Genomic DNA, 72,089 nt, shown 5'->3' on the forward strand with positions numbered 1-72,089 from the left:
TAAATTATTTATTGTTTTCTTTACGTTTCTTTGCTTATATTTTTTGTATTCTTCAGTCTGCTTAAAAAATATTTATTTTCGAAAAATTATATTCATTATACATATTAATAATTCATATTATGAATTGCACATTGATATATTAACATTTGTGCGATAAATTGTGTGTACACATATATATAGAAAGAAAAAACAATAATTAATTAATTTTTTATTCGCTTAATATTGTCCTTGGTCCATCGGCGGGTGAAAATTATTTATTTTTTTTCAATCAACAACAAATACAATTAAATTTTAATTCTTATCAATTACTTCATCTAAGTGCAATACTATGATGGTAATTTTTAATTTTCAATTTAACTACTCGATTTTATTTTTTTTTTATCTACAACGATTTTATAGACAGCCTTTTTTTCTTCACTTTATCTACTGTTGATATTATACTGAGAGAAAAAAAATTAAATTCAAGTAATTTTACTTGATTGAAGAAAATAATTGCTTGGCACTAAAATATTCAAATCAAGCATTTTTTCTTTAGAATGTACATTTTTGTTCTCTCAGTGTACGAACCGAAAAAAAAAAGTCATAATTATTTGAACGATTTAGTTAATCAAACGTTAATTGGACAGACACCGTCGTCGTCTGAGTTTGACTGTTGCTCGACATTTTGCCACTCAGAATTAATATCATCAACATTATTCGCACAACACTGATGCTCAGGTCTTTTGCTAACTACTTTATCATGTGATAAATCATTATCTAAACTACAAACTTCATTCAATGAATTAGCCAATTCATTATTATCGTCATTAACGACACCTCGATATTCATCTGGGACTTGAGAATTACCTGGATCACGTGAATAAAACGAGTAACTCGAGGGTGCCTCTAAATAGTCATTGTCTTTAGAAATATAATAACCATAATGTGCGCCTTGCTGAATAACTTCGTACTGTGCATCCGGAGCTAGAAATCCTCCTGAAGTAGCCATTGTTTCGTCACTGTTACTGTAACTTCGTTCATTGGCATCATCAAGATTTATATCTTGATGCGGCGAGGATGTTTGATTTTGTGGTAATAACGGAAGTGGTAGTCGAGATCGTTTCGAAAGACGTTGTTTAGTCAGTCGTGGTGGAATGTAATCCGACTGTTGTTGTTGTTGTTGCTGCTGCTGTTGTTGTTGTAGTTGCTGTGTTTCATCTGTTAATTCTTTGTCAACGGTCAATTCATATAAACTACTTTCCGGTCCACAGCAGGAAGAAACATCCCCAAAGTATAATTCACTTTCTGATTGCTTACTGTTGGACATTTGGTTGTTTGATTCTTTTTGAAAAGCGTCATTTTCTACACCCTTCAAATTTCTTCGAGACCGTCTGGTTTTTATTACCGCCCCTTCGTGCGCTCCACTGCACTCTGGTTCTATGGTATTTGATATTTTCTCTGTATTTTCATAGTTATCGGAAGGCGTACAATGTTGTAGGGTTCTCAATTCATGAGAATCAACTAAAGAAAAATAAAAAATAATTAAATTTTTCTATTTGATAAATTTAAAAAAGGTAATAAAATTATTATTATTTACCTTCATTGCTATCAAAATTTTCAGGTGATCTTTTAACAGCGACAATTCTCAATGATGGAGGCAATGGTTGAGCTGGTGATGCACCAGCAGCTGGCGTAGAACATGTTGTAGATCCAGCAGAAGACGCGACTTTAGGTTCAACTATTTGCGGTCTTCTTGCTGGACTATTGGGATCACTGTAGGGAGGTGGAGGTCCCCATAGAGGAACAGGAGTCTCAAGCACACTGTAAGATCCTGTGCTGGCTGTATAGGAGGTGTTTTGAGCATTAAGGACGGAGTAAGAAGCGTGCGGTTGTCGGGAGTCAAGAAGACCATAGGGATTTTGTATTGCTGTTGTATTTTCTCGTGTTGAATCATTAACTTCAGCAGCTTGTCTCATAGATTGTGCATGGAAACCATAATTGGAATCGGGAGTCGGTGCTGGACCTCGTGACCGTGACCAGGGTAAGCGCCATCTTCTATTTAAAGAAAATGTATATAGATATTAGTAATGTAAATAAGCGTTAGATGCAATATTAGTTTAATGGTAAATGGAATATTAGATTTTAGTTAATTTTAGTCAAAGGATTACCTAGACGGTGCTAAGTCAGGATTTGGAGTATATAAATTCCCTGGAGTTTGTGCCCACCAGGGATTAACTCCACCACAATCATTGCAACAACCGCAAGAGCCTACTGGTGCCCCAGCCATATTTGCACCACCTCCATGTCCGTAAAGAGATCTGCATCTAATTTATCAATATATTTTATTAGTTTTAATAATAATTTTAAAATAAATAAAAGCATATATATATATCAAAAGTTTACCTCAATTCTAACTGTTCCCAGTACATTTTTTTCTTCTCATGACTGAGTAACTGGTAAACAAGCATACAAGAAAATATGCAAGCTAAAATACCAGCTACAGAAACACCAAAAAGTGCTCGTAAACAAGCGTATAGAGCACCATGGACAGCTTCACAGTGAGGAGTACCTTCAAAAAGTACACCTTGATCGCCACTGCGACCTTGGAGTGCCCCATAACAAGTGCATGATCTGAAATATATGTAATTATTATATATATCCATAGGAATTTATTAAAGGGCTCAACTATTTATAAATTCAAGGGTACATATTCAATAGATTTTAAATAATTTAATTCAAGGCTGCCGAGATAACCAGTATTAAAAGGAAAAATAATATCCCCTTTGACTTTTTTTTATATATGAATATTTAACGTCACACTCAAAGTTATAACGAGACCCTTATATTTATACTCTATTGACTATATCTTTTTATATCTTTATTAATTACCTTGCACGTGCTGTATAAACACACTCGCGAAGACCCTGTAGCCTTGACATGTGGACGACTGTTGTTGTGACCGTGACGAGGACACAGACTAGTGCACAAACGACTCCAACTGAACCGCATACTTTCATCTACATTTATTTTAATTATTATAATTATTGTCAATAGAAAAGTATTTAAAAATATAAATATTTGTATTTAAATTTAAAAATTACCAAAATACTATATCTATGTTTGCGTCTCGCTAAAATCATCGTAAATAATCCCATCAATATTAACTGGAAAAAAAAAAAAAAGAAATTATGATTTTATTTGTATTTTCTACTAGATTATATGTATTGTGATAAATTTTTTTACCATTGTTCCTGGAATGTATGATGGCACAGTCTCAAATAGTGCAAGACTTGCTGTGTGGGCTGATAATACGGCATGAACTGCGAGGAATAGACATCCAACAGCGGCACTAAGACCCCCACAGAGACAGCAAAGCACGACATACTTTTTGCAACAACTACCTTCCCCATTATCTGTTCCTGTAAACAAACCATCGTAAATAAACAATTAGCGTCATATAAATACTATTTCCGGTTGAGCATTGAGATTACGATGACAACGACAACAACAATAAAAATTTATTAAAAAAAAAATATTGTATATCGTTGGTCGTTTGATCTTCATCTATATTTAAGTGAAGTGAAAAATCAGGAGACCGCAACAAATTACAATCTAGTCCTCACTTGCACCTGAATGCTTTAAATTTTTCCAAGGTTTATTTTTATACGAAAATACCTGCGTTCGTTTTGAATCTTGGACCTTTCTACCTGCATCTTGCCATTGATCACAAAAGAAAAGGAAGTCGGAGCTAAAGATTTCATTGTATAGAATTTATAAAAAAACTTTTCTCACGCATGAGAATAATTTCTATGTATTTACAAATGATTGAAAGTTTTTCTTTAAAAAATCGTTTCCCTTTTTCCAGAGAATAAGTATAAGAAAATATATAAATAAAAATATATGAGTCTGTTGCAGAATTGTTTGATGAAAAGAAGTATATAATTTAGTATGGGGAATTTAAAAACGTACCACAAGGATGACGATACTGATTCCGTGGCAAGTGAGTATTATATCCAGTACGTGGTAAATGTGAATGAGAGTGTGGGGTCATTGTGAAAGGATACCCTATTGTTCCTTCCATTGGAGCTTCAGGAGCTAGACGACAGCGTACTATTTGTAGCACTGGATAACTGTCCATAACTTTATTCGATGGTGATCTTGAAGAGGACAAAAATGACCCTGATCTAGATCTCAATGGATAACCACTAGCTGCTACATTTCGCGTTTCATTTGATGTTGCTGCAGATACCGATTGCATTTTTGAAATTTATTATTTTTTTTACTGTATTGCAATTATAATTCCATGATAAATTATTTATAAACAAGTATCTCAATGCCATAATTTATAGTCACTCACAAAAAAAAAATTGAAAAATAACATCAGACTTAATTGCACGTGTCCAGTAACGTGGAAATATTATCTCCGAACTTTTATCAATAACGTTTAAATAGTTATTAAAGACAATAAACATACTGGTAATTTTATTATCACAATAAAATATAATCTTTCTGTTAATAACGAGCCATAATAGTGTCTTGTTGGCGGATAAATCGAAGCTGTCATCACCATGGCCACTCGTTTATCTTTCTTCGAGTTTGCGCGGGACTCTTGATAACAAACTGGTCGATAAAATTTTTTTGTAAACGACAAAAGCGACGCCAGTAAAGCTACAGGGGATGATGGAAAGAACAAGTGTAATCATCAGAGGGATATTCTTTCAAAGGGGATGTAATCCAAGAGAAGAGGGTGAATCATTCACCAGGATATCGCGAGTTGGTACAACAGATTGCATTGATAACAGCTGGGGTGAAAAACACAAGCACAAGGTCACAAGGATCTAGCATATGATCTATGTATGATCATCAGTGATTATTAGCACTGACTCTACTCTGAAATTGACGCGGGAATCACTTCAATACCAAATTGCCACAGCACGAAATACAACAAATCTTTATTGAATTCCGAAAAACGTCCTATGATTATTTCTTAAATAAAATGATTGCTAATTTGAATGATCAATGGAATGATTATAATGAATACGGCCTCTCCGGTTATTCGATTTATTGACAGTTTTTCACATTATAATGTTTGAATTACGGTTCATTATCTATATTGTAACATTTTCAGATTCATTTACACTAATTTGAGTTCGACTGTAAAACCTGTGTGAGATTTTCTTGAACATATAAAAAAACTGTCAATAAATTGAAAAATACTATATGTATTAGACTGGGCCAAAAAAATCGACTATTTTTTTTTTTTTTAACGATACTGTGTAAATATTATTTGGGATGACAAAAAAAAATTATTGTGAAAATTTGAGCTCTAAATTTTGATATTAAGAGGTGTATCATCGCAATTTTGTATTTTTTTTAAATGAGCGGGTTTTTGTCTCATAACTCTCAAACCATCGAGATAAATGAAATCGACTCAGATACATTTTTTGAAGGAAATTTAATGCTCTACAAAAAAAGTCTCTTAACAATTTTCGCTAAGTTCACTCCTTCAAAAGTTATTCAAGATTATTGAAGTCGTTTTACATAACTTCAACCTTGAATAACTTTTGAAGGAGTGAATTTAGCGAAAATTGTTAAGAGACTTTTTTTGTAGAGCATTCAATTTCCTTCAAGAATATTCATTGTCTTTTCCCAGAAACTTATTTTTACATGAATTACAAAATTCCAAAGTTGAACAATCAAATTTTAAAATCATACCAATGTTCAAAGCATGATTATAAGGAAACGGTTCATCTGACGAAAAATTTCAATCAGACTTTTTTTGTAGAGCATTAAATTTTCTTCAAAAAATGTATCTGAGTTGATTTCGTTTATCTCGATGGTTTGAGAGTTATGAGACAAAAACCCGCTCATTTAAAAAAAATCAAAAATTGCGATGATACTCCTCTTAATATCAAAATTAAGAGATCAAATTTTCACAATAATTTTTTTTTGTCATCCCAAATAATATTCACACAGTATCGTTAAAAAAAAAAAAATAGTCGATTTTTTTGGCCCAGTCTAATATGTATTTTGAATGGCCGCAAGAAGTTTTGACTCTATAGCTAAGTAAGTAAATAATGCATTGAAATATTATTAGTATTAGTGTATGGTTCTCTTTAATGAGTTGAAACCCTTATAGATCACATACACATAATGATATATATATATATATTATTGCTGGTAGTTAGTAGCAAGATATTAAGCAAGTTGATCTTTGCCTTGGAGTTTTAGGGGATCTATTGGATCCTGATGCTTTGATTCATCTGTTAATCGAGTTACTCATCGAGGGTGACCAATTCGCCAATCGAACAGCTAGTTGGATTAAGAGGGGTTGAAATAAAAGATAAAAAAGGAATAAGCGTGAGGGAGTGAGTGAGTGAGTAAGTGAGTGAGAATGAGACGACAAGGGTGAAAAACAAGGCGCTGAATGAGCTTGCAATACGACAGAATCGATCGAGCTATATGTAAAAGCGCTGAACACGGTGGATCGGAAATTGAATTTCTCAGCTAGACAACAAAGAAAAAATTTCACCTTTTTCTTTTTATTTCTTTGTTTAATTTTAATATTTATTCATAACTTACTGTAATGATAATCATTAGATGAATTGAAATTATGTAATTAATAAATTTTCACAAACTTAAAGTATCGCGTTTATAATAATGATATGAATTACTTACGTAGATCATACGGTGTTGCATCACAGCGTCTGTTAGGCCGAGGTGGTGGTCTAGGTGGTAATGCAGGAGGTTGATGAATTCTTGATGTTACCGCAGCTATACTGTTATCATTGTTTTCGCTTTCAGGTCCTCGTTTGTCTTGATTACTATACTGCTGATGCTGGTGATAATGATGATGGTGATGGTGATGCGGTTGATGAGTCTGCTGTTGGAGTTGTTCTTGTTGATGATGATGCTGCTGTTGCTGCTGCTGCTGCTGCTGTAATTGAATTTGTTGCTGTTGCGAATGGTCAATGTGACAGCGGCATTTATTTTTTGATAAAGTTGTTGACATCTAAAAATTTAATAATAATTAAATAAAAATATCATAACTGTATTTTAACGGGAATAATAATGTTAATTATTTACTTGGATAGAATCAAAGCCCATAAGAAGTGGACTTTTCGTTTCACGTGCATGAACACTTTGAACACGTTGTGGAGGATCCAGAGCATAAGGCTGCATTGTGTGATTATGCCGGGATAAATTTCGATGTCTCTCAGTCACGCAGTTCTCAAGCGTACCATGATTCCTAATACTGGGCGAGGATGTTGATGATTCACAGGAGATACCAGAGCTGGCACGATGATGATAATTCGCTACAGTGGCGTTAGGTAATGGAGATATAAGATTGGGAGACAAGGTTGAGCTGGTTGTTGTTGTTCCAGTGACAACTATTGAACACATTGCGTTAATATCATCACAACTGGATAAACGATCACGATGATTTGATTGAATTGAAGATGACCCATCGTCTTCTCTAATACCGGAATCACAAACAGGCGAACAAGAAGTCGGTTGACCGATTTCATGATAACGATGACATATATTTGGTTGCCGATGTTTGTCAGTCAGTGGGGATGAATGCTGATGAGTTAATTGACCAGAATTTATTGTACTGTGAAACAAATGAGTGTCTTTTGTCGAACCAACTGTTCGATGACGATGAGATGAATGCTGCCGATGTTTAGAAGCTTGTCGTGGTGAAGTAACAACTTCCGCAGCGTCTGAACTTGAAGTCGTTGGACTAGTTGATCTTTCATCGATGTGTTTATTATTTCTGTGCTTTTGATCCTCTATTGTGCAATGATAATGACTAGGTTTTTCATTACCACCACCATCATTATTATCATTTATTGATGGATGTGACTGGAGCAAGTAAGGTGATTCGGGAGATAATAAATTCCTACTACAGTAGGTATTGTTTTGATGATTTTGTGGATAATGTAACCGGGATTTCTGTGAATCAAAATCAATACGGTTACTTACTGGTCCAATATCGGTTAGATCTGAAAGATCCATTCGTGTGCTGTATGTTGATTCGGTGGCATATATTGGACTGTGACTGGGACGTGATCTTGTGTGTTGAATTGAATGTATAGGTGACTCTACACGACGATTATGCAAATGATTTAATTCCGGTTGCAGTGTCTGACGATTATTACAACTCTTACGATTGTTCCAATTATTATCTTCCTCATCATAATCATGTACTCGAAGATTTCGTGGTTGATTGGTAATATCCGTAATACCACAACTCGGAGATGTACCTCGTTGAGACATTTTTGTAAACCTGTTTTATAATCGTCTATATGTATATATAATAAATACTAACGCCTAATTTAGTTAATTACAAAAGTTGAATTGACGCGGCTCGTTGACCCTCGATTCTCGAATGCTGATCATACTTGTCGGCCCAATGAACCATCGAAAAGGTCCTTGAACGTCGTCATTATCTTAACCGCCGCATCCGGCTACGTCTAGCCAAGCTGTTGCTTTTTCATCTCACAAACCAAAACTTTGATATTTTTTGGATATCCATATAATATTCATCACCACAGTATATCATATATAATAACACAAATGTTGTAACTTTGGTATTACACTTAAAAATAGCACAAACGATTTAACTTTTTTGTTTTTATGATCAGCATCACTGGGGTTTATTTATAATAGAGTATAGAGCGTCTGTCATGAATTCTCACGAATAATAATCAACATACAGAGCAAGAAGATGAAAAAGAGGAAGAAGAACGAGAGCCAACGACTGGGAACGACTCGACCGATCGCGTAACCGAGTACGTCTGATGGTTCAAGTCGGGACAGGAGAAAGAAAAACCGTACAAGTGAAGAAGCGCTGCATCAACCATCAACCATCAAGCATAAAGCATCAAGCGGGGGATATATATAAAAGCAAAGACTTTACTTATACTCCGAATACGAATACGAATACGAATGGGGCCCCATACACTAATACACTACACCAACCGATGAGAGTAAGAAAAGAGAGAAAGATAAATAACAGAGGAAAGAGCGTGAGAACGTGAGAGCCAAGAAGTGGGGATTAAAACGAGGGCCTGGTTTGCTAAAGCAGTTGTATTGCTCACGGTCCTCACGGTTAGAATCACTTGGAATCAGTTGGAATGTGCCTGTACTGGCCTGTACTGGAATGGTATGAGCTCTCGTGCTCCCTCTGGACCTCACCACCTCTCACTCACTTCGGGCCCCTTTTCTATATATATATATAACATCAAGGACCGGCTAAAGAAAAAGAGAGGGGGAGGGGCTCGTCAAGAAATCAGGTAGAGATTTTACAGCAGCATTCTCTTTGATCCAGAAACTGAGCTTACTTCAGATGGCTTCAGATGGCTTCAGTTTGCTTCAGTCTCATATTATCTCGAATGATTGTACACATGTGGGCCCTCTCTGATTTCTATATTTCTCAGAGTTTACTTCTCACTCAGTCTCATCTCTCATGTGCTCTCATCTCTCATGCCTCAGGCCACCCACATATGCGCGTAATCATCGGATCCCACAGAGCAGACCAGAGACCAGACCGAACCAATCATGTTACTTATATACTTGTGTAGTGTTATGTATATATAGTACTTGTTCAAATTTTCTCAGTATAGTCTGTTATTTCAAGATATATATGCTAGTTTTTTCAGAGAAAAAAAATATATACGTTAAGAAAATAAAATATTATTTTATACAAAGTTATTAATCTAATGATAAAAATGTAATTAGATATATCATTAATCATATCTTAATGATAACTGTATGAGTATGAAAAATATATATGTATTTTAAGATTTGTATGAGAAGGATGAAATTGCAGTTTTCTGCAGTAAGTTATTGACAATAACGAAAGTGGTAACTGCAAAAAGATACACGTGTACGCCAAAAGATGGCATTACTTGATGATTTTTCGCTCGGTAGTTTTCTTTTTAGGATTTTATTTAAACGGAATCTGTTGGGAAAATAATAATTTATCCGCAGGAATTGATTTTTGTCAAGTTATAAGATCTATTGTAAGAAAAAGAATAAAAACGGATTCATTTTTTTACGACTGAATGAAACAACAATCGAAAAGTTGTCGAGTCATAAGAGCGAAAATACGTATCCAATTGGGTATTGGGTAAATTGGGTTTGGTAAAATTTGTTGCTTCTCTTTTTGATATGTTTCATAATTTCATCTCTCTTTATCTCTCTTTATCGCTTGGACCATTAAGCTCGACGGCGGTCGGTCGGTTACAACGACGATTCGTCAAATCGGGATAAATGTAGTATCAATAACGTCGAGCAGCTGACGCCTAACAACTCCCAGTAGAGAGCTTCCATATACGAATATACAAATATATACGAATATACGATATACATCGGACAATCGAATGTCAATATGCTGATGTAATCGATACCCATATAATCAACACAATATAAACCATATAATAATAAAATATAAATATTTATATAGGACAAGTTAGTCAGCCCCAACAATGTGCCCTATTTTTTTTTTTTTCCAGTATTTTTTATCTTAATTATTAAGAACTAGAAATAGTTGACGTTGAGGTAAAATAGGCGACAATTGTTAAAAAAAAGTAATTTTTTAATTCGCTTCACTATCCAGGCTGATCAACTTGCCCATATAAAGACCTTGTTTTTTTTCAAAAATAAGGTCTGATTTTACCCTGGATTTTAAAATAAAGAAATAATATTTTAGTAGTCATTAAAAAATAATTTATTAGCAAGTATTACAGTTTTATTGTATATTATTGATAAATAGAAATGAATGATATAGCTATATAAAAATATTGCCGATGGAATTTGTGAAAACGGTTACACGTCCATGTCAGGCAGGATCTTTTGCTCGACTGACCATCAGCGATTTATCATCGGCAGGCGGTATAAGCTTTTTTTTTCGTCACACACAAATAAATTGGAGATATATAAAATATATGTGTATACAACGTAATATTCAATAATCTATATATATAATTCTTTCTAGATTCAAGATACTTGTATACAAGAATCGAAGAAGGAAGCGATCGGCCGATATTAATTTGTCCTAGCTCTTGACTTTCGCGTCGATGTTTGCGGATAAATCGTCCAAGTTTTTTTTTTCTTTTTCTTTTTCTTTTTCTTTTTTTTTTGTATGAGGGTTTAGGGTTTGGTTAAGGTGGAACATCAAGACGGCTGTTTGGGCTCTCCCATCTCGTACCAACCTAAATAATAAATACGAGAGGCTTCTTCGGGGATACCCCGAGGGTGCCATTAGCGGGGTAAGGGCGCATCTATAGGGGTGTTACGGGACTCGTGTGGACCGTATAAGCCTCTATGACTTGCTGTACTCCTCGGACCTTAGACTCATCTCTATACACTAGATCTATACACTTTTTTATTTTTTCTTTTTTTTTCTTTACCCAGTAATAGAAAGAGACGGGAAATAAATGTTGACTTCTTACCGAGTCTAATACACTTAGACAGGATACTAGTACAGACCACGCAAGAATCGAGACAAGTCGCAAAACAGTCGATCCTCCAGACACTTTCTCTCTGTTTTTATTTTTTTCTCTCTTTGCAATCTTTATATTGAATATATATATATAATATTCTCCTTATTTAAATCATTTTTTTTTTTCTTATCACTTTTTAAACTTTTCAACCGTCATATTGAGCTCGCGGTCAGCCCTGAGGGCTCGAAAAATAATAAAAAAAACCCCGAAAAGTCCCGGTGCTCATTTAAAGGATACTAACGACGAATTCGAAGAGTTTTACAGGAAGTCAGTGATAATAGAACGTCATTGTGTGCTTGTGAAAAAAATAAACTTTCTTAAACTTAAGAATAAATATCGAATGTAACAATAGAAATATATTCGACACTTTCTTATACCTTTTATTTAACAAAAGTTTTATACAATATAAATCTATATATATTGATATCTCTATACATATTTATATTTGTAAAGAAATGCATTATCTTTCAAGTTTATAAAATAAAATTTAGCATCATTATAAGTATAAGAGAACAAAATAAACTTAAAAAAAAAGAGGAAATGAACGAAACTGTCGGTGATAAGAAACAAAATGTCTATAACTATATATATGATGTAGGAATATATAATTAATGATCGATCCGTGTATGTCGCAACTGGCAAGTATTCATTAGCCTCGATAAACCGTAAACGAAAGCAACGTACACCAACGGTGTAGCGTATAATCGAGATTCAGCGGTATTATAGGAAGTACCGGTACGGGGTTATAACCGCAGGGTGTTCCTCTCGTTTCTCGATTATTTCCCTGAGAGACCAGAGCGCAGTGTAGGTATATATACAAAACATCAGCGAATGTAGTCGAGTCTAATGACGTGAAAAAACGAATGGATGTCCCAGATCTGGGAATGAGAGCAAGAAGCGAACAAGTAAAGGTATACATAGAGTAGGTTCACTAGGTACGGAAGGGTGAAAATATATATGAAAGCTGGTATATACTATTACCATTACATCTAACTGGTAAAGTTGTAGCTGGTAACTGTAGCTGTAGAGCATCAGAGTGAGTGGGATACTAAGTATCAATAATTGAGCAGCATGGGGTGGTAGTATACCTATAGGTAGTGGAGACGGGAGTGACGGGAGTGGATGGTGTGTTGGGTGGTGGTTGGCCATTTAGCGGTCGAATGTGAGAGGGGTTGACGACGCAATAGGGTTGGCTCTCAATGTGTGCAAGGGATATATCGGAGGATGTATCGGTGGGCCGCGGGACCGAGCTGGCCTGTTATCGACATGTCGAGGATGCCTGGCTGCAATTCCGAGAGGGAACATGATCTCTTGCTCTCTCACGCTCAATTCTACCTCATGTAAGCCTTTTATATACCTGTCTCGCTTCTCTCATACTCGATATGTGGATAACAATAAGGGACCATCCTGTATCATGATACAGATTGAGAAATTCTACAAGGAATTGAAAAATATCATTTTTATTGTTAATAATATAACCAGGCTAAGCTAATAATTGGATACTCTTTCCTATTTTTTAACAGGTTTTAGTCAATACTTTTTATTTATTTTCTTCGATTATTGAATTTAAATCGGTACACGTGATGATGAACAAATAAAACGACCGGTCTGTGTAAACAGCTTAGTATATATAAACATAAATACCAATATATATGTTACATTCAAAGTAGCTTATGATAATACATTTTTGATTATCCAATAATTAACAAATAAAATATTCTCCATAAGTACATACATATATAATACTCTTTAAACAAAATATGTATTTTATAATTAAATTGTTGAAGAAAAATTTTGAAAACCAGAATTTTATTAACAAGTACAAAAAAAAAAACTATAAATAAAATAAAGTATTGACGACTACTTGACTAAAAAGTCGTCACACAGTCTGACGTCACAGAAGTCTTGCAGAGTACTAAAGTATACGAGAGGGTTGAAAGCCACACCGGATGTGCAACTGTTTCGCGGTGATCGAGACGCGAGAAGCGTTTCCTCACTCACCTCCTCGCTTTCACGTTTTAACCTCCATTAGTGACCCAAGCCACCCAAGCCACCCTTGTCCCCCTCTCTTGCTCACTTGCTCTCATACTTTCCTCTTCTCTTCTCATCCCATCCCTCTTCTTCCTTTCTCACTTTCTCTCAGTTTCCTCCGGTAGTTTACCACCATCACACACATATTTCCACTTATATATGTATATATACTTAGAAACCGCTTCCTCCCGACAACTTAATGTTATGTAAAAATACCAGGCGGTATCCAAGCCATCCCTTCTTTAGCTACCCCTTGTGACCCTTGCAACAGCTACTTTTCTTGAATCCTCACCCCCGCACACCCTACCCGGTTAAATATCCAAATACTATACACATTAATGTACAGAGGAAGGAATATAGAGTTAAAACCAGTACAGGCATGAGACAAGGATGCTTCCAATACAATATATATAAAAATAAAAAATTTATACACTGATAGAAAAACTATCTTGATTCAAGAAAAATTTTTTCTTCAAAATGTGGTTCTTGTTTCAAAATTTTTAATTGTTTTAATTCAAGAAATAAGTCCTTGAACCAAAAAATTGAAATTCTCGGATAGAGAAAAAAAATTCTTTGTTTGAGAATTTGATTTTTCGATGAAGCCTTTTTTGTTTTGAAACAAAATTCTGACATATTTCGCTCAAGAATTTCTTGCTCTTGGATTAAGATAGGCAAAATGTAGATTTAAGACATTACCGACTTGTTTCGAGAATGGCGCGATTTTTAAATCAAGATATCAATTTACTCAGCTTGAAAAAAAACTTTTTTTTTTATTTTAAAAATAAAAAGTTTTAAAGTGATTTTTTAGGACTACATTCATTTACTTCAGATATGTTAAAGTAGAAATTTATTTTTAAAAAAATTTTTTTTTTCATTACTTTAAAAACATCTTCTATCAAGGAATTATTACTTGAACCAAAAATTTAAAGTTCTTAAAATAATAATACGACATTTTTAGTTGAAGACAAGTGGTCTTGCTTGAAGAATTCGATAGTATCGATTGAAGATAATATAGTTTCGGATCAAGACACGAGAGTTATCCATCGAAGATACAAAATCTATAGAGCCAAGAAAATCTAAATCAAGACAAGAATTTCTTGAAGCAAGACAATTGGTTTTTTTCAGAAATAAATTCTTGGCTCAAGAAAATATTTCTTGAGTCAATATAAATTTTCTATCAGTGTAAAATCTAAGAAAAAAGATATTATAATAATAATAATAATAATAATAATAATAATAGAGAATAAAAGATAAAACGTGGCGCGCGCAAACCGAACGCAGATGCTCGTCCGGAATTTCTAAATAAACTCCAAGTTTAAACCGCGACGAATAAGTAATAACATCTTTCGGTAGAATCGCCCTGCGTGCTCATGCCTGCATAAACGAGGCATCCGATTTTGTGAATTTAATTGGCTTATCCGTAGATTCACTCCCCAAGTCTCTTGAGAACAAACATTTTTTTTCCTTCCATAGTACTTGTTTTTTTTTTTATTTATGATTAAAGTTACTAAGATTTCCTGAGTTTAAACTTTTTTTTTTTTTTTTGTCTAATGAATTGAGTTCATTGGCTTATTAAATTTAACAAAAGTTATTGGAGTACGTACATTTCTTTTGTTAAATTATTTATTTTATATAATCAGTATACAGTTTATAATCGATATTTAAATTAATTATAGGGAACTGGAAAAATGTTTATTTTACTTTCTAAAAATTTAGCACTTTTTAGAGTTGAAAATGAATTTTTTTCAGTTGTCGGGTAATTAAATGTATTTAATAGTTGTGTCATTTTGTTATTTTTTTTTAAATTTTCGTATGTGATTGATGGAATTTTAATTTGATTATTTTTATTATTGATTGTTAATCTGTTTCGATTGATGGTTGGATTGTAACTAAAAGCTGATAAAACAGAAGCAGAGGGTATTAATGTTAAAGCAGATGATGGAAATGCCGTTGTTAAAATATATTCATTGTATTTAATGCTCGATTGATTATCCGGATGTGCTAAATTCCCACCAGGTTTATTTATAAATTTTTTATTCCATTTATCATAAACTTTTGATTTACATTCACTTGAAGTACATTCTTTTAATGCAGTATACATATATTCGTCTGACGCAGAAGTACTACCAAGTGGTAATGTTATTTTTTTTAAATTATTTAATTTTTCAATTGAATTCGAATCATTTTTCATATCTCGTTTTTGTCGGAAATTAATGTTTAAAAATTTTTCAACTTTTCTGTCCTCTTTATTGTTTATATTCCGTGGCTTATTTTTATTGGTTAACTCATTACTGAATAGTGATAAAAGAGATGTGTCATTATCATGATTAATTTCAGATAAATTCTCTTGATTTTTATTAAATAATTTATTACTACTCATTTTTTTTACAGCCGTAATTGTTGAAAATTCTTCAACGTTTTCTTTTGATCCATTATATTTTTCCAACAATTTTAATTGTTTTTTCTGAATTTAAAAAATATATTATAGAAAATTTGAATAAAAAATAAAATTTTGATTAATTACCAAATAATCGTGGACGGCTTTAACTTTTTTCTGTTCATGGTGACTCAAAAAATGGTAAGCTCTTAATAAGCGTTTTAATAATTTCATTTTTTCATGTAATTCGCCAAAAAGATTATTTATTTTGTCACTTGAATTTGAGGAATTGATTTCTCTTGTTGTGTTTGTCTCGGCAGATTTTCGCGCCAAAGAATAAATTTCAGGTGAAGTTAATTCTCTTGATTTTGGAAATAAAATTTTTTTTTGTTCCTCTTTTATCTGCTCACTGACATCTGTATCTTGAACCTTAAGTTTAAAACAAAACAAAATTTTTTGAATAAAAAAAAAATGCGATTGAAAATTTTTATAACTTGAAATGGATAGAATTTGCATTATAAAATATTGTTGAATAATTTGATTAATACCTTGTATTTTGTATAATTGTACGCATCATTTTTATTATCAACGAGCCACACTAAAAATTTTTGTAAATGTGATGGTAATTTTAAACAAGTTTTTTCTTTAAATTCTTCCATAACAATATTACTTAAAAGTTCTTTAACTTTTTTTATAATTTCCTCTGTTTTTTCTTCCTACGTAATTATAAATAACATGATATAAAATAACATGGCTACACTGTAAAAAATTTGTGGAGTGAACGTGGAGTAGATTTTTTTTATTTATTCACTTTTCTTTGGAGTAAAATTTACTTTGAAAAAGAGTTTTGGAAAATATTCATCATAAAAAAAATTGACAGAGTAAATTCCTGATACACAGTGAGGTCTTTTAAATTTTGGTATTAATATTGAGCGCGGAAAAAATTACGAGCTTTCTTTACATGAATTTGCGCGAAATAATTTTAAAAAATTATACGCAGCTGATAATTAAAACTTTTACACTTATAAAGTTAAAGAAATAGATTTTTTATTTTCCATCATTAATATATTTATTATAATAATCAAAAGATCAAATAATGTAATGTTTTTACTAAAACATTTTATAAATTAAAATCATAATATATAATGTTCAATTATTAACGCCTGAATCAATTATTTATTAAAATAATCAAATTTCTCATAATAAAAAAAATATTTTTATTGGAATCAAATTTATTCAAGTTTTAAAACCCCGGATCGAAGTGAATGCAGATTAAAATGAAATCTGCGTAATTCCAAAATCGCCTAAAAAAAAGTTCCCTATTCACTTCGTATGCGGAGTGATTTTTTTTTAAACTCCAAAACTCCGAGTGATCACGCGAATTTGGATTTAAATAAAATCCACATTCACTCCGTATTTTTTTACACTCTATAATACTGACATTTTCCAGATTTATTTTATCATCCGTTTGATTAATAATTTTATCATGAAATTTATTATTTCTCTGTAATTTTAATCCACGTTTTAATGCTTCATTTTTTTCAACCTATTAAATTAAAAAAATAAAAATTTATTAAATTTATAAGATAATAAATTTGAATATCTGGCCATACTTGCTCAAATATTTTGTCAACAATTTCATCGGCAAGTGCTGCATTAACACGAAAATGTATTTGGGAAACATCTTTAAACTTATCTTCATTCTTATTCTCAAGTTCCCTAGCAAATCGTGTTAGTTTAAATTTTTTTTTATAATATATTTTATTTTCAGAAGGAAATGAAAACCTATTAAAATGGTTTTTTAAAGATTCGTGTTCTTTTGACGGGAAATTGGATTTTTTCATATAATACCTGTGGCTTGTAGAATTTTTAAATTTTAAATTTTCATTATAATTTCGAGATTTAATTTTATTATTTTTACTTTTTACAGATATACGATCTATTTTATTTGACACTTGCATTAACCCACGACCGAATTTTATTCTCATATCATCTTTATCGTCATAATATTCCCACGGCCAATTTGATGGCTCTACAATCGATTCATGATGCATTATCGGCATACCATTTACAGACAATCGCTTTTCTCTTGAATCTACTTTTTTATTTATTTTTTTATCAAGTGATATATCTATTTTTCTAACTGGTTTTTCATTGTTATTCTTAGATAACTTTAAATAACTGAACCATTGATTTTTGTTTAAATAATCAGGGTCATAATTTTCTGGTTTTGTATTTGAAATCTAACGGAAAATTTTTTAAAATTATTTATTTTCGTCAAAATATAATATGGATACAAATAAAATAAAATATTATTTTTAAAATCTAAACCTGTGTAAGAGTATCAATTTTATCATCGATTGAATTTCCTTGTTCGATTCCTCCTTTGAACATATCATCGGTAGCTTTAAGAGCATGATAGTCACTTCCAGATGACGAGGTATTCCCTATTTCTGGAGATGATCTAAAACAATATTCCCACAAATTTATGTAATAATTTTACTCCCTTAGTGTTATATTATCATCCCGGGTAAAAATATTTAGCCGAAATTTCGTTGAAACAGTAAAATTTTATCGAAAGAGGCTGAAAGTTGACCGAAAACACGTCGAAAACTTTATGTTCTTAATAAATCGGCCGATATTAGGTTTTTTTTTAAGCCTAGTCTTCACTACCTGAGCCTTCGTTCGGGTTTGAAATTACTTTGGCTTGAAATTTTTTTACTCGGGAGTAGTTATTAATTTTGTTTAATATTTAACACAAAAGTTATGTTAGTGTGTAACATAAGTCGATTGTGTAAAATTTGAAATTTTTTAAACTGTCCACTATGCAAGTACAGCAAGGATAGTAATAGTCCACTGATAGAAAAACTATCTTGATTCAAGAAAAATTTTTTCTTCAAAATGTGGTTCTTGTTTCAAAATTTTTAACTGTTTTAATTCAAGAAATAAGTCCTTGAACCAAAAAATTGAAATTCTCGGATAGAGAAAAAAAATTCTTTGTTTGAGAATTTGATTTTTCGATGAAGACTTTTTTGTTTTGAAACAAAATTCTGGCATATTTCGTTCAAGAATTTCTTGCTCTTGGATTAAGATAGGCAAAATCTAGGTTTAAGACATTACCGACTCGTTTCGAGAATGGCGCGGTTTTTAAATCAAGATATCAATTTACTCAGCTTAAAAAAAAACTTTTTTTTTTATTTTAAAAATAAAAAGTTTTAAAGTGATTTTTTAGGACTACATTCATTTACTTCAGATATGTTAAAGTAGAAATTTATTTTAAAAAAAATTTTTTTTTTCATTACTTTAAAAACATCTTCTATCAAGGAATTATTACTTGAACCAAAAATTTAAAGTTCTTAAAATAATAATACGACATTTTTAGTTGAAGACAAGTGGTCTTGCTTGAAGAATTCGATAGTATCGATTGAAGATAATATAGTTTCGGATCAAGACACGAGAGTTATCCATCGAAGATACAAAATCTATAGAGCCAAGAAAATCTAAATCAAGACAAGAATTTCTTGAAGCAAGACAATGGGTTTTCTTCAGAAATAAATTCTTGGCTCAAGAAAATATTTCTTGAGTCAATATAAATTTTCTATCAGTGTCGTTAATTCAAAACAGTGACAGAAAAAAAAGATAAGATCCTTTTTCTAAGGATAACGACAAAGTAGACTTTTAATAAAAAAATATGTGCAACATACAGATCTAAAGGAATGTCATCCAAGTAATTGGAGATGTCATCATCTTGAATCGTTCTTTTGTACTTTTGGTTATCATCTTGAGAATCAGATTCCGCAAGAGCCAACTGAGCCTCGTGATCTTGATCTCTGTGATATCGAGCTTCATGTCTGTGAAGAGTTTTAAATTAAGAAAAAAAATTCATGATCATACCTCATTGATTATTCTTCAACTGCTAACCCTTTAACCTGATTCTCCTTATAATTCTCTCCTCCATATCCTAAATTATCCATAAGTTCGTTATCACTGTTATCATCGTCATCATCATCATCATCATCATTACTGTCATCATTCTGTAAATCTAATATGAGTTATAAAAAATTTACTAAATGATCTTTAACGTTACATTAAATATTTTCTACGTACCATTTTTAAATTGAAGGCTGTTTCTCTTAAATGAAAATTTTCTAGAATTAAAATTTTTCGGACTAAGAAAAACTGTCTTAGGTTCTACATATTGTTCAGTTTTATTATTCATTTTTTTAATTAGAATTCCTCTATCTTTTACGGGCTTACATTTCTCTAATTAAAAAATAAAAAATAAGAATAAAAATACAAAGTCAAATTAATTTTAAAACCGTAAATAAATAACACCATTACTAAAATTAAAAATAAAAAAGTTAATGAGCATTAAAGTAAAATTTTTAGGAAATTAACCTCGATGATCAATATCATAATCATTGTATTCAAGAACACCATCGTTATGAAGATTCAATCTCCGATTTCGGTTTTTAAAGTAAAAATCATTATCGTTATCAAAATAATCTTGATAATCTTCATCATCATCATAATCATCATAAGTACTGACAACTGGCTTAATATAATTTCCATCATGGTCCCAATGACGTTTTCTATTAACTGCCCGAACATCTCTGGTTGCAAGTAATTTACGTCTCGTTTCAGGATATTTATTGCTGTTCATTTGAGGGTAAATCATTTGATCTATCCACTTCAATTCATCTTTGGCTTTAAGTACGTCCTTTAGAAAATTATTTAAAGCCGGACTGTTTCTTTCTCCATTTTCTATCTAAAAATTATATCATATTATTTTCAATTATCTTTTAGTTCAACAAAAAAAAATTTTTGCACTATCAATTAAAAATAGAAATTTTTGTAGGGCATGAAAAAATTTCATTTTTTCTATAATAAAAAATAGATGAAATATATGAAGCCAAAGAATTAGTAACGTGATTGGATGATTACAGCACAGAAATATAGACAATTGACACAACAATATACATTTAAATAAATATATGAAAACCGATACGCGCGCGAAACAAGTAGACTATATATATATATATATATATATATACATATAAATGAGCAAGTAGCAGAGGGCAGATATCATGTTTGAAGAAAACAGACATCAGAGAATAAACCAGAGAGTAAAATATAAATCAACATGTATAACTTTCACTCTTTCTCTGTCTTTTACTTTTTTTATTCTCTTCCTCTGGTTGTGACAATCCAACTGTACTCACTACTTTCTCAACTTTTTCCTGCTCTGGTTGACAACTTATAAAAATAATAACAATAGTAAATGATAAAAAAAAAAAATAGAAAAGCTCAACTATTTTTTTTTTCGTCGCGTGCTTCCTTTCGTGGACACACGAGAAGACAATGGCATTTTATACATACAGTAAGAGAGAAAGAGAGAAAAAAAACAAGAGGGTGAGAAAAAGAAAGAAGATATGGCGGTGCGTTATTAAAAATTCACTCCCTCCAGCAGTTGAAGTAGCCTCTGGCAATCTGCATCTCATTCCCAGCGGGCCCTTGCCACCGCTCTTACAACCGTTCGTCGTCCTTTACTTCTTGTGTTCTACTTGTGTGTGCCAGTCCATCGGTCTTCTCTCAACCTACTACTACCACTAGATGTTCTCGTCGTTGTCGTCGTCGTCGTCGTCGTCTATACTACTTCTATCTAGTATACCAACGTCATCTATACTCTTCTATTCAATCCAGCCCATTTCCTTTCGCGTTAAATTCTTACCTGACAAACTCTCTCTCATCTCATGAATTTATTTTTATTTTTTATCCGACCGGACGCCGGAAGCGTTACCAGCGAATCAACCGATAAATTATTTTTTTTTTCTTTCTTTCTTTTATTCTTTTACTCTACTATGATGTCGTAGTCGCGGAGTCATCAGACAAACACTGATTGTTGCGATATGATGGCAAGCTGATGGCGGTGGCACTTCTGTCGCCGATGGCAACACTTTTTTTTTATTTTTTTTGAAAATTTGGCGTTTCTTTTAACGCGAGACTGATATATGAAACGAGTCATCGCGTGCCACGACACAGCCACACTGAGATCAATAAGTAAATCAAGTCTGTGTAATAGTAAATTTGAAAGAGAAAGAGAAAAAAATTTATAAATGAGAAGTGAAAATGAAGATGGAGCCAAAACTACGAGCTGTATAATCAATCAGGAGGCTGAAAGCGTAGTTCTTGCTTCAGTCTCACTTACATTTTTGTCTTTCTCATATCACGGCATCTAATGCTTCTATTATATAAAAATTAAAATTGAAAAAAAAATTTTTTTTAAACTCAATAAACTTACTTTTAATTTTTTATGAATTACTTTTATTTCATTACTTTGTATTGTTATGGTGAAAATACTCATTAGTATTGATAAAAATGGTATTATCAGTTGAGTCATCTTTTTACTGATGCTGCAAAAGTTTCACCTACAAATATAATTTATAAATTATTTTATTAATATAACAGAATAATTTTTTCAGATTGGGAAATTTCTTTGAAAAAGTTAAGCAACTAAGATATTAGGAGAGACCTAGACATGATGGGATTTTCTAAAGCGAGTATCCGATCTGGAATTTCAGTGTTAAATTAAACTTCCCTCCAAAGTGAATGTTACAAATTTTTTCAAGCTTACACGGAGAAAAAAAAACAGTTATTATTGATGCGCAGAACAGTAATGCATTCAATGTAATTTACAAAATAACCAAATATCGTATAAAACCATACAGATTATTCTGACCGCAGCGAGTATTGTCTCTTATAGTGATTAATGTTAAGCACATGACGGTAAAAACTACAATAGTTACTCTATCAATGTCAATTGTTGACCTTGAGGAACAAAACCACAATTTTTTCTACTTGTCTCTTTATTTTATTACAGAATCATGAGTAGTGCGTACTTCACTTCAGTGGTGACTGCCTGTCCCAAACACACAAACAGTCGTACTGCGCATGTCTTACTATAGAATTGTCCCTCACGAGACATGCGCAGTGGGATTGTAAATGTGGTTATTGCGATAAACAGTAGTCGTAACAGTGAAGTACACACTGACAATATTCACAACTCTGTAGTAACATAAAAAGATAAGTCGAAAGAGTTATAGTTACTTTCCAACAGGAAAACGATTAATATTTGTAGAGTAACTACTGCTGTTACCCCAGGAACGTGCTCAGAAGTAGTTACTACAGTTCGAAACAGTAATCATTGCTGTCATAACAGTAGCTATTGCCGTTATAAGGGTGATCTTTACAGTTCTATAAGATATAGTGGTCCCAACGAAAACTTGGGATTTTTTTCCCACCAGTTTCTTCCCCCACCACCACAGTATGAGAATGGACGCATGCGTCATTAAATGTGCGCATGTGCCAAACCAACATTTAAAGGATAGAAGAAGAAACTGTGGTGGGAAAAAATCCCAAACTTTCATCGGGACGACTATATTCAGTTACTTTATATATTATTCTTTAAATAAATTGATAATATTAAAAATTACTTATAAAATTACAATCCATTAAGTCTAAATATATATGAGTATATAATTAATCTTTACTTTGTCCCACAAACTAAAGTTATCAATGATTGCATTATATCTAGTTTGAAATTCATAAACTACCGCAACTAATAATTCTGAGTGATAATAAATTTATACCGCCTAATTTTAAGTATCATTAGTTCTTTAGTATAAAATAGTTTCTATATTCTTTACAAAGTAACAACTTTATTAAACTTAAATTGGACAAAATGAAACGAATAAGAAAATATATAATACAATAAAACTCAAGAAAATAAAGTTATTTATAACCTTTTAAGTAAATTAATAATTGTAACGACAGTAAAACAATTAATTAGTAAGAGCACTTAAATATTTTTCAATAATATCAACTAGGTTAATAAAATAAATTAATAATGAAATTTAAATTTAATAGATCTAAATGATTTAAGTGATAAACTGAATAGTTAGTTATGTATTGTGTTTTAAATAATTAATTTAAAAGTAAAATAAATAAAAAAGTTTGTTGAGATTATAAATCATGAACCAATAGAGTAATAAGAAGTAGAAAGACGTAAATTTTATACTGGTGTAATTTTGTCGCGTCGCAATTTGCATTCTCTTAATCCAAACTCCCTCTACTTTTCGTTTCCTCTCTCGTTACTCACACTATTTTTACTCTTTATATCCACCACCCCCACTCATACCCACACACACATACACACGCACACACTTAACATTGGGAAATTAAAAACGTCCGATCGTAAAGCTTGAAAGGTGAAATATTGTTAGTGAAGTACATTGAATTATAATCAACTCTTTTTAATATCAAATAATAATTCTTTTAAATAATATATAAAAATAAAATTATTATTCATAAACTAGATGCGTGATGTTATTTCCATAAATTTTATTCACCAAATTTATGTATTTTTTTTTTAAATTAATTAATAAATAGCTACACAGAAAAAAAAAAATCTCGACTGAAGGTAAAAATTTTTGATTCAAGAAAATTTTTTTGGAGACTTAAATTTTCTCAAATTAAGTAGAAATCTTTTCCGACCAAGACGAATTTTTTTTAATTAAGACAAATTCTCTTGGCTCAAGAAAATCATGACTTGGTTCCCGAAAACGTTTGTCTTCAAAAATATCTTCTTCACTCAAGATAAATTTTTTTCTGTGTAGGATGGGGGGGGGGGGAGAGCAAAAAGAAAGTTTTAGGAAATACCATAAGTTTTCGGAACTCAAATATGCTAAATCTTTTTTTTTTAAGATATTCGAAGTGAAGAGAAAAAATTTTCAGCTGCAGTTAGAAAAAAAATTTTTATTTTCTGCGGGCAAAATGGGGTACCTCCTAAAAAAGGTGAAAAAAAAAATTTCTTGAATTTAAATAAATTTGATTAAATTTAATTTTATTGTAAGTACACGAAAAAAATTTCACATAATTATTGGATGTAAAGAAAAGACCCCATTTTGACCTCTACCCCTTTCTCTAAACATTACAATTTTTAATAAAAAAAAAAAAGAAAGAAAAAAGATTATGGAGATTATAAAAGTATAAAGAAAAGAGATAATAGTAGTCTGGTTTACTCACTAAAGACTCAAATAAACGTTATATGCACTACTGTAGTATGTAGTATGTACTACTCAATAGTTGCACGGAAGTTGTGCGCGCCCATAGAAATCTTTGTGAAGCTTACGCTTGATTTCACCCGGCTGGTTCCTTGCGATTTTTCGATTTCTTCATGTTTAGAGAAAATACACAGAAAAATAAAAAAGTATAAGAATGATAGAAATCGATCAGTTTCTACTCGTCATTCTTTGTTTGCTCGACCTTTATGTTTATCGCAAAACTAAAATATTCTTCTACCACAAAGTGACAAGTTTCAATTTCACAATTTACATCCCACAGTTTGTGCAGTTGCAAATTATTATTATTTTTTTTTTTTTTTAAATAAACCCAAAGTAATTCAAGACTATTAAGACAATAAAAAGTTTTAATTACTTCTGCTAACTACTTATTTGCAGTAACGAATATTATAATTTTATTGGCTACAAATTACAATAAAAACTAAGTCGACGTTATTTAGTTAATTATAAATTTGTAAAATAGTTAATTATTTGTCATCATGACTTGTAAATAAATAAAAAAGTATAAAGTAAATTTATCATTTGAAATTAATTAAGAAATTTTTATACTGTAGTGTTTAACTCACTCTGTCTCAGTATTTTATTTGAAATATTTTATTTTGATATTCAAAAACGGAAGTTTAAAAAACAAGTAAGGTCGGAAAAAACTTAAATTTACCTTGAAAAGTTGAATAATGGAACGATATATTTTTGGGTTCTCTTGTAGGTAAGATTAGGGTTATGAAAAAGGGGTAAGAGGTATTTGTAGTCGTAGTAAAAAGGTAGTGAGAGAGATAAAAGATAGTAAAAAACGTTTTGGGATTTAGGGTTTGTAGTTGGTGATGATGGGACGGGACAAGGATAATGTACCGCGTAAGAGCCATTAGGTTATTAAAAACGAGATGCTGGAAAAATAGCAAAGGAAAAGGAACAGAGGGAGACTGCCCATGAAGGTGCTATCCACGCGAAAAATTACCCATCTCTGTTTACGTTTCGATGATAATTTTTTATAAAAAATATTAACTTCTGAGACACTGAGAGCTCGTTCGTTAAAAAGGAAAAGCGTATGGGGAAAAAAAAAAAATAAAATAAAAAGAACATAAATATTCGAAAATTTTCAATAAATACCAGCGATATATTACCGTGAATCGGTAGACTCTCTATATCTCCTCCATCCAGTCTAAAACTCATCGAAGAACGTTAAAAAATAGTTCGAAAAATATAAAAAATAAAATATAGTAAATAAAACGTGTATACTAAATATGGAGTCTTTTGTGGTTAACCGTTAGGAGACTTTGAGAGATTGTTTTTGTTTTGTGGCTTTATACGTTATTCAATGCTTTTTATTATTTTTAAAAGCTAAATCTATATATGTATACTAAATTCTTTTTTTTTTTTCTTTATTTTTTTTACTGGCTGGACTAATTAATTAATTTTTCACATAAATAATAGCCCGCGATTCTCGCATACCGCGCGGGTATATAAAAATACCGTTTAACGGTATTTACGAATAATGAACAAAAAACATATATTTTTTTCTCATAAACCACTAAATAATGATAACAATATAAAATATGAATTCTATGAGTACATAACATAGCAATTGAAAAACAATTATTGATTTTTTTTTAATTAAAATTTTAATTAAACATCTAGTAAAAGACCTAAGTACAATAATAATAATAACAATAAAATTTAATTTTTTTTTTTTTTTAACTTTTAGTAAACATAAAGTTGAAATTGTATTGTGCGTATACTTAAATGGAATGAAAATTAAAAATTATAATTAAATAAAATTAAAATTAAAAGTTGTATTTGTGTTTGTATTATATACATATAGTAGAGCTTTGCAATGAGAGAATAAGAGAGGGAGAGAATGAAAATGAAAACAAGTAATGTGTAAAAGGGAGAATTAACATTGTCAAAGCATTTGGCTGGTGATTAGACGTAAAGTAGACGGAAATTATTGGACTCGTACAATGAAATTATTGGACGAATTTAGTTATGATGCTTGCAGCACACGCCCGATATATGCAAACTCGCGTACTCTCTCCCCCTTATCAGACTCTCCTTCTCCATCATACTTTGCTCTTTGTCGTATTTCTCTTATATACTCTCCCATTTATGCTTTCTCCCTTTTCAGTATAAAGTGTGCAAGCTCGTACATAAATTTCTTGATACCACCGCGTGTACTGCTTTCGCCCTCTACCCCCTCATTCCCCCTCCATATACTTGCTAGCTATATCGTGGAAAAGCGTATAAACGTATACGGTCTATAACCATAATCATCATCATCCAGTAATTTCTAATATTTCTACAGCTATTCCATATCAGATTCGTTAATATTCAACGATCGCTAAACTATACGATTCTAGTGAATATTCAACTACTGATTGATTTCAATCCACATCCATTTTATGTATCTAGCTTTCGAATTCGAGTTTAATCTCTAAACATATGACGACATTGTAAAAACACTATAATGAATTCAAAAGATAATAAATATTCAATATTTTTCTTTACTTATGGAAATATCAACATCTAATTCATCCACTGAGAAAAAAATTTTTTCCTGACAACCAAATTTTAGTTATGACAACAAAATTATTTTATTGCCCATTTCCAATCATATATTTGATGGTTTTAACTAAATATTTTATAACCCACCAACAAAACGAATTATTAGAAACTATAAAAAATTTAGTAAAGATAATTACGCGTTAAGTAGCAAGCATAAAATCAAATTGATTAGCTGTAGAGTTTATAAAGTAGTCATAATGAAATATATGAGTGATCATTATAGAGAATGAGCTATTAATAATAATTGAATATTATTTTAAAATGACAGATTATTTATTTAAGAGTTAAATAAATGCATATTTAGAAACATAATTTCGTTCTTTGACACGTACTTCTTTTCGTACTATGACAAAAATTATTCAGGAAAACCATTAATATTAAAAATTAGTGTCATAGAGTAATCCAGGATACCCCTATATTACTATCAAAAATTTTCAGCGGATAACCCGTCCCATAAATGCTTCGAGCTGGGAATATAATAACTCTGAAATAAGTTTCTTACCAGGGACACTACAAAGCTGTGGGCGCGATCTAGTGGCGAGCACCGAACTACTCCCGCTGCTGCTGCCTAGCACCATAAATTTTAAATCTATACATTCAAATATCTATGTATCAACCTCGAACAAATATATATATTTATTCTAAATGAATATATTTTTTTGTATCTAAGTAATATTTATTAGAGTTAATATAATAATATTTTGCTTTAAATATTTGGATTTGTTGGCACTACAAAATAGTCTAGTTGTACATTAAATAAATATTTTCTTAACTTTACTAAACAATTTTATTATTTTAGAGAGAGAAATATTAATGTCAACTAAATAGAGTCTATTAAATCATTTGTTAAAAATAATAAAATCCATACTAATTTATATTTTTTCATATAGAGTTGTTACAAAAATATCTATTCTATTAATAACACAGATCATTAATAGACTCGATTGTACAATTAAGTAAACGTCATTATTTATAGAAACTACTGAGTGGAAATTTTTCATATAATTAGAACAATATAACTTGTTTATATAAATAAAAATATTTAATACATTTTATCAAAAAAAAATCAAGAAGACGCTTGACCTTCTGTAGGCCAACCCGAAAACTTTTCCCAATTCTCTTGTCTTTTTTTTTTTTATAAACATAAATGTAAAGAAAAAATTTGGCGTGTTCAATTTTCCAAAAGTACGTGATTTCTTAATGTCTTTATTTTTTTCGTATAATCAAGTTTAAGAAAATTTAATGTTTACTGCCAACTGAAAAATATTATATACATTTTTTCACTATAAACGCATAAATTCTCACAGTTAATTAAAAAAATTAATTTAGAAAAAAAAAAAAAAAAAAAAAAAAAGTAAATAATAAAAAATCTTTCATTTCAGAGATGTAAAAATAGATGAATTTGAAAGAGAATAAAAGGAACATAGTGTGACGAGAGTAGTGCATACAATGTAATAGGTATCCCAGTGGTTGTTAAAAAAAAATAGAGCGAGAGTGATAGGAAAAGAGAAAAATATAAGAGAGTAAAAGATATATAAGTGGGTGAGTGAGTGAGACGAAAAATGTAAAACTGCAACGTCAGCAAAACATGGTACACAAAACGCACGACGACGTTGCTTGGATTTAGCTCTTGGATTTAGCTCTTGGTGTACAACAACCCGTTGAGTTACGCAAATGCGCAAATGCGCAAGAGAGAACAAACGAACGCACCAGCGAATAGTAGAATACAAATCTAGAGCGATACGAACAATACCCAGGAGAGTTACCGGCTTCTAATTGAACCCAAGCTTCGTTTCTCCTCTACTTCTATATAACTATATAACTATATAGCACATATATACAAATAGCTTATAAGTATAGTGTATAGTGTATGACACATAACATGTATGACTTTATATATATATATATATATTATAGTTAACTCCTTTATATTTATTTTTTTTTCCCCTAGACGTCTAATCGTCCTGCACAGATGCGTGCCGCCGTGCCATAGTATTTTCATTTCTCTCGCACTTGGATTTAATTCTCTTTCCTTCTCATTACATTTCCTTTCCTTTTTCTCAATTCACTCATCACAAACAAAGTATACAGGACCATATACCACACGGAATAAAGTTCTAGTATACGTCCATACTGTGTTTTATAAACTTCTCTTGCTCTCCTTGCTCTCCTTGCTCTTATTCCTTATTTCATTCCACCTCTGCACATGAACCTCTGCACATGCATTTAATGAGAAAAGTTTGACTATGTTTAACCCACTTAAAGAACTGCGATTGCATTTAAAAAAATGGATATTTTTTTTTGTACACTCATTCGATGCGAGTTTTAAAATTATTTAATGTATATTATTATTATTATTGTTATTATTTTGGCCATCAACTTGAGTTTTATGTTTAAGTTTAAATTTAAAAGCGACATTAAAATTACTTTTAGATAGAATTTTAAAGATTAATAAAGGTGTTGAGGAAATTATAAAACCTGAACCTTTGGGAATTATACATCGTCGAATCGACGAGTAAATTATTCTTTTACTATATATGAGTCACTAGGGGGTAAAACGTTAAAATGCCAACTCGAATTGTTTACGCAGTACGTATCGTCCCAGCACGTGGTAGTTCTTCTCCTATTTTTTTCATTTATAACCAAGGGATAGAGAACACTTAACTGTAAACCAACACCTTCTGCATGTTCCTGCATTTGTAAAAAATAAAAATAAATGAAAAAGATAAGTTTTACTGTTGAACCTAATCTTACCTAAGTATCCTAGAATTATTTATAAAATTACTTGGAGGATTCATATAAAAATATGTACTATCACAGATAAAACCAAACTTTTTACATAAACTCTTTTTTATTTTACTTTTATATTTTATACACAAATTTTCATTTTTATTTTAATAAAATTTATTTAGGATTTTATTCATTAATTTAAAATAACCTGTCCTTAAAAATACTTATAGACATTTATTTATATTGAGATAAATAAAAATAAAATTATTAAAAAATGTTGTTAAACATTTATATTAGCAGGAAAACATGATATTGTAGTAGCAGAAGAAGAAGAAGAAAAAGAAAAAGTTGAAAGTGTGTTAAGGATAAGGGAGTTTGAGAAGTACGATAAGCACTTTACTCGGAGCAGTATCTATCAAATATAACCCTTATGCTTGGCACAGTGGCTCGCGGTACACCCCGGGGATTCGAACCGGGACAGGACAACCTTATGGAATTTATACCGCGGACCTCGAGGTTGCCCTTTCGATACTACTCCTACTATACCTTACATTTTTCCCTGTTCATCGAGTGTCTCCCTCTATTATGTCCCCTTTTACTCCCTCAAGATAGCCCACTGCTATCATTTATTCATGCAGCGTTACACGAGAAAAAGTTACTCCAAGTACCTCATAAACGTTTAGTCTTGCTGCCTATACCAAGAGGACTCTTCTTTTAGCTCTGAATTCACCGGGCTTGCACTTGCCGTCGATGAGTTTCATCCTTTTCTGTTCTTTTCTACTCTTGTGCATCCGCTCAAATATCCTATTTGAGTTTACCATTCAGCTCAATAAGGAGTTCTTTATTAATTTTCATTTGAATAGTTCTTCTTTTTCCACTTCGTCAAAGGGCAAACAAAAATTTTAAACAAATATATACTCAAAAAGAAGTTTACTAATGCTTTTAAAAAATCATCATTTCGAGCATAATTTTAAAATTAGTGAATTAGTATGAATTAATTATCGATTAAATTATCACACTGAGAAAAAATATCTCTTCGAATCAGTTTTGTTAAATTCTGTTAAACTAAAATTTATTGGGAACAACTAAATTTTATTACGTCAACATAATCTATTTTAGAATGAATATATATATATTTGTTCGAAGTTAATAAATATATATTTGAGCCTAATAAATATTTACCATCAGAAAAGGCAGTTGTCACTACGCTAGCCAACAGCAGCGGGAGTAGTTCGGTGTTCGCCACTAGATCGCGCCCACTACTTGTAGTGTTCCGGATAAGAAACTTATTTCAGAATTATTATATTCCGAACTTGAAGTATTTATTGACCGAGTTTGCCGCTGTTAATTGGCAGAGAGATATTACATTATGATATTAATGTTTCCCTGAACAATTTTCGTCATAGTACAAAAAAAAAAGTACCTATCAAGAAAATAAATTATTTTTCTAAATATGCATTTATTTAATTGTTAAATGAATATTCTGTCATTTCAAAATAATATTTAATTATTATTCATAATTCATTCTCTAAGGCTCAATAATATATTTCATAATGACTACTTTATAAATTCTACAGGTAATCAATTTGATTTTATGCTTGCTAATTAACGCGTAATTATCTTTACTAAAATATTTTATAGTTTCTAATAATTTTTTTTGTTGGTGGATTATAAAATATTTAGTTAAAATAACCAATTATATGATTGGCAATGGTCAATCAAATCATTTTCTTGTCATAACTAAAATTTAGTTGTCAGAAAAAAATTTCTTTCTCAGTGCAGCAATTTTTTTTTTCGTTCTTTTCCTTGTAATTAATTTAACAGTTCTGTTTTTTTCCTTATTACTATTAATATACATTGTTTATCTATTACACATAATTACAGCGATAGTGAACTTGTCAAAGCTCCCCAGCTCTTATCGTAGGAATTTGCTCATTTTTGTTACGTAAATTATATTCAATATTAAACGGAAAAAACATTTGTAAAAGAAAACTAAAACTTAAATATGAACTATACACATTATATTACGTTGTTTTACTGTTTACAAGACAACGACATGAATTATAAAATAAAAATAATTTTTTTCTTGTTCTCTTTGATCGGTTTAATAGCAGGTGTATAGAATACAAATTAATGTTATAGTTAATTAATATTTAATTAATAGTGAAAATTGAAGTAATATAAATTTCAAATAATTTTTTGTACAGCCTGGGACTATAAAGACGTGGACTCGTGGAAAAAAGAATTTCCACAGTGTGGCGGAAAACAACAATCTCCCATAAATCTTGATCAAATAGATCTATTCGATGATACAGGAGAAAAATTAAACTTCCAGAGTTATCATATTCGACCTGTGAAAATGACATTATCCAATAACGGACATACGTGTAAGAGTAAAATTTGTTTTTTTTTAATTTTAGTAATAAGTAATCAGGAAAACAGATGATCCTGCGAGCCAGCCCTAAAACTTCCCGTTGTTTTCGAGCTCCTTGAGCCTTGAAATTTTTTTGATTTTGCCAAATTTTTTGCTATCGTCGTGCTCTGCTCTTCTCACGTCAATGACCAATTTAGGATCCATTGATATTTATTTGAAATTGATCAATTTTTATAAATTTCAGTAGAATTGAAACCAGAATGGGATGACGCATACGGCCCACCCACTGTCACAGTACAAGGTATTGAATATCAACTTCAATCATTACATTTTCATTGGGGTCTGAGTGATGACAGAGGAAGTGAACACATTTTTGTTAATGATTTAAGGTTTCTATTTTAGCTTTATTATCAACTAAATAATACAAGATATTTAGCACTGCTGTTGTTTATTTTGTATATGTAATGAAAAACATAATATAGAACATCACTGGAAATGCATATTGTTCATCACAATCCGGAATTCGGTGATTTCGATAACAAAAATGGAGATGCAATCCTTGTCGTTGGAATATTATTCGTAAATTTTATTGACCATTTAATTTCAATTGAAAATCGTCGACGACTTTCTTATTTGTTCAATTGTTAAATTTAGGAAATAGGAAAATATTCGAATGCATTGTGGGAAATATTAGATTATGCTTACGCAGTTCAAGAGCCAGAATCTGCAAGTGTTGAAATAGAACCATTTCAAATTTCAGACTTTCTCGATGAAAATTCATTTGATTATTATATTTCTTATACTGGATCTTTAACAACACCGCCATGCACTGAAGGTGTTACATGGATTGTATTAATTCCATCAATAGAAGTTTCTACCTCACAGGTTAATATCATATTTAAATATATGTAAATTTTAAAAGATTTCATCATGTCTATCTAACCACCGTACGGTAATTCACCAATTTTAAACTTACAATTAATCTTCTCAATAAGACAATTTATAGATAAATTGAGAAAAATACAGATAGCCCTAACTGGGATTCGAACCCAGACCATGTCGGTACCGCTCCGAGTGCTCTAGTAGTTAAGCTATCCGGCACTATACTATATTCCGTTCAATTTTATCTATAAGTTATTGAGCCACACCGTTCATCGTATGGTAATACACCAATTTTTAAATGTAGTGAAAGTATAATCCATCGAACCGACATGGTCTAGGTTTGAATCCCAGTTCGGGCTATCTATATTATTCTCATTTTATCTATAAATTGACTTATTGAGAAGGTTAATTGTAAGTTTAGGTTTCACTATATTTTAAAATTGGTCAGAAAACACTATGTACGGAGAAAAAAACTAGTAACCATTGCTACACAGAACAGTAATGAAGTCAATATTATATACAAAATAACCAAATATGAATAATCCTGTCGCAGTTACAGGACTAGTTCTGTGGCTGCAACAGGACTGATCTTGTAGCTGTAACAGCCACAAATCATTCGTGTTGCAGCAACATCTATTTTTTTTCCGTGTTGTTATTACTACAGTTTGAAACAGTACCCGACCGGCATGAATGTCAGATAGATTTCTTTTTGATATCATAATTTACTTAGATAACTTTATGATATCAATAAGATGACTTTCTGACATTCATGCCAGTCGAGTACTTATTGCTGTCGAAACAGTAGCTATTGCCGTTATAAGCTTGATCTTTACGAGTATATAAGATATTTAGTTATATTTTGTATTATATTGACTGCATTACTGTTCTGCACAGCAATAGTTAATGTTCTTTTTTTTTCGTGTAGATATACACCTAATATTAATATACTGTTTTTTACTCAGATGGAAATCTTTCGATCCATAAAATTAAACCATGAGGATGATCACAATAATCGTCCTGTTCAACCAATTAACGATCGAACGCCGGGAAAAATAGGTTTCTTGATCTATGAACAAAGCTGGTTTGTAAACTGGAATGCGTGGTTTTTTTTCCTACCTGAATTCAAATAAATTAAAATAAATTTTAAAGTGCGTTAAAACAAAAAATGCCCAATTTGTCCGAAAAATTTATTTCCACGAATCCATGTCTACTATCACTAATTTAAGTTTATTTAATTGCTTCTAAACCAAAATTTACCAAAGAAAAAATTTTTTTCAAAGTTATGTTACATTTTCTGAGTTATTTAGTATAAAAAATAAAATGAAAATTTTGTAATAAACTTGACCCATAAATTTCAATAAATTTATATTCAACATTTCAATTAATTTTGATTTAATAATTGATTTAACAGCTATCTTATTTACACTGTTGGTGTCAATATTTAAAAACGTTTTTTATCTGATAAACATATAATTACAGCGCAAGTAAACTGGTTAACACTCCACCGCTCTTGTTTTTTATGCGAATTTGTAACACCTTCATTACACAAATTATATTCTGACATCCAAACGGAAAAAATCCTCAGTAAAAAAAGATTAACAAGTGAATATTGAGTTGGTGCTAGAAATTATATGTTATGTGTAGAACGTTATTTAAATTTCCAAGAGATAACAACATGAAGTCTATAAAAAAAAAATTTTTTTTCTTAATCTGTTTGATCAAATCAAATGCAGGTAAAAAATTCTAATGTACTTTTAAAATTTTTTACTCAGTAATAATTGAAGGAAAATTGATCCAAATTTTGATTGACGGTTATACAGCCTGGGACTATAAAGACGTTGATTCGTGGAAAGACGAATATCCAAAATGTGGTGGTCAGCAACAATCTCCAATTAATCTTGACGAAATGATATTCGATGATATAGGAGAAACATTAAAGCTTCAAGGCTATAATATTCAACCCGTAAAAATGACAATATTAAACAACGGACATTCGTGTAAGAATAAATATTATTTTTTCGATCATATATCAATATTTATCAGTTAATTTATTTAACAACAGAGTCAAAGTAGTTGACAAATTTTTTCGATAAAAATAGTATATCACACACCAAAGGAGGCAAGTAGGGCATTCCAACCCACGTGTGTAATTGTCTAACAAATCTGCACCTAAAAGCTTAAATTTTTACCTCTGTTTGTGGGAAGCATGACGCATGCGCTAATTTTTATCATTTGTTTACTTATATAAGAAAAGAATGACTTTCTTCCTCCTAAACAGAGGGCAGGAATTTAAACTTCCGGTGCAAGCATGATGAAAAACGAATTTTTGACCATTTCGTCGTGCCCCGTTTTCTCTACGTAATCGAAAACTTCAGGGTTCATAAATAATATTCGTTTTAATTAATCAATTTTCATAATTCAAGTGGACTTGACATCAGAATGGGATGTTTTATCTGGCCTACCGACCGTCACAGCCCAAGGTATTAAATATGAACTTCAAATGATACATTTTCATTGGGGTGCGAGTGATGATAGTGGAAGTGAACACGTTTATAATGATTTAAAGTTTGTATTTTAATTTTACCATCAACTAAATAATACGGCAATAGTATAGGGGAAGGAGGGGCAAAACGGGGTACTTAAGGAAATACCAAGTTTTCGAGGACTTAAATACGCAAAATCTTTGTGTTTTTAATGATAATCAAAGTGAATAAAAAAAAATTTCAGTTGCCGTTAAAACAAAAAAATTGTCACTTTTGCAGGTAAAATGGGGTACCCCCTAGAAAAAATGAAAAACAAAAAATTTCTGCATATTAAATAAATTTGATTGAATTTAATTTTTTCGTAAGTAATTTACATAAAGGAAAATTACATTTTACACAATTATGGTATGCAAAAGAAAAAAAAAATTTTTATTGGTTTTTATCATCAAACAAAAGCCATTGACATTTTTCGACTGACACTCGATTTTTGAAAAAGTTTAACAAAAAATATTTAAAATAATGCTCAACTATATTTACAAAAGTGATTTTGGAATGTTTAAAAAACATTTAAAAAATAAATTTTTTTTTTTTATAAAATTTTCGGGGTATGCCGTTTTGCCCCCCCCCCCTTTCCTAATAGATAACTATAAGATTGCCTTCGTTTTGTTTTTTTTTTTTTTGTATACGTAAATAATAAAATAATATATAATAGAACACCATTGGAAATGCATATGGTTCATTACAATCCGGAATTTGGTGATTTCGATAGCAAAAATGGAGACGCAATCCTTGTCGTTGGAATATTATTCGTAAATTTTATCTACTACTTATTTTTAATTGAAAATCGTCGACGACTTTCTTATTTGTTCAATTGTTAAATTTAGGAAATAGGAGAGTATTCAAATGCTTTGTGGAAAATATTAGAGAACGCTTCCAAAGTACAAGAGCCAGAATCTGCGGAAGTTGAAATAGAACCATTTCCAATTTCAGACTTTTTTGATGAAAATTCATTTAATTATTATATTTCTTATACTGGATCTTTAACAACACCGCCATGCACTGAAGGTGTTACATGGATTGTATTGAGTCAAACATTGCAAGTTTCTGCCTCGCAGGTGTTTATATTCATGAATCAACACTCTAAAATCAAGTGTGTTACAGGTGTATAATATAGTATAGGGCCGGATAGCTCAACTGGTAGAGCACTCGGCGCGATACCGAATTGGTCTGGGTTCGATTCCCAGTTCGGGCTATCTATATTTTTCTCAATTTATCTATAAATTGTCTTATTGAGAAGGTTTGCATGTTTAGGTTTCCACTATATTTAAATCACTTAACACACATTAAATGTGTTCTATGTTTAAGGCCATAAACAAAATTATAGTTTTTTGTAGTCATTTAAAACACATTTCACAGTGTGTTAAATATCTATAATAGATTGCTTCTGACGTTTCAATGTTATTCGGCAAGTGTGTTAATTTCGACTAAGTGTATACACACTTGGTTTTAGAGTGAATTTACGCTATCTGTCTATGTATTTATATATTTAATATTGGTGTACAATTTTTCATTATAGATGAAAATTTTTCGATCCATAAAATTAAACTGTGGTGATGATCACAATAATCGTTCTCCTCAACCAATCAATGATCGAAAACTGGGCAAAATGGGCTGTCTGACATATTAAGAAAGCTCGGTAGTGCGCTTGAATATACTGATTAACTTTTGTTTTTCACCTGTAACTTAATAAATAAATTTTCGATTCTGTTGAAAAAAGAAAAAAAATCTAATTTTCTTTCATAAGACAACAAAATAGCGGGAGAAAAGTAGAACATTTCAACCTGCGTGTAGAATTTCCTAACATGCGGATTAAGACGTCCTAATTTTCTCCTTTTGTGAGTATGCTATTTTTTACCGGATCTGCATCTCAGAGTTTAAAATGGTGTTTCTGTTTGTGGGATGTGTGGCACATACGATAATTGTTATAATTCGTTTTCTCATAAGAGGAAAAATTTACTTCCTTCCCGCTAAATAGGGCAAGAATTTGAACTTTCGGTGCAGGTATGGTAAATTTGTTTTTATATCACCCGAATATCTGATTTTAAATGATCAATAGTAAACTGTAAAGTCCTCGAGAACCATTTTCATACAAAAAATTTTTTAATGTAATTGCCGATTCATAAAGTTATTTTCTGCATCATAAAATAGCCAAATATGATGGGAAGTTAAGTAAATAATAAAAAAATAGTAAAAAAAAGGTTGTTTTTTACGACAACCGGTATTCAAAGTACATCACTGAATACGGAGATAGAAAAGCAGACAAATTATTACGGCAAGCGCGACCACGAGTGAAATAGCTCAGTACACTGTGATATACGATGTAGAGACAACATACTTCGTGTAAGACACTCGTGTAAATTTTTTTTGTTTTTATTTCACCGCAACAGAAAATAAAAATATCTTAGAGTAAATCCTTGGATCTACACTGACATCTCGTAACCGATCTTACGACTGGATTTCGATTTCACCCTCATACCAATTTATTTTTCCTGTTACTTTCTCTTTTTTATTTTCTTCATGTATCCAATCCTTTGATACTATGAGTACCCATATGTGACAATATATTGTCTTCTCAAAGTATTTTTTTTCTATTTAACTGGTTAACAACTTAATTTGAGTTAAAATTTTCAAATAATTATTTTTGTTAATAATCATTTGTTTTAAATTGATATAAAAGTAAAAAATAATTCAATTGATATTTAATATTTTCAACAGTTGAAATGTGTTGACCATGCAGTGGCTATTTCTCGACAATCGATCGTGATGTCACGTTCGCCTCGTTTCATTTCCAATCGAATTAACGTCTGTCAAATGACATTTTTACTTCTATCTAACCGGGATTCCCAGCAATCCACTGGCATGAAAGCAGTACACATGGATTCATTACAAAAACATGTTTATATTTACAAACAATGCTTTATTAATACTCGTTTCATTATATTATATCTTTTACTGTTAACTAATATTATTACTTTTAAATTTATTCAATTTATCTCTCTTATATTTTATATTTTTTTATTGTAAAAAATTTGCGCAGTTAATTCCGAGTGGTTGATTTTTTTTTTTAATCCTTTCGGAATATAATTTACTTTGAAGGAGAGTCTTACACAGAAAAAACAGTTAACTTGGTTCAAGAAAAATAAAAAATTTGATTCAAAAACTTTTTTTTGGTTCAAGACAGTAAATTCTCTTGCTCCAAAAAAATGTATTTTTGAAGCGAAATTGAAAATTTCTTGGTTTAAGAAAAAAAATTCTTGGCTACAGAAAATAAGTCATCTCTTGCCAAAAAATCAACGTTTTGAACGAAAAAAAGTTTAACTTCGGCCAAAAAACTTTTTCTTACCCCAAGAAAAAAAATTTCTTACTTCAAGAAATCAAAGTTTTGAACGAAAAAAAGTTAACTTGAGCTAAGAAAAAATTTCTTGGCCCAAGGAAAAAATTTTCTTGCTCCAAAAAATAAACGTCTCGATTGAAAAAAAAAAAAAAAAACCCTTGGGCCAAGAAAAAATCTCATGGCCCAAGAAAAAATTCTCTTGCTCCGAAAAATTTCTTGCTTAAGTGAAAACAAATGTTGCTTGGGCCAAGAAAAAAAAAATTTCTTGCTCTAAAAGTTTGCTTCTTCAATAAAGACTTAAATTTTTCTTAGTCAAAAATGTATTCTCTCTCCGACTTGGTGCAAGTAAATTTTTATTTTCCGAATCGATAAAAAAAAATTTCTTGAATCAAGAATATTTTCCTTGATTCATGTTAACTGTTTTTTCTGTGTAGAATAATTAAATTATTACTAATACATAGTGAGATTAGGTCTTTTATTTTTTGACATTCATCACCAAACTCAACGCTCAACTATCACCAAATTTTGCGTTACTCGTCACAAATTTAATATTTTTACCACAAATATATCATTTACTTACCACAAATAAATTGATTTATTTAGGAGAAATATTTCTTTTTTTCAGTGTGTGATAAATAACACTTACATCGTGTTAAAAGTCCACCCCCCCCCTCCTTGATGTTTCACACTGAGAAAACTGTAGAAAGTCCTCGGTGCCATTTTCACACCAAAAATTTTTTACAATGGATATTTTACCCGAGTTAACACATATTAATTATTATTCTGTCCTGTTTTTCAGCAAATCCTATGACTGTTTGGTATTTTTAGCCGTTTTTTTTTTTCTCAATTTCTTTTAAATTCAACGCATCTTTCATACTTTTATTCAATGTATTTTTGAGTAGAAAAATGAAATAAAAATCTATATAAATGCGCGACTAATGAAACAATTTAGTGGAGTTGTTTTTTTATAATACTATTATTAGCAATCTAATAAGTAAAAAAATAAAATAAGAATAAGAGGTTTCGTAAGCTATCTGTAGTGTGATCCAGGGAATTCCTCGGGGGAAAAAGCATCAACGAATGGTCGAGCACATCTAAAAAAAAAAAGAAAGATAAGGCAAAGATGGAAAAAGTAGAAAGTCGCGAATATCCCATCTTATGGTGATCCCATGGCACACGTATTGCTGGAAAAGTACGACTCATAACTCGAGCACCCCTCGTGCAGACAAGGATAAAAAAAAACAGAAAGAGAGGAAGGAGAAGAAGAAGAAGAAGAATGAGAAGGTGACTCTTAATGGTATTAGATATCACTGTAGAAATACCAAAATAGGCCAACTGTAAAACTTAAGTAAATAAAAATAAAAACAAAGAATAAGAATAAAAAATCAAGTTCCATGTTTAGTGGAACTAAATGAGTGACTAAAAGTAAAATAAAATGAAAAAGAAAAAAAATTAAGTATGATCGGTAGTAGACATGATGTCTTGTAAAATTTGTTGAAAGTATAAAAGCACTGAAGCGGCTGTTAAATAAAGCAAAATGAAGACTGAAGTCTAGGAGTAGTCGCCGGAGGGGTGAGCACGCCGAAGAGGCAGATTTTAATCCTTGTCGTGTAAAAGAGACGAGTAAAAGAGGAAGGAAGGAAAGAGTAAAAGAGGAATAGGGTGGTTGTCGAAGTGACTCAAAGTCTCTTCCGGCGAGATGCTTAATTCCTCCCACTAGTCTATCGGCGACCAACATCCCCATTTTACACCCCTTTTATTATAGATATACACTATATACAGCGCACTATTCTCTTTTTACCGAACTTACTTCGGACAGTACTAAAAGCCTTTTCCACAACCATCAATGCTATACATATTTAATTACTCTCTACTACATTTTTTTTATTAATATTTTATACTTTTCATTGAAATCAGCTTATTGATTTGTTGTTATTTTATTATATAATTCAGAATAATATATCAGGAAATGTTGAGAAATATAAAAAAATAAAAAATGAAAATCCAGGGCAAGGCACAGAAAACAATAAGCGAGCTTGATTGTAAGCATTACATAGGGCAGCAGCCTTTCATCTTCAGGACGTACTCGTGTACTCACTTGTGTATAACCACGAGATGATGTCGTCTCTTTTCCATGTTTCATCCCTCGTTTCTTTCTGTGATGATAGCTCTCTCTTGAACAACATGGCTTTACGTTTTTTTATGTATATTTTTATCTCAACTAGAATCGTATATACAAATATATATATATGAATATGAATAAAAATTTCGGTATAATGTAGAAAAAAAGTTTACCAATGAACAAAGAAAAATGTAAAAACTCAGTACACTGATGACGATGATATGCCTTAGTATGATTTTCATACTTTTAAACACTTGGACACGTAATCCGCTTTGCTTTAGTCTCTGTATCTCCTTGAGTGCATTTGTCATCGCACAGCTAACACCTTGAATTTAATCGTAATTCAGACTACATTTGTTCTATAGAGAGTAAATATAAAGAAAAAAATGATTAAGACACAATAGAACACAAGTTACTCTCCTTTGTATTTATATGTACAAATGAATATATAGATATATATTTTAGATGTGTTGAGAGTTGAGTATAGGATATGAACAACAGTGTAATTTAATAATACGGTAAGAATGACAAGACAATGAGAATAAGGGGCGCAGCAATTGTTGGGATTGTAAGTGATAAGGAGCAAAACCCGCACACGTCTTGTGTTTAATCCCATCGCGGTCTCTGTTTGTGGTATTAGCTCCTTTACTTTAGTGTCGTGGGGAGTAAATCCAAGATGAACGAATTACACTCTCTATACCCTTCTACTTCTATGTACAACTTGAGCCACCGTCCTAAATAGTATGTACCAAAGTTACTTGAGGACTCATTCATACGTACACATAATTACGTGCCAAAAATATACTTAACAAAATTTTATTAACTTAATAATTATATATGTTTATTCATTCATTTTTACGACACCCGGGTCAAAAATAAAACTGGATTCAGGCTCGCTTCGCCTTATTTTCTTTTGAAGTTATCGATTTGCCGACTATTTTTTGATAAGATCTCGACTTTTTCGACTTAAATTCAACTTTTTTCAACTTTTTGAACTTTTTTCATCTTAGTTTCAACTTCTTGGTCTTTACTTTGAGCACGATAGTCATTCACATTACTTTTGACTTGCTAAACCAAGTCGAAAAAAAAGTTATTTATTCGCCTTACTTTCGCCCTAATATATAAAAATTATTTCGCCTTAGTTCTGACTTTTTCGACTTATGATTTAAGTCGAATAAGTCTAAACCAAGTCAATTTCGACTTGATTTCAACTTTTTCGTCTTAAATCGTGACTAAGTAAGTCAGTTAAGTCTAAACCAAGGCGAAAACTCAATATATTTCATACCTCCGTAAAAAAAGTCGAGTTTGTCTTGTGAAAAACGGCTCCAAATTTCGACTTTGTAAACCAAGTCTAAATCAAGTTTCATTTTTGACCCGGGCACGGAAAAAAACTCAACTTGAGTCCATATATTCTTTTTCTTCAAAATTAAATTCTTGTTTCAAGTCATTCTTTTTCTTTTTTTTTTTAATTCAAAAAAATGTTTACTTATATCAAAAACGAGAAGATTCTTCGCTCAAGAATTTTAATCTCAGTTTTGAATTTCAGTCTCAGAAATGGTTTTGTTCATTGACCAATAGTACGATAATATTTTTATTGTATCTTATTTTCTTAGCGACTTAGTTCAAGGCGCACTTTATCACACTAACACGTGTACTTTGTTTTTTAAATTAAAAAGATTACGTCACGGCTATTTACTATTTTGACTTTTCAGTCAAGTTTTAGAAAATCACTAACTTTGGACGGGATTGAACTCCTGTCTTTTGAATTAGAAGTTTGCTATCTACTATAGGCTGACGTACGTCCATGATATTAGAAACTTAAATTTTAACTATAAATACTTTGACAATAGAAATCTCTTTATTCTCGATGGTTTGAACAACAAAATGGGGGGTATTTAGAAACCAAGAGACTAATTTTCTCGGAATGTTTCTACCACTCTTGCTTCAAGTCAGTAAAATATTTGGAAAAAATTTTAAAATAGAAAAATTACACTCGGGTCTAGAATTTAAATTTATTAGTCGAAGAAATTTTTTCTTGAATCAAAAATACATAGAAAAGGGATTTCTAGGGGCGAGTCAAAATTTCTTGGGTCAATAAATCCCTTTTTTCTGTGTATCAATTTCAAGAAAAAAATATTTTTTAACCAAAAGAATTTTATTTTCTTCATACTATTATTCTTGGGTTGAGTAAATTCTTCTTGATTCTAATTTTTTTTCTGTGTACCTATCGATATTCACGCCCAGATGGAAATTTAAAATTTTTTATTTAAATTTATTATGTTATACCGTAACTGTGTACTTGTTATCACGATACGGTAAGCGTCAACATTCGTTGCTTATATATATCTGCCTTTATTCAATTAAAACTACTATTTTATTTACATCATGTCATTTTGACGGGTTTATTCAAAAAATGATGACTCCATTTTTCACAATTAATTTAAAAACTTTTAAAAATTTTCTCAAAAGTAAAAAAAAAGTTAAAAGGTTTTTTAATGAATTCTTTGATTATTAAGTTAAATATTGTACGAATTTAAGCAATTTAAATTTGTACACCAAATTTAAAAATATTGAAGCTTATGAAAACTTTTGGTTATTACGGAGTTATGTTATAATTTAAAAGTTAAAAATACATTTTCAAACCATAAATTATATGTTTGATTCAAAAAAGCTGATTAACTTTTCCTTATAAGAACTAAAAATTTGATTATAACACATGTTCGAAATGTATAAATTTGGAGTCTACCTGTTATTACTATTTTGAGTATATTGTGAAAAATTATAGCGCATGAAAAATTCAAAATATTTAAACCAAATGGTAATTTATTTAAATGTGGCGTTATTTATATATGAATTCCTTTTAATACTGTGCTGAGTAGTTAATTTTATGAAGCTTGATGTATTCAACGTCACTGGAATTCATAACAAATGGTATTATCAAAGTGTCAAGCTGTCTGTAAGATAAAATCAACAGATTATAATTTTAAAAATTATATAGATTGTTTAAATGCAGAGGGTCCGTCCAGCAAAACTATTAATTTTTAAAAACAATCTATTTTCCCAATTTTTATTACGATAAATTATTTACTTCTCATTTAAGTTTGAAAAACCTGAAAAAATTAATTTTAGATACATATGACAACAAAAGTCGCAAAAATAAATCCCAGATATTTTAAATTATTTAAAAATAAATATGTAGAATTAATGAGTAATAATTTTGGACCATTTTAAGAAAATTGACTTTTGACAACAATTTTTAGATGTTTACTTCTCTTTACTCTCTTACATAATATTTATTATATAATAATTATTGAAAAATTTTGACACTGAAAAAACTTGATGTTTATTACGAATAAAAAAATTTTTAAATTTGTACTTTTAAATACAGTGAGAAAATTATAGGTAAAGTAAATGATGAACGATAAAATGTTATACCCGAACAAAACATGATTTAAATCTCTATTTACAAATATTTCTGTATAAGCTTATATTCCATCAACTATATATATATATATATATAGATATATATACAATCAAGTACGACTAGTTCAATTGGAATTTCAAGCAAGTGTTGAAATACTATCAAGGTTGTGTATATACTCCTCTATTATATGTACAGTTCTAAAAATCTATATATATATAACTTGCTCACACAGTAAATTCAGTATATAAACTCGCGTGGCATACATTCGCTATGAACGAGGCCGCACCGATGCGCGTCTTCTGACGCGTCGAGGATGTCGCGGAAACGCGACGTCCGGCGATAATGTCCGTCAACAGCGACGAGCCAACCATTATACAATACGCTATTGTTGCCAACTTATTCCATTACAGATAACTCAGTCTGTTTAGTTAGTATATAGTATATACCTCTCACTTATGCCCATGTAACTCAATATTAACTTTCTCCCTTTATCTCTTTCTCTGTTACTCTGTTACTCAACCCGTCCCTTGTACATTACTCTCTTCATACTCTGTTCTACATCGTTACATACTACATTGATATAAATGTTTTAATACACATTCTTAGCAAACGTATATTTATTTTAATACCCAAAATTAATATTCTATTTAAATGAAACATTTTTATGAAAATTATTCTTGAATAAGATACACGGAAAGAAAATTATGGCAGCGGTTCCCATAATTTTGTGAAATTTTTTCCTATACCATCATAGGAATTACGACCATAAATTATGGGAGCGGTTCCTATAATTATAGGAATGTTTCCCATAATTATAGGAATAGTTCCAATAATTATGGGAATGATACCCATAACACTATAGGAACCATTCCCATAATGCAATTGGAATGGTTCCTATACCATTATGGGAATCATTCCCATAATATTATGGGAATAGTTCCCATACTATTATAGGAACCATTCCTATAATATTATGGGAATGGTTCCCATATTATCATGAAAAAATGAATTTAAAGAAGTGTGGTAATCACTTCTACAATACACAGAAATATTATTAAACATAAAAACAAAAATTCAAACATTGAAAAAAAAAAATCGTATTTGGCAAAAAAACATTAAAATTTTTAACAAGAATTTTTTGTCAGCACAAAACATTCAAGAAAATTCAAATTTTGGGAAATTTCTACACTATTGTGCAAAAAAAAAAAATTTAATGATATTATAGGGATGGTTCCCATAACATTATGGGAATAGTTCCCATAATATTATAGGAATAGTTTCTATACCAATATGGGAACCATTCCCATAATGGTATGGGAACTATTCTCATACTATTATAGGAACTATTCCTATAAATTATGGGAACCATCCCTATCGTAGTATAGGTACTATTCCCATACCATTATGGGAACCATTCTCATAATGCATAGGAAAACTTCCCATAATTTTCTTTCCGTGTACAAAGAAATAAAATTTTATTTTCCAACCAATTAATTAAAAATAAAATAGATGATAAAGTGATAAGTATTTATATGAATTGAATAAGACCCTTGAACTTCGAGAGCGGAATGAAAACTAGCCATCTGGCGGTCTAGACAGACACTATAGTACATATACACTTTCAGTGTCGACGTCTTTTTCTACTTAGATGCATAGGATATAGACGAAGGTATAGAGTATAGAGAGTACTAGTCGTTTTACAACAAAGGGGAAAGACGTTAGAATCGCGCAACCGTTGACGGCGAAAAGTGGCGCTGTTTAATATTAATAAGCAACCGGGTTTTCTGCTCTTGGCAGGCACGTAGATACATATCGTTGGTTGCATTATGAAAAGATGCTGGCACTTCTCGCGCCTGCCACGTTTTTACAGGGTAAAAGGGAAGGCATGACAACAAAAAAAATTTAAATAACTTGGCCTTAAGGTAACAAGTACATGAGGAGGCTTCAAGATCCAGCTAAACTCAGCATTTTGTCATCTCTTTATCTCGATTACCCTTTAATCCAGCTCACGCATTTTTATAATATCCGTAAATTAACAGCGATAAGACGCCCACACAAATGCTAGTTACTGTTTAAGATAAATATATTAATATATTTATGTATACACTTGTTCTCGGGACTCGAGACTCGAGACTCGAGACTTGGAACTCGGGATCATTCATTGAATCGGTAAGGGTGTACGGGCTTAAAATCCGATATATCAGAGTAATAACTTTTCCATTAAAATGCTTAAGTAGTAATAAGTATGCAAGCCTAACTGACAACCACTTGGAAATTACGCCTGGGATTAAAGTGTCTAACTAAATGATATTTATTTATTAAGTAAATAATAAATAAATAACTCGAGAAATAAATTATTTTTAAAATCAATATTTATAAGCCTACGAGAAATTTCAATATATACATATATTTTAAACATGAATATATAAGGATTGTATAGTAAAGAGATAATATTAATTTTTTAATACAGATCGAATTTAAAATACCCGATGTTTTTACGTGATAAAAATGTTTTTTTTTTCACCATCACCTTGAGCTTTCGAGCCATTCCAAAGGTCAAGAGTGTATACGAGCAAGACATTGGTTGTAAAAGTCCCGGTATAAAGTAGCTCGGAAAGGAGATGGAATAGGAGGAGTGCAATGTTGCCAAGAAAAAAATAAAGGAAGAAAACTTGCACACATGAAACCGAATAGACTAGATGTATAGCACGTAGCGAGAGGATCAACGAGTACGTGGAATACTCGTATCGTCTGGGAGTAAAGTAAAAACATCCGACTCTTATACCGTTACTGTTACTATTTCGTTTTTCATGATGCCGGTACCATCCAAAATATTTCTCAACTACCCGTTACTCTTGAGTGGTTAATAAATAAACTTTGAAAAATGGCTACGTCTTTTACTACTCGCTTTTTCAATTATTTCTAATACTATCATTATACATCTAATAAAATCAATTGCTTTTTCCATCAATCTTTCATTAAAATTATCACAATCTCGTTTTTACACTGACTATTTTACGGTACTTTTTACATACAAAATTTATAGAGGAATTACTGGCATAGTAATAGTAGCATCGAATTATGCTAAAAATTACCAAACAGAATTTACAATTTTCATAAAAGCAACAGATTATTTATTTCTGAATTAGAACATTCGGTAAAATGGACGTAAAAATTAAAATAAAAGCAATAAATTAAAAAAAAAATTATAACTGAAAAAATGGGTTAGGTTCATTTATTAGCTCAACATACATGCACTCACTTAACAAAGACAAAATATTAGCATGTTGATTTTGTAAAATAAATTATTATTTATTAATTCAAAAAATCTCCAATAGAAACAGTCTTTCTATAGAATACTAAATTTATCAAAAATTGCATAAGCGTTCAAATCCATATCTATATTTATAATACAAGTTGACCAGATTTTTTTCATAGAGATACTCGCTTACGCCTCAATACGTCACGTAATTATTTCTAACCTATCGGTACGAGAATGAACGGAAAGAGCCGAATATTTCCGAGTGAATTTAAATTTAAAAGATTCTTGATAAAATTACCATGCTGCGTAGTACAAAGTATATGGAGATTTCTTGTTTGAAATGCTATGTTGTCACAGTAAAAGTGACAACGATTATATCAAAACTTATTATAACCACTGTAAATTTTACTATGGTCACAGTAAATTTTTTATGTCGTCATTTCAATTTCCATCAGGTGACCATCATATCCCGACTTTACTATGACACCATAGCATTTAAAACAAGAATAATTTCTCCGTACACTTAATTCTAAAAATTATTCAATGTTTACACGGAAAAAAGAGCTGTGAAAAAATTACAGTTTTTAGAGCATACACTGTGAAAAATTCCCAACATATTTTACTATGGGTGCATAGTAACGCCGGACTATAAGAAAACTGCTACAAAATTTTCAAGTGTCCCATAGTAAACGTATGCGCAGACTACACGATTGTTACCTATGCACATACGTTTACTATTGGGACACTTGTAAATTTTGTACCAGTTTTCTTATAGTCCGGTGTTACTATGCACCCATAGTAAAATTTAGTGGAAATTTTTCACCGTGTAAACAGGGTCCTCGTATGAAAACTCCAAGTGTTATAGTTTGCACTGTAAAAATTGAGACTACTTTTTCTAAGAAAGTCATTAAAATTATAGATACTAAATTTTACAGTTTCCAATATATTTTTAATTTAACGTAACTTTGTTATGAATGAAAATTTCTTGTAATTTTTACAGTTTCAAAGTAGAGGAACTTTGCTGTTATTAGAAACTGTAATTTTTCCACTATTCGTTTTCTCCGTGTACACATTTGTATTTTTATAAAATATTTCGAAAAAATAAAATAATTGACATGTAAATGTGAAATGTTAAATTTACCATTGATTCTTCTTAATATGGTACAAGTTGTGTGAAGTATCGAGAGTGTCGACTTGTCTTGTCTAATATTGTTCACCTGTATTTCCACCTGTTCAACTGGGCGTAACTTATACCAAGCTCCACCTACATCCCACCTAACGACGCAAAACGTCCAACGACATGACGAGAAATACCTTTCCCCGATTGGTCCACAGGATCGACTTGGAACTCGTTGTATTTTATTATTTCGCTCATCTACCTATCCACCTTGCCAATAGTACCTTTCTATAGACCAAAGGATTGTACAGATGACCTAGCATCCTGCTTCGATGCATGCGCCTTTGCTTCTACCGGTTCCCCCAATCTTTCTTTTGCGCCACCATTCACTCCTTACTGCAAATTTTTTTTACACTTATTTCTAGTCAATCCACGATTTTACGAATATGCGCAACGCCCGGCGAATCCTACAGTATCTCGAATACAAGAATCAACAAAAAGAATGGATTCCCTTCGTCTTTGTTTTTCTTGTGCTTCGGTAGATTCATTTCAAACGTCTTACTCTAGCCAGGGATTTATACTTTCCTTTGATTTCATAGGCTGACTTGTAACAACTTTTTCTACTTGATTACATTTTTTCTCATATTTTTAATAAATAAAATTTAAAAAAAGTTGATAAGTAATTTTTTGTCGGTAAAATTTATTGAATTTAACCAAATCGTGATTTAAAACAAAAAATCTGTGTGTGTGTTTTTTTTTTGTTGTTTAACCTCTGGAGTAAAATTTAGTAAAATAACCAGGAGGTGTAAAAAAATTTATTGGTTCATGCACGCAACGGCAGATGTTAAACGATATTTAATTCGATTATACTATTGCAGTATATATTTAACATGAAAATAATAAATAAATGTATCATTATATACATCATTGTCTTCAATATACAATATACTGATTTATAGAGTAGAAAGTATATTATTTAGGGCTGAAATCAGAAGGGATAAATTTAAGAAAAATAATTTATTAGTGTATTTATCGGATAATGTTATATTACATGACATTACATAAAGAACAACAAAGTAAATTGAAAATAAAAAATAAATAAAAAAAAAAAAAAATGGTAAAGACGAATGACTCGGTGTGTCTGTTAGTCATTCCTCTCCACCTGTATAACCGCAGCATCTTCACGAACAATGTTATACAAGGACACCAACAAGGGCTAAGCCACCAAAGCCGATGCAAGCGCGAGCCAACACCTGGTGCGTCAATCCTCGAGGGACGCTGATTGTTATTCGTTCCACGCTCATTCTTCCTCGACGTCCTCGACGTATAACCACCGTATTCTACTTAAATTCTTGTTGCTATTTTACTCAGCTTTTTAGCTTTTATACCGTCTTCATCCCTGTCCTTGTCTTAATATACTTTTTCAATCCTATTTATTATTTTTCCCAAAGTCCGCACATTTTATTTTCATCATCACCGATTATATATTTTTTGGATTTACTTTAACCCCTTCTTATGTTCCAGTACCTCAAGGATGATGAGTATTTTTCCGACAAATCCTCGACTCAAATTACAAAACTCACTAACAACTATTTATCTGTTGATGCCCATGGACATTCACACGTCCACGTTGTCCTGGGAATAAATGGACGATGGAAAAATCTCGGAAATTTATAACCCATCACAGCAGCTTTCACTTCTGAAATATAAAACAACTTCTGAGACAATTTCTTGAGAATATAACTTTTAATTTATAAAAATAATTTAAAAAGTTATATATAATAATCCGGAGCAAAATCAGAGACAATTTTATAAAAAAAATTTTTTATTTATGATGATAATAGTAAGGGGGAGGGGGGTTAAGTGGCTACTTGTAGGAGTGCCAAAATTTTTGATTAAACATAAGAGGTTTTTTTTAAGTATTTGTAATTTTTTTATTTAAGCAAAGAAGCAAACTTTTATGGTCAAAATTTTAGAGTAACCGCCTTGTCCAGGATAGACGACTTTACCGTATTTTTCTCTAAGCCCCATAAGCATAAAATTTTAAACAGAAAAATAAATTATTTTTCCCAAAAATTGTGTCTCCTTTTGACCCGGGTCCCCTACTTGTTGAATGAAAAGCTTTAAAACAAAAAATAAGTTTTTGGAAATTCTGTGATAATAAATTTGTACCGGTATGGACCAAAAAGGTACGCGCAGAGAATTTTCGAGTAAGAATTACCCACAAAGTTTGGTACTGAAAGGACATCTAGCTAGTAACTAAATTTTTACTATAGTAACAACATATATGTTGTTAGTGGAAATTGCGCTTGATTTACATGCTATCGAGTTGGTTGCCAGACCTGGTTGTCAGACCTGGCCCAAGCTTCCAGGAAACGAATAAATTTAATTAAAAAAAATTTATTATTATTAACCTCGTAGAATTCATGATCATTAACGTTTTAATTATCTGAGGGAGGTAAATGATGTGAAAAAAACTCGGTGGAAATTCTGCTGGACTCTGGGCGCGAACTGCCGTCCTTCTGATTGCTGGGTCCGAACGGTAGCTACTGGACGAACCTACTAACGTTGAACCGGTACATTTATATGATCTACTTATATAAACCATAGGTATATCCAAACTTGGGTAATCCTACCTTGGTCCAAGTCTGGGTTGCCATTGGACGGCCAAGGCTAAGTTACCCAGTCCTGGCCCAAGCCTGGGCCAATATAGGTGTACCAAAGCTAGGTTCCCCAGTGCTGGGCCAAGTAAGGGCCCGTTGTTCAACTCTGGCAGCTCCTGTATGGGAAGTGCAATTTTGAGCGCTTAAGTATGGAATGAGCGGGAAGTTACAGGGATGGCCTTTAGGGTCAACCGTTTTCCTAATTTTTTTCGATTGGTCCATTATGCCCCATATATCACATATTGGCCCGAAATATCATAAAAACATCATAGAAGTCATAACTTGACGGAAAATGGAAAAAAAAATTTTACCTTATACCCAGTACATGACCTTTTTAATTTTAATCGGAATTAAAAAATTATTGAAAAGTTTTAAACACGCTCTTAACGCCTGAGACGCTTGAGATACGTTTTAAATTTCGACTCGGGATATTTTACAATGTGCATGAGAAAAATTTAGATATTGACCACATTTCCTATATAGTAAAATTTTATAAAAATATTTTATTTATGTTTAATAAAATTACAAAAGTTCTTTGATGTAAAGTTTATTTATTTACAAATAATAAATTAAAAGTGTTAAAACTCAATTTCTTATTATTATCATTTTTTTTTTTTTCAATAAAGGTTGAATAAAATATTTTATTACTTAATATAAATATGGAGATAAAATATAAACTTTTTATTCGCATAAAATAAACATATCTTAAGTGGTTTTAAAATATAAAAAATGTTAAAATTTATAAAAAATATTAGTGAGATTATTTTATTTACTTTATGAGTTTATCCATGAAAAAAACTTGAAAAATAAATTTTATTACCATCTTAGTGTATATATATTTGTATATATACATATATGCTGGCAATACGAAAGTGAAAACCTCATGGGGGTTAAAAGTAAAGGTACGCGAATCATGTAAATTGTGAAAAATATGTCTGGCTCTCAATGATTTAAAATATATGATACAAATATATATACTTAGTTTGATATATTTCTTGAGTATCAATTTTGATTTTGCTCAAAACTTTGTATAGTTTTTTATATTAAAGAAAAAAATAAATAAACAGAGTTATCTTTACATACGATTTTAGTAAATTCAATAAAACGAACGAAATAAGGTCTGGCTCGATCGTAAAACAAGACAAACAAATTTCGAATCTCGTATATGTCCCTGTCTTATTACTCGTCTTCTTCAAGTCATCGATACGATTTTATCCACCTATATATACCACATATGAACATATATACTTTGTGTTCTTTTATATAATAATAAAATTCAAGCAATATATAGATTCTATGACCCAAGAACACACTTATAAAAATCTCAATTAATTACTTATTATTATTTCGCTCAATCGTATAACAAATCATTACGCTTTTCGAATAAGAAATAAGATATACCAAAGGATAATATAACCACCAATAAGCTTTCATCGAGCTATCATGATAGCACAAGTGCACACATCAGTCAATATATAGATGTATAAAGTATATAGTGGCAGTTTTGTAATCTTAAATAATCAACTTATTTAATTTGTTTTTTTTCAGTCGACCTGGTATTCTTTCGACTAAGGATACTATATGGATGTCACTATAGTTTTTTGTTTTTGAGAATACATCTCAGTGTTGATTTGACTTGCGCTAATCATTTATAAGTCAATATTCATTTCAATCTAGTAAATTACGTTTTTTTATCAATTATTAAATTCATGTTGCTGACTTTCAGGCTTTAAGTTGAGATTATCTTTAAAAAATTGTATTTCTACAAGTCACATTGCTTTTACGAAGTAAACGTACAGCTATAAATCCCATGTTTTTTTTTTGTAGTAAGCAAGGTGATATCTATGTAAGGAAATAAGTAAATTATCTTTTTTAAAATTTTATACAATACATAGGAATTATTCCTGTGTTAACATAGTAGAATTTCCTACATGCACATAGGGAAATCTACTATGCAACATACGAAAATTTACTATGTATTAACTAATAATTAATATAAAATTCGATAGTATCGAGTCTTTTATACATTTTTAAATATTAATTTTCACAGAATTGTTATTTATCGTACTACTTTTTAATCACGATAATAAACTATTTATTACACCACTAATTTAGCATAGTAATAAATTATATATAAACGAATTCATATAAAATTATTTGTATTATATAGTTATTATTATGCTTAATTACACAACACTTTACTTAGCAAATTTTTATCATGAATTTGAGGTTATTTAGTATATTATGTAAATGTAAATATATCTTGACGAAGACAGTACATAGGTGGATGTAATGTTTAATCAGGGTATCACTTCTAAGTCATCGATTATTTTTTAATCAAATGAATTATTTGAGATAAACCAATATGATCAATAATTTAATTCAAAAATAGATTTACTTATAATTACAGAGATATGCATTTTATAATTAGTACTTGGCATGAGTACCCTTGGCCAGTTATAACTTTAATTCTACTACCAAGTATAATTGCTTTTGTTTTTGAAGCATTTATCCTGAGATAGTTTAGCTTACACCATTCCACAATTTTTTCAATCTCATTGTTGAGCATAATTACATAGTCACATATTTCCGATGGATAACATGATAAATATATAATTAGATCATCAGCGTAAAAGAGATATTTACAATTTAATATATTGGCTAAATCTGCTATATATAACGAAAATAGTAGAGGACCAAGTACGCTACCTTGTGGTACGCCACTTAGTCCTTCTTCCCAAGATGATGTGTTCTTGTCCCATCTAAATGATCGCTTTCTTTGACTTAAATAAGAGGCTATCCAGCTATTTACATTTTCAGAGAAATTCATGCACCGCAACTTATGCAGTAATCTTTTGTGATTAACCGAATCAAACGCCTTACTTAAATCAAAGAGGACAGCAATGGTGACTTTAGATTCTTCAATAAACAAACGAACATTATCGCAGAATTCAATAACAGCCGTTTGAGTGTTTAAACTCTCTTTAAAACCTGTTTGATATTTATCAAAGTAATCAGTTACATCCATAATTTTTAATAAATGGACTTAATGGAATTGTATAGTTCCAAATTACCCCGAACAGGCCATTTCGAGCGTTCCGTATTGTATATCCTGATTATCAGTCAATGGGATAGAATTTATTAAATAAGAGTTGGAACCTTTCGGTATTTTTATAAGCAAACAGTCAGTATCTAGTGAACTCATTTTTCATTTCATCACTTACCATTTATTTCAGACATGAGTAGTTCGTCGGAAAAAGACACAGAGAAGACCATAAGACTGTTTTTTACTGATATGTTCAGTAACGATATACCAAGATAATGCAGAGTATGAACTAGTTTCGTCCTGTCCAAGTAATGCAGGCGGTACGGACAAACGTGAATGACATAAAATGAAAATATTCATATGCGTGTGAATAATAATCACGTCGGCTGACTCGTGCTAACAAAAATAATTTTTTACAAGAGTAGATTTAACAGGAATACCTGCTAATTTTCATCCTCTTAATCGTTTACTACCACCAGTGAGTGCCTGCGTTGGATGAGCGAAATCAATAAAAATGACTTTTCATCGGGTTATAAGCCCTCGGTAAACCGCCTCACTTAGGAACGTGACTTAGTACCGTGCGCCACCTGGCGGTCACTGCGGAACTACCGATACTCTCTCTCTCTCGCTCGCTCCGTCAACCCCGTGTCTTATTGCGGGCTCGTCATAAGCCGAAAGATTACGCACTTTCTTGGGATAAACGTTCAGATTTAAAAATCTTGAAAAATAAAAAACGCCAGCACTCTAAAAATAATAATTACTGTATTTGTAATATTCAGAAAAAATCAAGACCACACAACAGCTAAATAAAAAAATAAAATTCAAATTTTTAAAATTGTAAATTTAAAAATGATGTTAAATTTTTTTAAATTATTCAAATATCATTCCTTATATTTGAGCTTAAAATAATTTAAAAATTAATTACACGATTTTAAATCATAAGACTTACATATTTTTTCATTTGCCAGTAGTATATAAAAAAGTTTGGAAAATCCAAAAGTGCACACCTCATAACGCTTATTTAATTTTCAAGTCAAAATAACTTGTATTCCAAAATTGTAGAGTAAAACAAAAAAAATTTTTTTTGCTACTATCACGCTACTGTCAAGTTGGGAATATAATAACTCTGAAATAAGTTTCTTATCAGGGACACTACAAGCTGTGGGCGCGATCTAGTGGCGAGCACCGAATTACTCTCGCTGCTGCTGCCTAGCACCATAACTTCCTCTCCACCATATTTATCTTTTTTCCCAAACAATGTTTCTCGTAGTTTAAGTCTTGATGCAAGCTAACAGCAGCGGGAGTAGTTCGGTGCTCGCCACTAGATCGCGCCCACAGCTTGTAGTGTCCCTGGTAAGAAACTTATTTCAGAGTTTTTACATTCTCAAATAATGACACTCTAATATTTATTTTAGGTAAATGAAGTTCTCATTTTTGATATCAATAATCATTAGGTTTAAATATATATTTATTAACCTCGAACAAATATATATTTATTCTAAATGAATATATTTTTCTGTGTCTAAGTAATATTTATTAGAGTTAATATAATAATATTTTGCTTTAATATTTGAGTTTGTTGGCACTATAAAATAATTTAATTGTCTATTAAATAAATATTTTCTCAACTCTACCAAATGATTTTATTATCTTATAATTTTTCCAATTTTAATAAAATTCAAAGTCACATGATTGATTTTTGTGTTATGGTTATATATAAAATTCTATTATTCTGTCTTCGATAGTTTTTAACCTTGAAATTCATTACAAATAAATAAATAAACGAATAATAATTCATAATAATATTTTTTGATAAAATACATTTTTTTCGATTTAAGTTCGTTTTTCTCTATACCCTATTTTTATTTGTTGACTTAAAAATTTCATTTAATATTTATATAGTAGATTACAAACTTTAATAGCTTTACTAGAAAATATAATCTTAGACAAATCTTGTTATGTAATCACGTAAGTTTGATAGAAATTAATTATTAAGATACAATCAGTATTAAGAAAACACGAGATCCCACATGTCAGTTATTACATATAAATTAACCTATGTATATTAATTTCATACAAAATATTTCATTTACTATAATCAAGTAATATACCCACATGAAAAAAATATATATCCGTATTCAATATAAATGTCAAAAGATGATTTCACTATTTATCAATAATTTACTTGGCAAGTTTTTACTAAAATTTCATACTGTGCCGAGTTTTTTTATAATTAAAATTTTCCAAAATTCACCTGAGAGGATGAAATTAATAAGAAATCATCGACTTCGCGAGAATTCCACTTCGGAATAGATTTTTGCAAATTTTTGACGGTGGATTTATTATTTCTTTTATTGCATGAATTTATATAAATATATTAAATGAATATAGAAGCAGAATCATTATTGATCTTTTAATAGACAATTATTTGTATGACATATATTAAATTTGTAATTTGCCAGTAGGAGGCGAAGGTCGATATAGATACGAAGAAGAAAGGTCCGCGTGCACTTTCCATAAAATCTCATTGTATATGAGATCACTTAGTGCGGCTGAGACATTAACGACATGCGAACACAAGTGTTTCGTTACTATATCCACATATATATTTATGTATTACAAGTATCTTTATGTTTATTTCCACGTAACACTTTCAAAGTATATCGCTGATGTTGATATTATAAGTAAAAAGTTTTTAATTTTATTTACAATAGTATATATTGATGTCAATTACCTAGTTTAGTTATTTTCATATTCATTTTTATAAAGTAAGGCGGGGTACAATGGCTGTCCTAAACAATAAATTATTCTTTGTGTCATGACGGACCATCTATAAGAATTATTCAAAAAAAAGTTCGGGTTTCGAAATTTCTTTATGTTTTATTTCATTTACCGTATTCTTAACGACGAATTTTTTGCCCCAAAAAATTTTTAGCATCATAAATTGAAAACAAAAAGTTTCTTGAGACAAGAAAAAATCCTAAGAAAAATTTTCTTTTCAATTCATAATGTAAAATATTTTTCGCGCTAAGAAATCCTTTTTTTTTGTATTCGAAAAAATTTTCGCAAATTTTTTTTTTTTTTTACCAAATTTCGGGCTTAGGAGTCGTGCCCTCAATATCTCGTATCCGAGTCAAAACATGTATCGAACTTATGATAATTTCAAAATGAAAAAACAATTTCAGATTTTTAACGAAATTTTGGGAGTAATGAAAGTTTTTGTTATTAAATGAAAAATATTTTGGTAATTAATAAATAATTTATGTAGCAACGTCCTTGACTTGATACAAGTCCCAACGGAGTAATTTAACGATTCACACGACGAAGACCAACAAACAATTGACTCTTCGTCACTCTCTCGGGAATTAAGACTTGTGTGTTCCTTTCTTCTCATTCATTTTTCTGTTGTCTTGTATTTGCATCTTTGTTTTGTTGTACAACAAAAATCGAGTGTACCCTCTTCGTTATCGTCCTGTTCTCTTTAATATTTTATGAGAGGTCGAGTGATCTTCTAGTCACCGAAGAAAGCGAAAGATCCTTTCTTTTAAAAAAAAAAAAAAAATAAAATGTGTACAGACTATATTGAGACATATCAACATTGAAAGTGAAGACAAAGACGTCAGAATAAAAATAAAAACTAGCATAGAAGTAAGAAAAAAACAATGGGTTACATTATAAAAGAAGAAAGTTAAAAATAAAAAGAGATTCTTTACATGAATCGTCGATTTTCTTTACTAGAATAGCCTTAAGGTTACTCTTACGAACTGGAGATGAGAACTTATGTGAGAGATCGCGTGTGATGGCCTCCCGGCATAATCTCTTATATATCTCATTCTTTAACCTCGAGTATAGCGATGTTCCCCTCTAAAGTGTTACGAATTTAGAGATTTTCTGGCTGCACACGGCAAGCGATTTCTTTTTCCACATCTCAACATAACGACAAACACATCGACAACTAACTCATCGTTGCGACGACTACTTTGTCTGTCTGGATTTCGACAAGTACTATATCCTAATGCAGAAAAATATATTGAAAGAGTTAGCAAAAGCCTCTCGAAAGACGAAAGTATTTTTTGATTTGCTATCTTGGAGAGTTATCTGCGAGTATCATTCTCGTTGCACAGACGCAGTACAGTAAAATATATTGTGCCAAAATTTAAACACTAAATTCAGGTAATTCAAGAAGAAAATTCAAGATTTGTTTAAAGTCAGTCGTGACACAAAAAATTTTAACTTTTACATTTCACTCGGGTCAAAGAATTTCAACCCATACAGAAGCTGCCAGAGTTGAACAACGGGCCCCTACTTGGCCCAGCACTGGGGAACCTAGCTATGGCACACCTATATTGGCCCAGGCTTGGGCCAGGACTGGGTAACTTGGCCTTGGCCATTCAATGGCAAGCCAGACTTGGGCCAAGACTGGGTAACCTAGCCTTGGCCGTCCAATGGCAACCCAGACTTGGACCAAGGTAGGATTACCCAAGTTTGGATATACCTATGGTTTATATAAGTAGATCATATAAATGTATCAGTTCAACATTAGTAGGTTCGTCCAGTAGCTACCGTTTGGATCCAGTAATCAGAAGGACGGCAGTTCGCGCCCAGAGTCCAGCAGAATTTCCACCGAGTTTTTTTCACATCATTTACCTCCCTTAGATAATTAAAACGTTAATGATCATGAATTCTACGAGGTTAATAATAATAAATTTTTTTCTTATTAAATTTATTCGTTTCCTGGAAGCCTGGGCCAGGTCTGGCAACCAGGCTTGGCCCGAGATTATCATTCCAGGTTTCTACCAAGGCTGGGCCAAGACTGGCTTACAAGCCTGACCCAAGGTTCTACAAAGTTGGGCCAAGCCTGGGCCCGTGGTACTTTCCTCTCTGGGAAAGTAACAATAAATGTTGATAATTTGAATTTTTGTTCTAGGTGACACTGTTACAGCGTTTAATAGTGGATCTATGTAAAATTTTTAAGCAACACAGTGAAATGTGATAATTTAATACAAAAATTTAACACAGATACACAATATTTTTTATTGTGCACATAACCATCTAGTGAAGATGGTAAATGTCCTCATCAATGTATCGTCCTCGTTCAAATGTTCGTACATATATATAATAGATCGGAAGGAACTTTGGTCACTCACGGACGGAAGAAGATACCAAATGCAGTAGCATTATTATGATCCTGGATCTCTTCTATTCGTTCCTATGGGCGAAATACATATGAGTGTATTTTTTTATTATCATTTATCTCTTAAGTAGATAATCGTCTTTTATGAGTAATATTATCTTTGTAAATTATATAAATGTTTATGAAAAAATTAAACAGATATTTTTTTTTCAACCCCCAAAAAAATAATAATTGAAATAAATTTATATTCTATACACAGAAAAAATAAATTTCTTGGAGCAAAAAATATTTAGCATTACGAATAGTAAACAAAAATTTTCTTAAGAGTAGAAAAAATTTATTGGCGCCAGAAATTTTTTCTCCCGCCAAGAAATTTCATGTTTTCAATTGATAATGCAAACAAATTTCTTGGGGCGAGTAAAAATTTTTGACTGCATAATAAATTGTTTTTTTTTTTTGTCTATTTTTAATTAAAAATTATTCTGCTTTATTTATGATGGAAATGAATCCCTTAAAAAAATGTCTTCTAGAATAAATTTGTATATTAATAAAAGAAAAAAAAAAAAGGCTCATTACAATAAATTTATGAAAACAATTATGTAAATGATGTAATTAGATTGACTTTTATAACGGTACGTGATCAATTATTAAACATAAACTTGATGAAGGAGGTCAAGGCAATGGGCAGGTCAGGATGAACGGGATAGCAAAGCAAGAGAAATGTATGGGGTATATACAACAAACACTGTGTTCAGTTGGGCGTGGTTGCTTTGCAGTAAACGTCATCCTCAGGATGCACTAGACGTCAGTGGCCGCGTGCCCATCACGTGTGTGTCACATTTGCATGCCTCTGAATGTCTGCACGTTCATGATCACCAGTTCATTGGTACCCACAATTGCATTTGTCTATGTATATATATATATATATATATTATTGTCAAATAGTGCTGCAATATGTACGTACACACCATTGATGTATATATCTATATATTTTTATATACAGATTAATACAAATTTACTATATATACATCTTTATACCTTGACAATGCGACAAACTACAAATGAATGTGCAAAACGACGTACTCTGAGTGAAATCGAGTCAAGTGGTAACACCATCACACCAACAATTCAACCAGATTCACATATTATGTTCTAACGTAATGTTCCACGTGTTTTCCCTTTACTCTATATATATTTATACACATGTATGTATTTATAATATGTTTGTATACCTGTAGTATTCATATAAACTTGGATGAGTAAAATAAGGGGAATATAATATATAAATTTATGGTTACATCCCCATGGTATATATATTTATAAATTGGTAGTATAATACAAAAGTGACGATATCCAATCGATTGGATTTTCCATATATGCACACATGGCTGAATGACAAATCGAATCATCTGTCGTTATATGGGCTCGGTGAATTTCATTTCTCATATTCTCATTCGCTAATCCGTAATGAACAATGCATTTATATTTTGTGGATTTTATTGACGGTCATTTATGCAACACTTATTTGACAACCATTGAGGGATTAAAATATTACACTGAGAGTATTACTTAATGGGAAATAGTTTATTCTCTTTTTATAAGTATCAATTTATTATACAAATGCTCACAACTTTTAAAAAAAAAAAAAAAAAATTTTTAATAATTAAAAAAATTAGTTAATAATTATTTCAATTTCTGTGGTATTATTTTTTATTACAATATGACAATTTTCAGTATAAAGAAGATTTTTTTAATAATTATTATATGTTTGAAGATTATCATAAAATTAATTTTTTTGTCAATAATGTCTCTTTTTTAAAAATATTTTTCCCGCTTATTTTAAGACATTTTGTAACGTTAAACAAAATCTACCGTGCAGAAGCTGCTAGAGTTGAACGACAGGGCCCTACTTGGCCCAGCACTGGGGAACTTACCTTTGGCACACCTATATCGGCTCATGTTTGGTTCAAGATTTGGTACTCAGTCCCGGCCGTTACAATGATTACCCGGGCTTAGGCCAAAACTGGGTAACCTAGCCTTGGCCGTCCAATGGCAACCCAGACTCGGGCCAAGGTAGGATTACCCAAGTTTGGCTATACCTATGGTTTCACACTGATAGAAAAACTATCTTGATTCAAGAAAAATTTTTTCTTCAAAATGTGGTTCTTGTTTCAAAATTTTTAATTGTTTTAATTCAAGAAATAAGTCCTTGAACCTAAAAATTGAAATTCTCGGATAGAGAAAAAAAATTCTTTGTTTGAGAATTTGATTTTTCGATGAAGACTTTTTTGTTTTGGAACAAAATTCTGACATATTTCGTTCAAGAATTTCTTGCTCTTGGATTAAGATAGGCAAAATCTAGGTTTAAGACATTACCGACTCGTTTCGAGAATGGCGCGGTTTTTGAATCAAGATATCAATTTACTCAGCTTGAAAAAAAACTTTTTTTTTTATTTTAAAAATAAAAAGTTTTAAAGTGATTTTTTAGGACTACATTCATTTACTTCAGATATGTTAAAGTAGAAATTTATTTTAAAAAAAAATTTTTTTTTCATTACTTTAAAAACATCTTCTATCAAGGAATTATGACTTGAACCAAAAATTTAAAGTTCTTAAAATAATAATACGACATTTTTAGTTGAAGACAAGTGGTCTTGCTTGAAGAATTCGATAGTATCGATTGAAGATAAGATAGTTTCGGATCAAGACACGAGAGTTATCCATCGAAGATACAAAATCTATAGAGCCAAGAAAATCTAAATCAAGACAAGAATTTCTTGAAGCAAGACAATTGGTTTTCTTCAGAAATAAATTCTTGGCTCAAGAAAATATTTCTTGAGTCAATATAAATTTTCTATCAGTGAATAAGTAGATCATATAAATGTATCAGTTCAATATTAGTAGGTTCGTCCAGTAGCTACCGTTTGGATCCAGTAATCAGAAGGACGGCAGTTCGCGCCCAGAGCCCAGCAGAATTTTCACCGAAATTTTTCACATCATTTACCTCCCTTAGATAGTTTAAACGTTAATGATCATGAACAATACGAGGTTAATAATAACAAAAATTTTTCCTCTCTGGGCTGGATAAGAATTGATTGCCCGTATTTCTCAATTAACTTAAAGTTTAAGTTTGAACGAATGGCTTTAAATTTACAGAGAAATTAACGACTGAAAAGTTTTTCTGATTAGCATAAAAATCAGCCCGTTCTTCAATTGAAAACAACCAAAATAGCTTGGAGAACTTGAAACAGTCAACATCTGATGAAAACTCGATTTTCAAAATCGTGGTATAAAAATTAACTTTTCGAATTTTTAGAAAATTGTCGATTTTCATAAGCAAAATGTGCAAATAACAAATTTCATTACATGGAGTATTTGTCTGTTTAATTCTAAGGGTATATATTTTCATCAATAAACTAATTAATAAATAATAATTCATATTTATTTATAAAAAAAAAAAATGTTTAAAATGAAATTTGTGTAATTAAATAAAATATGCATTATTTATAAAAATGACTTGACAATGTGGTAACAATACAGATATACTGAAGAATAATTACAGGCCGCATTCCCCAATACATTTCGCTAATCGCTCAGCATTTATCTCAACTAAAGTCGTAGATAAAACGAGGAAGAAAAAATAGTGGGTTGTGGTATTGCCGAAAGTCAATGGTGGGCTTTCGCGACGATCGCAAGTATCGTGGGCATTGTTTTCCGCTGTAGAATCACTCGTCACAAGTATTTGTGTACTGGGAAATAGGCGTAGGGTGCCGGGAGGTGTACGAGGGTGGTTGCTGGTTGGTAGTTCCAGGGGGTAGAGTAGGATATAGTTATCGGAGGTTGAGTAAAGTAGAGAAGAAAAGAGTAGAATCGTTGAGAGTAAAAGAAATGAGAAAGAGAAGTTGAGTAAAAAAAAAAAAAAAAATAATAATAAAAAAAAATTGAAGAGTAGGAAATAGGGGGTGGGCGCGTGATAGACGAATAGAGGCCGACTTTTTAATATCCAGGGATGATCTGCGGTAGTCGGGTAGCTGCCGCTGCGTCAGCCGTTGTCATTGTTATCCCCCCGTTTGGTACAATGACAATTTTTTTGGTTTTATTCTACAGTAAAGGTACTCTTTTCCCCGTTTCCGCCCCGTGTATTACTGCCCCCCTCCACCCTCTCTCTGACTCCCGTTCAATCTCCCTCAACACTCATATCCTCTTCACCGCACTCAGAGGCATCCTCTCCAGGAAAAATATTTTCTCTCTTTCTTCATCATTATTTGTCTCTTTATCTAGTCGGTTATGTTTGCCATGATACCACGATACACAAAATACATTGCGATCTTGCCCGTATTCCTCGCCCTCGTCCTCGTCCTCGTCCTCGCCGTCTTTTATACAACAATTCTCTCGTCATGAAACCTACAACTCTACACTATATACACTATGGAGACTATACTCTTTCTCATGCTTTCTATGAGGCTATAATAGGTACAAGTATGTAAGGGGTATCCGTTGGCTCTTACAAACTACAACTATCCCTTCCAACGTTATCAACGTGTTTGTTGATAGGGAGCCCAGTTGTACTGGTAAATCTCGATATAGGACCACAACATCGTCGTTTCGACGTTTTGTATATGACAATTGCCTGGAAAGTGCTATGACAGCGCCCCGTTACTTTCTACATCGTTTATCGTCAGGGTATTATAGATGGCTTCCGGAATTCATTCCAAATGTTTTCATTGATGATAAAATCTTTTTTATTTTTTTCGTTCTATCTACATTTTTTTTTTTTTAATTTTAAAATCCTGATAACTTTTCAAGATATTTTTAAAATTCAATTATTCTATTAAATACATTTTATATTACATATAGTTTATTTATTTCGATATTGGGGGAGGACAAAACGGAAACGCTAAGGAAATAAAGCAGTTTTGCGAATTTTTATGTGCGGGATCGTTTACTTTTCACTTATATTCATTTTATATATAAACAAATTTTTCAATGCCCTAAAAAAAAAATTTCTAAAGAATAAAAAAAACTTTTTTTTTTATATATTTTTGACAATATGTTGTGATGTTAAAGTGATCGATCCCAGAGAGGAAAGTACCACGGGCCCAGGCTGGGCCCAGACTTGGCCCAACTTTGTAAAACCTTGGGCCAGGCTTGTAAGCCAGCCTTGGCCCAGTCTCGGTAGAAGGCTGGAATGATAATCTCGGGCCAAGCCTGGTTGCCAAACCTGGCCCATGCTTGGTTACCAGACCTGGCCCATGCTTGGTTGCCAGACCTGGCCCAGGCTTCCAGGAAACGAATAAATTTAATTAAAAAAAATTTATTATTATTAACCTCGTAGAATTCATGATCATTAACGTTTTAATTATCTAGGGGAGGTAAATGATGTGAAAAAAACTCGGTGAAAATTCTGCTGGACTCTGGGCGCGAACTGCCGTCCTTCTGATTACTGGGTCCGAACGGTAGCTACTGGACGAACCTACTAACGTTGAACTGGTACATTTATATGATCTACTTATATGAACCATAGGTATATCCAAACTTTGGTAATCCTACCTTGGCCCAAGTCTGGGTTGCCATTGGACGCCCAAGGCTAGGTTACCCAGTCTTGGCCCAAGCCCGGGTAATCATTGTAACGGCCAAGGCTAGGTTACCCAGTCCTGGCCCAAGCCTAGCTTGCCATTGGATCGCCAATGCTAGGTTACCCAGTCTTGGCCCAAGTCTGGCTTGCCATTGGATGGCCAAGGCTAAGTTACCCAGTCCTGGCCCAAGCCTGGGCCAATATAGGTGTGCCAAAGCTAGGTTCCTCAGTGCTGGGCCAAGTAGGGGCCCGTTGTTCAACTCTGGCAGCTCCTGTATGGGATGTACACAATTTACAGAAAAAAAATGTTAACAACTCATATTCGAAATGTACGACATTTAGCGCCTATAGTCGGCAGCTTTGAATATTAGATCTCGCACTGTAGATAACAAAGATACCTAATCGTTTGAATTATGACGTCAGAGTGCATGAAAGTATTTTTAGCCATACGGAAGTATGTGAAAAAACATAAGTAAGTAATTGAGTGATCTGGTGGAAAAATTTATCATGATATTTATAAGGTTTTATCTATAGGCAGTATAGACTGTCAGAAAAAAAAATTTATTTTTTACTTTAATTAAATACATCTTAAAAGTTACTTTAATTAAAAAAAAAAAATTCTCCTAAAATTTCAGCTCTATATCTCAAAAATTGAGCTGGCGCACGAGGGGGGGGGGGCCCTTCCCATTTAAAATACATTGAAAAAAAAATTTGTTTCTTCTATTTTGTAAATAACTATGTCAAAAAATTTTTTTTCCGATTTTTGAATTAAACAATCTTGTAGGAAATTAAATTCTCTACAAAAAAGGTCTCTTGTGTCATACACGGAAAAAAGAAAACTAGAATAGTTACAGAATAAAATGTAAAAACAAGCCCGTCATATAAAAAATTACAAAAATTAAAATGTATACTGTAATTTTTAAATTTAATCCTGTAAAAAATTAATTGCAAATTAAGCGATAATATTTACAGTTTGAAAATGTAAATCTAACACAACAAAATGTAAAATAACTATTACCTATTGCTCACAGAAAGTTCTTTTCTTTGAAAATCATTTATTCCTCTTTAAAACTGTAAAAATTACAGTTTAGCGGTTGTGTAAAAATTTAAGTATCAAATGAGAAAATTTGTTGAGTGGTTCGAGAAGATTTACAGTGGGCATTCAATTATGAATCTTAATGTAGAAAATGGAACTATTACATCTCACATTGCAATTTTTAAAATTTCTATATCAATGCCTTAGTAATCACGAAATTTTACTATTTAAAATGTAAAAATAGTAAAACTACATTTCAAAATATCGTTAATAAGTTTCATAAAATTAAAAATTTACTTTTTTAACTTTTGCAGTTTGACAACCATTCATTAAAGGTTGAAAATTAAAAATTTCTGTTTCAATTCCATGAAATCACTTGCATTTGAATTTGTAAGTTTTACATTTTAGATATTGAAATTTTAGACCGTATCACGGCAATTAGCTGAATGTACGAAAATACTAATCCTATTCCATTGTCAGTAAATATTTTTGAAATAGTATATGTGAGAATATGTGAAAATATTCTTGATTCAAAAAATTATTTTCGATTCGGAAAATAAAAATTTACTTGCATCAAGTAAACAATTATCTTAAAATTTTCATCTTGAATCAAAATTTTTTTTCTCACGTCAACATATTTTTACGCTTAAATCAAAAAATTTTCACTTGTTTCAAGAGTTTATATTTCTTAAAGTAAGAGATATTTTTTTTTGAAGCAAGATACATTATTTTTTTGTAGCAATATAGCATTTTTTTGGTTAAAGAAAATAAAATTTCTCGGAACAAGTACTATTCTTTTTACGCAAGTATTTTTGTATTCTCCGACCAAGAAAACAAAAGTTGCTTAACCCGTCAGCGCTCCCGTGATTTTTAGTGTCTCGCTTGCGCGACAGCGACATCCTATAAGTTGAATAGTGTCATGTGAGCAAAATGCTCATAACGGGAGTGCTGACGGGTTAAGCCAAGAGAAAAAGTTTTCAGGGAGAAAAGATCCATATGGAGAAGGGGAAAGTTACCGGGGCTAAGCAGCAGCAGCGGGAGTAGTTTGGTGCTCGCCGCGAGATCGCGCCTACCACTTGTAGTGTCCCTGGTAAGAAAGATATTCTAGAAGTGTTAAATTCCAAATTTCAGTGCGATTTTGTTCGAGGACTTCTCCGTCATTTGATAGAGCGACAAGTAACTTTTCGGATTGTACTATAGTATATCCTATAGTACATCATGACTTCAATATTTAATATTAACGTTTACTTGAATAATTTTCTCGAAATAAAAAAACAAAGAATTACAATATCGTTATTTTGAGAAACAAGTTTAAAAAATTTCAACGTAAAACTTGCTGAGAAAAACTGTAAGTTTTAAAGCTTATCAAATGATACTTTGATGATTTTCATCAAATATTACAGTGTTTGAAAGTTAACAATACATTTTCAAACTGTAATATTTCATACTTAAGAACTCTTGGCAATCCTGGCCCATTGAAATCCGCTGAATATTCGTTGGTGCTAGTATAAGAATAGAGAAATTATTATTTTAAGAGTATCTTCGTTTTTTATTTTTTATACTATCTGAATCTTGTTCTTCATCGCTGACATCCAGAGTTGACTCTAATAGATGTTGCAATGCTCTCATTCCGAATTTTTTTCGTTAATATCTTGATAGTGTTACGTCCAGACAGACATAACATAGAACAGTCCCTTAGTTTTGAGTCAAGACTACAGACTAATAATACATACTAAGAATACAGTTGTAAATTGGATCATATTGTATTTAAAAGGTAACTAACTGTCCCTAGCATCATTGTAAATGACGTAGTCGTTAGCTAATGTAAGTCAGTAAAATACTTAGGTGTTATCTTGCAGGATACACTAACCTGTTTGCAAGTAACAGAGGTTTGTAAAAGCAGTATGAGAGTGCTTGCTCAATTGAAAATGAATGGTGATGTCTTTAGATTGCCTATTAGGCGGCGTTTAATAACCACTCTGATCTTGCCTATTTTTGACTACTGTGCAGCAGTCTATACTGACATTACTAGTCAACAGCAAATGAGACTACAAAGAAAACGTAATGCATGTGTCCGGTACATTTTTAAAATCTCATGATATGAACATGTCACTTATTATTATAATGAGCTTCGATGGCTCACTCTAAGGTCTAGGCGGGAGTTTTTCTTATCTTGTATTGTTTACAAAGCGTTATATTTAAATCAAAAGCTCCTAATAAGGAAAGACTTGTATATTTAGAGCCCCGTCTGCGTAGAGGTGATGTCCGATGATGTCATTTATTGAAGATGGGCAAAAAAATCGATAATAATTTATATGATATTATCAATCATATAATTCAGTTTAAAAATTGTACTATAACTTGATGGTGACTTTTACCATAAAATTTTCTTCGTGCAATATACGTTTGGTTGAATAGATTGAGACGGACTGTACCAACCATGGGGTAAAAATGAAGAGAATAATACCATTAAATCATGATTTTTGACACAGTTATTTACAAAATAGAAAAAACAAATTTTTTTCAATGTATTTTAAGTGGGTAAGGGGACCCCCTCGTGCGCCAAATCAATTTTTTGAGATATAGAGCTGAAATTTTAGGAGAACTTTTTTTTTTTAATTAAAGTAACTTTTAAGATGTATTTAATTAAAATAAAAAATAAATTTTTTTTTCTGACACAGTCTAATAGGTAGCCATTTATGTATTCTTTGAATAATTTTAATAGAATTTGGCATAATTTATATATATGACGCTCGTATGTAGACCTCATTTTCAGCTCGGGTGTAAATTTTTTCGGACTAGAAATTATTATAAAAATCCGACAAGGTCCAGATCAGGTTAACCTTCTTTAAAAATATAGTGAAACCGAAACTTGCAATTAACCTCAATAAGACAATTTATAGATAAATTGAGAAAAATATCTAACCAAGTCTAAACCAAAGGAACTGTTATGATAAAAAAACGTCCTGATTAAAACTGCCTTATGAGATTTTACAGACAGTTATTATTTTGAAAAAAAAAAAAAAAATCTGAAATTACAAAAGATAAAACTGAAAATTTCAATTACGTCTTGAATATAATCTAATATTTTAGGAGCACTACTTAGAAGAATTATGTATTTTTTTTATTGATGAAAAGTTACGGCGACTACGGGACTCGAACCTGGGACCACCTAGTACTAAGTCTCTGCTGCTGACCCACGTACGTGACTGCGTAAGGATAAATACTTATCAATATACGAAAAAATAATTAAAGCATCAAATGAATAATTGATTTCAATGTCTAATTTATCTTACGATAAATATAAGAAATGTCGTAACTCATTTTTAATACATTTAGATTACTTATATTAATTTCATGTACTAACAAATGTTTTTTTAATAATAATTATTGTAAGCTAAATAAAATTATAAGTGATTGAATAATTAAACAAAAATTAATTAAATTGATGAACTTATAGTCAGAATTTAAAAGCTGATAATATTTAATGTACATGGAGTTCTTTTCTATTCCTTTAGGAATATGATAAATGTAAAATATAAGAGAAAGAAAGTAATCGACAATGGAAATTCCCGCAACGTCAGACACTTTTTTTCTTTTTTTTTTGAGTTTTTTTTTAACTATTCATCATGGATGATTCAATCCTGACGCGACATTTGTCATCCGTAATAATTAAGTGGTTGAAAAATAAAAAACAAATAAAAAAAATAATACAAATAATAATAATAATAATAATGGTGATAAAGAAGTAAACAACAAAACAGGCGCATCAGTCTCTGGAGAATTTATAAAAACGAAAAAATATGTGAGACATATAATAATATACCGCAGCAGTAGTTGAATATATGTAGGGGGTGTTTGGGTCGCGTGCCAGGGGTACTGGAGATTTGTTTGGAATGGGAAAGTCCTGGATTGTGGATATGGGGGATATGGGGTTACCTTTGATGAGTAGATCTGTAATACACAAGTGCAAGACTCACTCAGATACTCACTGGTTCACTGTTATGTGGTCTGCAGTGTTGTGTGTCATATACGTGGTTGAATTTAGACCAAACAGGGAAAGCTATGAAAGAACAAGAGAGACAATAGTATCCAAGAGATATAGGAATGACAGAAGAGAGAGAAAGAGAGAAATGAAGAGAAGAGAAGAGTACAGCTGGATGATGTTGAGAGTCGTGTTGGGGTTGAGGGACGATCCCTCGTCCGTCTGCACGCGGCGCGCACCCCTGGGGCACCCAGTAATAGATTTATTGGACACCCGGTACATCCTGTATAGATATGGACGCGTTATACGCGAGTCAGTGATACACAACTCTCGAGGTCTTTACTCATACTCCCGTACTCATGTACTCCCTGACTCTCATTCTCCATCCTCTCATACTGATTTTCTGTCTTTTTTGAATTTTTCCTCTCACTCGACGCCCCATATTCTCAAGTTTTTCGTCTTTAATCCGTCAAGGAACTGCTTGCTAGTGTAGACGTCACTGACTCATGAGTTGTACATATCATATATGCCAAGTTTACGATAGCACTGAGAACGTCACCTTTCACAGTCAGAAGATTTATATACGAGTTGAATTCAGAAAGATTTTTCCTCTTCAAATCCTGTTGCTTTATTCGTAAAATCTTTATTTTTTTTTCTTTCCCCAATATTATTAAATTTATATTTAAAAAAAAAAACAACAATGAAAATGAGTTGATACTTATAATTCTATTCATATTCTGACACATTTTAAATAAAAGTTTTGTTACAATTTTGAAGACTGTTTATTTGTTTAAAAAAATTTTCAGATCAAGTTAAACAATAAAATTTAAAGCAAATGAAACAAGTTTTACTTGTAACAAAAATGGGCTATGAGTATTTGCTTCAATGTCATATAGAGATAGATTAGCCGAAGATGATTTTTTTTTTAAATCAGAAAGTACGATGGGCCCAGGCTTGGCGCAGGCTTGGCCCAAGTATGTAAAACCTTGGCCCAAGCTTGTAAGCCAGCCTTGGCCCAGCCTTGGTAGGACTCTAGAATGATAACATTAGGCCAGACCTGGTTGCTAGACCTGGCCCTGACTTTTTTGCCAGACCTTGCCCATGCCTCGAGGAAACGAATAAATTTAATTAAAAAAAAATTTTATTATTATTAACTTCGTAGAATTTATGATCATTAACGTTTAAGCTATCTAAAGGAGGTAAATGATGTGAAAAAAACTCGGTGAAAATTCTGCTTGGCTCCGGGCGCGAACTGTCGTCCTTCTG

At 31.3% G+C, this 72,089-nt stretch overlaps 4 protein-coding genes across 10 annotated transcripts; 2 read left to right on the forward strand and 2 right to left on the reverse strand.

The window, feature by feature from the left end:
• Positions 1-365: 365 nt before the first annotated feature.
• On the reverse strand, positions 366-9,013 carry LOC130669588 (uncharacterized). The gene is made up of 9 exons (XM_057472571.1): positions 7,066-9,013; positions 6,658-6,991; positions 3,223-3,398; positions 3,081-3,143; positions 2,869-2,996; positions 2,383-2,610; positions 2,148-2,303; positions 1,577-2,034; positions 366-1,500 (listed from the first exon to the last, which is right to left on the reverse strand). The coding sequence occupies exons 1-9, from the start codon at positions 8,257-8,259 to the stop codon at positions 608-610; spliced, it is 3,630 nt and encodes a 1,209-aa protein (XP_057328554.1). The 5' UTR covers positions 8,260-9,013; the 3' UTR covers positions 366-607.
• A 6,155-nt stretch (positions 9,014-15,168) lies between these two features.
• LOC130669953 (protein PFC0760c-like) lies at positions 15,169-49,479 on the reverse strand. Of its 7 annotated transcripts, none has more exons than XM_057473122.1 (15): positions 49,409-49,467; positions 41,755-41,940; positions 41,558-41,680; positions 22,199-22,325; positions 20,296-20,665; positions 20,005-20,160; positions 19,819-19,939; positions 19,602-19,748; positions 18,229-18,361; positions 17,749-18,140; positions 17,511-17,682; positions 17,339-17,443; positions 16,446-16,613; positions 16,045-16,326; positions 15,169-15,984 (listed from the first exon to the last, which is right to left on the reverse strand). In XM_057473122.1, the coding sequence occupies exons 4-15, from the start codon at positions 22,295-22,297 to the stop codon at positions 15,187-15,189; spliced, it is 2,943 nt and encodes a 980-aa protein (XP_057329105.1). In that variant the 5' UTR covers positions 22,298-22,325; positions 41,558-41,680; positions 41,755-41,940; positions 49,409-49,467; the 3' UTR covers positions 15,169-15,186. The 7 variants fall into 7 exon arrangements, with proteins under 7 accessions (XP_057329105.1, XP_057329101.1, XP_057329100.1 ...); XM_057473124.1 differs by having other exon boundaries at positions 15,722-15,811; positions 15,894-15,984; positions 17,511-18,140; XM_057473118.1 differs by having other exon boundaries at positions 17,511-18,140; positions 41,755-41,906; positions 49,409-49,479.
• Positions 32,048-34,927, forward strand: LOC130669954 (carbonic anhydrase 2-like). Its single transcript, XM_057473125.1, has 6 exons — positions 32,048-32,440; positions 32,534-32,713; positions 32,945-33,089; positions 33,183-33,279; positions 33,355-33,585; positions 34,545-34,927. Exons 1-6 carry the CDS (start codon positions 32,332-32,334, stop codon positions 34,710-34,712), a joined length of 930 nt encoding a protein of 309 aa, XP_057329108.1. The 5' UTR covers positions 32,048-32,331; the 3' UTR covers positions 34,713-34,927.
• LOC130669955 (carbonic anhydrase 2-like) lies at positions 35,080-37,838 on the forward strand. Its single transcript, XM_057473126.1, has 6 exons — positions 35,080-35,315; positions 35,403-35,579; positions 36,006-36,147; positions 36,778-36,874; positions 36,950-37,180; positions 37,642-37,838. The coding sequence occupies exons 1-6, from the start codon at positions 35,219-35,221 to the stop codon at positions 37,750-37,752; spliced, it is 855 nt and encodes a 284-aa protein (XP_057329109.1). The 5' UTR covers positions 35,080-35,218; the 3' UTR covers positions 37,753-37,838.
• Positions 49,480-72,089: the final 22,610 nt, after the last annotated feature.

Source organism: Microplitis mediator, chromosome 6, assembly GCF_029852145.1.
Source record: "Microplitis mediator isolate UGA2020A chromosome 6, iyMicMedi2.1, whole genome shotgun sequence".
NCBI lineage: Eukaryota > Metazoa > Arthropoda > Insecta > Hymenoptera > Braconidae > Microplitis > Microplitis mediator.

What these genes read in the sequence shown, in the direction of transcription:
- LOC130669955 (XM_057473126.1), top strand. Translation starts at nt 35,219, where the DNA reads ATGTGTAGAACGTTATTTAAATTTCCAAGAGATAACAACATGAAGTCT. An exon ending in ATTAAACAACGGACATTCGT is followed by an intron (nt 35,580 to 36,005) that starts GTAAGAATAAAT and finishes TCATAATTCAAG; the next exon opens with TGGACTTGACATCAGAATGG. An exon ending in TGCAAGTTTCTGCCTCGCAG is followed by an intron (nt 37,181 to 37,641) that starts GTGTTTATATTC and finishes TTTTCATTATAG; the next exon opens with ATGAAAATTTTTCGATCCAT.
- LOC130669588 (XM_057472571.1), bottom strand. Translation starts at nt 8,259, where the DNA reads ATGTCTCAACGAGGTACATCTCCGAGTTGTGGTATTACGGATATTACC. An exon ending in TGGGAACAGTTAGAATTGAG is followed by an intron (nt 2,304 to 2,382) that starts GTAAACTTTTGA and finishes TTGATAAATTAG; the next exon opens with ATGCAGATCTCTTTACGGAC. An exon ending in CCTGACTTAGCACCGTCTAG is followed by an intron (nt 2,035 to 2,147) that starts GTAATCCTTTGA and finishes TTCTTTAAATAG; the next exon opens with AAGATGGCGCTTACCCTGGT.
- LOC130669954 (XM_057473125.1), top strand. Translation starts at nt 32,332, where the DNA reads ATGAACTATACACATTATATTACGTTGTTTTACTGTTTACAAGACAAC. An exon ending in TTTGATCGGTTTAATAGCAG is followed by an intron (nt 32,441 to 32,533) that starts GTGTATAGAATA and finishes TTTTTTGTACAG; the next exon opens with CCTGGGACTATAAAGACGTG. An exon ending in TTGTCGTTGGAATATTATTC is followed by an intron (nt 33,280 to 33,354) that starts GTAAATTTTATT and finishes TGTTAAATTTAG; the next exon opens with GAAATAGGAAAATATTCGAA.
- LOC130669953 (XM_057473118.1), bottom strand. Translation starts at nt 22,297, where the DNA reads ATGACTCAACTGATAATACCATTTTTATCAATACTAATGAGTATTTTC. An exon ending in AAGGAGAATCAGGTTAAAGG is followed by an intron (nt 19,749 to 19,818) that starts GTTAGCAGTTGA and finishes AACTCTTCACAG; the next exon opens with ACATGAAGCTCGATATCACA. An exon ending in GATGACATTCCTTTAGATCT is followed by an intron (nt 18,362 to 19,601) that starts GTATGTTGCACA and finishes ATATTGTTTTAG; the next exon opens with ATCATCTCCAGAAATAGGGA.